At 33.6% G+C, this 72,089-nt stretch overlaps 3 protein-coding genes across 3 annotated transcripts; 1 reads left to right on the forward strand and 2 right to left on the reverse strand.

The window, feature by feature from the left end:
- Positions 1–20,260: 20,260 nt before the first annotated feature.
- Positions 20,261–35,121, reverse strand: LOC129218196 (leucine-rich repeat and immunoglobulin-like domain-containing nogo receptor-interacting protein 1). Its single transcript, XM_054852446.1, has 3 exons — positions 34,404–35,121; positions 25,516–25,664; positions 20,261–20,721 (listed from the first exon to the last, which is right to left on the reverse strand). Exons 1-3 carry the CDS (start codon positions 35,084–35,086, stop codon positions 20,570–20,572), a joined length of 984 nt encoding a protein of 327 aa, XP_054708421.1. The 5' UTR covers positions 35,087–35,121; the 3' UTR covers positions 20,261–20,569.
- A 5,497-nt stretch (positions 35,122–40,618) lies between these two features.
- On the reverse strand, positions 40,619–41,549 carry LOC129234219 (uncharacterized; the record flags this gene model as incomplete). The annotated part of the gene is given in 3 exon segments (XM_054868151.1): positions 40,619–40,681; positions 40,684–41,446; positions 41,536–41,549. Coding segments are annotated over 3 exon segments (840 nt in total), but the record flags the coding sequence as incomplete, so codon positions are not given.
- Positions 41,550–42,168: 619 nt separating this feature from the next.
- Positions 42,169–45,710, forward strand: LOC129234226 (uncharacterized). The gene is made up of 2 exons (XM_054868163.1): positions 42,169–43,150; positions 45,607–45,710. Exons 1-2 carry the CDS (start codon positions 42,169–42,171, stop codon positions 45,708–45,710), a joined length of 1,086 nt encoding a protein of 361 aa, XP_054724138.1.
- Positions 45,711–72,089: the final 26,379 nt, after the last annotated feature.

Here is a 72,089-nt window from a genome sequence, read left to right on the forward strand (position 1 = left end):
ACATGGATGCCAGTAACTTTTATCGTAAAATTTAAGAGTTTTTTTTAACAGTGTAATTATTTAGAAAAAAATCCTTTGTAATTTTTAACCTTTTGTGAAAAGATAGCTCAACCCATCCTTTGCTTGTGCCATACGAACATTTTTCCTCTCTCCGGTAAAAGAAACTACTATGTAACTTACATTGATCAGGGGCGGATATAGACTAATATTTTTTTGGGGGAGGGGGGTTATGTTGAAGAATATAGGGATTGGGTACCTCAATCATTTTTAAAATTATTTGGTTGCCAATAAAAAACACCAAGTCGTTCAGGAATAAGATACCTAATAGGGCATAAACGATAGGGTCTGGTGTGGGAAAGTGGTCAATGGGGTAAAGTGGTCATACTTCAAAAAAATGGCTATAGCTTGGAAATAAATGTTCGAATGAATGTGAAAATTTTATTTTAGAGTCGGGCAGTTAGAAACTACATTTTGAATACAAAATTTTACAAATGGCAAAAATTTAATTTGGTTAAAAAAAAATAATTTGGTATGAATATGAAATTTTTTAAAATCAAAACACCTCTTTTAACTTATTTGGGAAATTTTGTTTCTTAAGATTATGAACAGATTGACTGCACAGGAAGCTTCCTACATGTCTCAAGAACTCTTACTCAGTAGCAGTTAGCTGAATCTATTTTAGATAATTTTTTAGAACAATTTAAGTAAGATGGGATAAAGTGGTCATGGTATTAGGCTTAACGAATATTGTTCTTCTAATGTTACTTAATCTTTAAGTAGAAGGCATATTTTAATTAAATATTAATTTCACCTAATATGTATTGCTTTTACAGTAAATAGGGTTAAATATACGAGTATATGCGTATGCATACGCAATATACTCGCGTAGGCATGTATATAGACGTATTCACATAAATGCACCAATAAATATGTATATGGATATCTGCAAGTATTTTTCATCTATACAGATATACATTCGACTATGCACGTATATACCAGCTTATTACTTGTAAATATACGAACACGTATACACTCAGGTAGACACGTACATACGCGTACGTACTCGAGTAAACACTTGCATACAAGCATATGATATACAAGTATGTAGGGTGAGTTTAAACTCTTGAGTAACATAGTAATAGGTGTTGTAGGGGAGGACAAAGAACCAAGAATCATAAGGAGTATATGGTCACAAACACAATGCTGACGCGCTACATGCATGCAAAGTTAGAAATTGATGGATGCAAAACAGGTCGCACATTTTTTACACAAAGACTATTTTACCCAACATTTTAGGTCTAAAAAAAGTTTAAAAGCAATTGATGAAATTTGCGACCTGAAGCTGTAGTACACTCTCTGTAGCAATAACGAGTCTTTTGAAAAACAGTTATCAGTTGCTGCGCCTAACATTTGAAAAACTTTCATCAGTCGCTGCACCTGACTTTAGAAAAACTTTCATTACTCGTTGCGCCTGTGTTGCAATGCTTGAATTAGAGCTACTACAGGCCCCAACTTTTAACAACTGCTCTAAATATTTCTTAAAAACTAAAATGTTGGGTAAAATCCTCTTTGTGCAACAAATTTGTGACCTGTTTTGCTTCCACAAATTTCTGGATTTGTGTGCATGTAGCGCGTCAGTGACCATAAGTTCCTTATGATTCTCTTTGTTTCTTAGCCTCCCCTCTCACACCCCTTATGTTTTTGACTAAGAGCTTGGATTTACTCTGTAACTCTGTAGGCATACATGTATATAAGCGTATATACTCGTGTATACATGCATGCATTGGTGTGTGCACGTAAATGTACGTATATACGTCTATGCAGGTATAATCCTGTTTACTCGTATACATGCGTATATACTCGCGCTTCCATATATATATATATATATATATATATATATATAGACACGTACAAACACGCACTGGAGGTATCCAGAAATTAACTCCTGTATACTCGTGTATGTATGTATGTACATTTATTTTTATATGCATATATACGCCTGCTATACACGTATTACTCAGGCATGCACGTATATCCTCGAGATACAAATGCATACTCGCATATCATGTTCGTTTATACGCATATATACTCGTATATGCACGTGACACGTATATACACGAAACACGTATATACTCGTGTAGACACTTATACATGCTTATATACTCTTGTATACACGTATATATTGAGTAGGCATCTGCATGCCTGTATCTGATGTATACATGTATCTATTCATATATGAACGTGTTTACTCATGCTTACACAACACGTATATACTCGTGTATACACATATACTTATGCATACACACATATACTTGTGTGTATACTTGTAACATTAAAATTAACCGAAATATACAAATATTAGGGTTATTTATAATGGTTTTGCATATATTTTTAACTATGACCACTTTACCCCAGGTTATGACCACTTTCCCCCATCCCATGGGGTAAAGTGGTCATAAATACATAGGGAAATGAAAGTGTTATGAAACTACTTAAATCAAATTTTTTTTAACTAAAATTCAATTTACCGTGTTCTTTAATAATGCAATGTAAAATAACAACAAAAAAAGTTTAAGTTTTTGAAGAACTTTTTGTATTTATGATCCACCTAAGTTGAAAACCTACGATTTTATGACCACTTTACCCCACCAGACCCTACAAAATAAATTCACAAGCATATTTCCTTTCAAACATAAATTAGATAATTGAAAATTTTACTGCAGTCGTTCACAGTTAATTCTTGAAGTGTGAATGTGAAAATATTGTCGATATTTAGGGGGGAACATGACCCCCATGACCCTCCCCTTTTACCCGCCCCTGAGGTAGGTCTGTGTCTCATGTACAGAACTGTGATCTGCCTATTGGGGCAGAAGGGAGAGGGGAACTGATTATTAAAACTACTATTAGTTAGTTTTCATTTCAATTAAGCAAATATTTGATACTATTGAATTCTAGCAAAATTGAGCTAAAAAATCCATTTTACCGATTTAATGAACTTAAAGCACTTAATAGACACTATTTAAACAGCATTGCCTTAATTACGCAGTCAAAAAAACTGTTAACTTTAGATAAAATTTCTTCCTAGAGTCAAACACAAGACATTAACCTACTTTGTAACTACTGGATTATAATTATCTGAACTTTCAGTGCTAGTCTAAAGAAGAAAGGAAAATTAATGGAGGCTTTTTCAATACTTTGGGTTTCTAAGCATAAAAATAATTGAAAATAATAATCTTCTTTCAACTTAAGGAGCTTCCAGAATCATTCATTTAAGCATTATCACAAAGTGTTTTTTCAGCACTTCCTTATGAAAAATTTTCTTTTTAACCCATTAAGTGATCATTTTCTTCAAAAACCTCGATAGGCCGTGTAGCATAATATTAATCTATCAACTTAAAAGTTAACTTTTGTTTTTTTAATTACACAAAACAATTGTCAAGTTTTGTTATATTCCTCACATGAAACTGCTTTATTATCAATAATTTATCTGCAAATTATTTTTATGAGTTAAACTATTTTTTGAAATGAGACAGCATAAAAAGGGAGCATTTCATTGTACTAGATTCAGTGATGTAGTTGGGTCGAAGCACAAGAGACGCCGACCCCCGAAATATTTCATTTTTGATTAAAAAATAACGTAAATGAGTGAATTTCAAACCCCTTTTTATTTTGGTGAGAACCTTCAAACTCCCCATGTAAGTTCTCCCAAATATTTTTTCCAACTACAGTATCAGCGTTGACTAGAATGTTTTTACTCCTCCTTGCTGGTGTCTAAGCACTGCACATTCAATTAGGGAGACTGCTTCTGATTTGGCGAACTTTGTGCTAATTTTCTTGCAGAACTCGGATACTATATGCTTTATGATGGTATAGGAAGACATATGTTGATTGATTAAAAAGATTATCTTAACATTTTGAATCTCTCACCAACAATTGGCGGTCCCTCCCTGACCAGAAAAGTACTGCATGTCATTCAGAGAGACATATACATTAGGGTGTTCCAAAAAATCTACAGTCGATGTTTCAAGCCCTACACCCTCTTATATTTTTTCTTTCCGATCCAAACAATTGTAAAAAGAATGTTTCGCATAACTTGAACAACGGCAGTACACAACGATAGTTTTTCCGGAAGTTTGAAATGTCATGTTGATAAAAAGTTGCTCTTATAGCCCCGTGCACCACAGAAATATTCATCCGAATTAAAAAATATTATGGTGTGCAGTAGCAGGCATAACATCAAAATTACAGCAGATAATAATGTTTTTTTGTGCATTTTAATGTATTTAAATACAGTTCCTCAGAGATCCACTTGCTCAGATTTGTCTGAGCATTTAAAACCGATAAACCGAGCAATTGGTAGGTGCTGGTGGTTTCTGAGGGTGTCAAGTGTCAAGCAGGTCTAACAAATTGTAATTTTCTTCAAAAAATTGATTTTTTTGTATAAATTTTTATAAAAATGTCATATATATATATTATTACAAATTCTGTAAATAGTAATTATTGTAGGAACGTAACCTGTAAATAGTTTCCCGTAATGAATATACAACCCCTTTTTTCATTCGGCTAAAGTATACGACCCCTATTTTCTTTCTTTTCATTGATAACGGTCTACTACTTTACAGAAGCGTGTGGAATATTTGAGAAATTTCTTTTCGGTGTATTTAAGCCGTTAGCGATGGATAAACAGAGAGTTTTCGATTGAGGATTTCGAACTGAGCGTGTGTATTTGCTCTGTTTATAGCGAGGCATTTCGCTGTGTTGTTTTCGTATTTGGAAGTAAATACGTGTGTAAACGTTGAGTTTACGGTGTTGTGTGATAATTGCTTAATTGCTGATGAATAATTTAGCAGTTGTTGAAGATCTTTCCTGTACATAGTGTAAATAAATTTCCTGTGTTTTTATCAAGAACTGTGTCTTCATTTCAAGAAAGTGGAAGTCGCACCGAATCCGTTACAATTGGCGCCCAACGTGGGGCCACTTCAGGACTTTCTTGCAGTAAGTGTGACTTTGGACATTTTTTCATAAAGACTTTTTAAATTTGGACTTTAATTTTATGGTGATTACTCGCGCAATGGATGAACAATTAAAACAACTGCTTGATGCAATCAACTCTGTGAAGAGTGATATGGCGGCTAATCAAGAACAATTAAAAAATGATATGGCGGCTAGTCAAGAACAATGGAAAAGTGATTTAATGGTGCTGAAAAAGGATTTAGCTTCTAACCAAGAGGAAATTAAAAACGACCTTACTTCGGTAAAGACTGTGATGGAAAATAAATTTAATGAGATAGAGCATCGAGTTGATGCTTTTGATGAAAAATTTGAAACAGTAGAAAACCGTATCGCAACAGTTGAGAATCATGTGGATGAGAAAATTAAAGACATGGAAAGGAGATTGGCGACCGCGGAAAGCAGTTCTGTACAGTTTTGCGCTCCCACATCTGTTGCTCGACCGTCCATTAAACTGGCCACATTTGATGGGAAAAGTTCGTGGCAGGTGTACAAAACCCAATTCATGATAGTGGCGGAAGCGAACGGATGGGACTCTGCTACCAAGGCCTGCCATCTTGCAGCATCCCTGAGAGGTGACGCAGCGGACATTCTTCAGACCCTTCCGGACAGCCAGCGCCTGGATTTCGCCGCCCTCACATCTGCTTTGGAGCTTCGCTTCGGTGAGAAGTGCCAGAAAAAATTCAGCCGACTCCAGTTGAAGTCCCGTTGCCAGAAAACCGGGGAAACCCTGCAAGAGCTAGCGGCGGACGTCGAGAGACTGTCTCATCTTGCTTTTTGCGACTGTCCTGCGGATGTTCGAGACCACCTGGCACTCAACTACTACATCGACGGGGTTCGAGATCCGGAAATCCAGAAAGCTCTACGGGTGGCGGATGTCAAAGACCTGAATTCTGCTGTTGTGTATACGATGAGATACGAGGCCGCCCAAGAAGCAACCCGTGTGGATCGCCATCTAATCCGGACTCAGGAAGCTGATGAGTCTGATTCCAGGTCGTCCCACCTCGCTGAACTTGAGAGACAACTCGATGACTTGACAAGACATCTGAGCAGCATAACAGCCCAAAAGAAACAAGAGCAGAAGTGCTGGAAATGCGGTAGTGAAGGACACCTGCGAAGGAGTTGTCCGGCTCGCCAAGTTACGCGAGGGAAGGAAATCACCACCACTAGAGCTCTGCATATTTCCTCTTCTAGTAGTGGCAGTGATGGACTTTTCATTTACGCACATGTAAATGGGAACCCCTGCAGACTGATTGTCGACACTGGAGCCAATGTGACAATCATTAGGACAGATGTGGCTCGTGAATTTGGATTGAAACTGCTGTGGACATCGCCACGCGTAAGTCTCCAGACTGTGACAGGTGACAAGATTGAGATTGACGGTAAAGTGGACTTGGAAATAGTGTTTGGGAATGACACCTACCATCATACGGCATTCGTCGCTAATATCACGGACCCCTTCATTCTCGGATTGGACTTTTTGAAGAAATATGACTTCACTCTCGACTTCAAGACTAATGAGCTGCACTCGATGAGAGAAGACATAGCCGTTTTCCCTGCAGAAAGTGATGTAAAATCCGCTCATCAAATAATAGCCCAAACAGATTTATCGATTCCCTCAAGGTCAGAATCATTAATACCTGGCTCCCTTGAAGAAAGCAATAGTTTTCGATTTGGACTCATTGAATACCCTAACCTAAGCAATAACCCAAAAGGAGTGCTGGTAGCATCTACGCTTGTGGACCTTTCTAAGGATGTAATTCCTGTGAGAGTCGCCAACGTGAGTGAAAGGCCAAGGAATATCCGGAAAGGCGAAGTGTTAGCAACTTGTACTCCCGTAAACTGCATCATTAGAAGAATCAATTCCTCCGAGACTGTGTCTTCTGAGTCCTTGACATCGAAGTTAATTGGGAGTGCACCCTTATCGAAGGATCAAAGAACTGCTGCGGAACAATTGGTGGACGACTTCAAGCATCTGTTTTCATCTACATCGGAGGATATTGGCCGTACGAATTTAACGCAGCATAGGATTTACACTGGAGAACACCCCCCTATTAAACAGCATCCAAGACGACTACCGTTCGCTAAGAAGGAAGAGGTTGAAACCCTTCTGAAAGAGATGAAGGAGAATGATGTAATCGAACCGTCATCCAGTCCTTGGGCCTCTCCCATCGTCTTGGTCCGAAAGAAAGATGGCTCCACCAGATTTTGTGTCGATTACCGACGACTGAATGAAATCACCAAGAAAGACAGTTATCCTCTTCCACGGATAGACGACACCTTGGACACTCTTTCCGGACACAAGTGGTTTTCGACCCTGGACTTGAAGAGCGGCTACTGGCAGGTTGAGATACACCCTGATGACCGAGAGAAGACAGCGTTTACAACTGGACAAGGCTTATGGCAGTTCAAAGTGATGCCCTTCGGCCTCTGCAATGCACCAGCTACGTTCGAGCGTCTTATGGAGACAGTGTTAAGAGGACTCTCTTACGAATCCTGTCTGGTCTACTTAGACGATATCATCATCGTGGGACGCAGCTTCGAAGAACATCTGGCAAATCTTAGGAAGGTGCTGCAAAAGCTTAAGGAAGCCAATCTGAAGTTAAGCCCGTCCAAATGTAATTTGTTCCGCCGGGAAGTGAACTACCTTGGTCACATCATCTCTTCTGAGGGTGTGCAAACCGATCCAGAGAAGGTATCTGCGGTCAGGAGTTGGAGTCGTCCCGAAAACATCCATCATTTGCGAAGTTTCCTGGGACTCTGCACGTACTACAGGAAGTTTGTGAAGGGTTTTTCCAACATTGCACGACCTTTGCATAAGCTGACGGAGAGCAAGCAAAAGTTTGAATGGTCCAAAGAATGCGAAGATGCATTTCTACGACTGAAGGAGGCTTTAACATCAACGCCTATCCTCGCCTATCCTCAGCCTGAAAAATCCTTCATCCTGGACACTGATGCGAGCAACGAGGGAATTGGAGCTGTTTTATCCCAAGAAATTGACGGAAATGAACATGTCATCGCTTACTGGAGCAAATGCTTATCAAAGGCGGAGCGAAATTACTACGTCACCAGAAAGGAGTTACTGGCCATAGTGAAAGCTGTAGAACACTTCCATCATTACCTCTACGGCCGAAAATTTCTGCTTCGGACAGATCATGCCTCGTTAACTTGGCTTTTGAACTTCAAGAATCCAGAAGGCTAGATAGCCAGATGGATACAGCGGCTCCAGGAATATGACATGGAGATCAAGCACCGAAAAGGGTTATCTCACGGTAATGCTGACGCTTTATCAAGGAGACCCTGTCCTGAGAACTGCCACTATTGTTCCCGAATCGAGAAACAGTATGGAACGACTAGCCCTACCGCCTATCAGGTGACAGTGACTCCAACATCATCAGAACCTGATCCATGGAGTGATGACCAAGTTCGAAAAGATCAACTTGAAGACCCCGACATAAAACCAATTTTAGAGTTCATGGAAAGTGACAGTCGACGCCCTAGCTGGCAGGACGTTTCCATCTTCAGTCCTGCAACAAAAAGATACTGGCCTTTATGGAACTCACTCCATTTACGGAACGGCGTGCTACACCGGAAATGGGAATCTGACGACGGCAAGACATCTAGGTGGCAGTTACTACTTCCTCGATCCAGGATTTCAGATGTTCTGAAAGAAATACATAGTAGTGCGACTGGAGGACATTTTGGTGTCTTGAAAACTCTCAATAAAGTTCGGGAGCGCTTCTTCTGGAGCAAGGCGAAGGATGACGTGGAGAAGTGGTGCCATTCTTGTGACGCCTGTGCTGCTCGTAAAGGACCGAAGAAGAGAAGCAGAGGGAAGCTACATCTGTACAACGTTGGAGCTCCTTTCGAACGAATTGGGATCGACATCCTGGGTCCTCTACCAAGAACTGCTGATGGGAACAAATACATTCTTGTTTCCATCGACTACTTCACCAAATGGCCGGAAGCATATCCCATTCCAGATCAAGAGGCTACTACCGTAGCAGAGACTCTAGTCCAACATTGGATCTCGAGATACGGAACACCTTTGCAGATTCATTCCGATCAAGGGAGGAATTTCATCTCTGCTGTGTTTAAGGGCCTATGTCAAATTTTCGGAATTGAGAAAACTGGGACAACACCACTACACCCACAGTCGGACGGCATGGTGGAGAGATTTAACCGCACAATCCTGAATAATCTCTCACTTATGGTATCCAGAAATCAACAGGATTGGGACAAGAAGCTACCTTTGTTCCTGCTGGCCTACCGCAGTGCTGTCCACGAGACTACCGGATATGCCCCATCTCAGATGCTCTTCGGACGAGAGCTTCGGCTACCTTGTGATCTCGTCTTCGGTCGTCCTCCGGATGCGCCTTCATCGCCTGAGGAGTACATCCAGGATCTCCAGGCCCGGTTGGAAGACGTTCATAACTTCGCACGAGAGCGAATCAACATCGCGGCGGAGAAGATGAAGACCCGATACAACACAAGGTCTACTGGACATGAACTCAACGAAGGCGACAAGGTTTGGTTATGGAATCCCATCCGACGGAAAGGTCTTTCACCCAAATTGCAGTCGCATTGGGATGGACCCTACAAAGTCCTTAACCGACTGAATGACGTCGTAGTGAGGATCCAAAAATCACCTAATGCAAAACCTAGGGTTGTACATTATGATCGGTTAGCCCCATACTATGGCCATAGTTCATGAGTATTACGTAAACAACCATGGTTGATAACATAAAAGTTGTAGATAATTTTTGCTTTTAATGTTTAGTAATATTTCTTGTTATTATTGTGTTTTCTGTATCTGTTAGTTATTAATTAATGTGTATATTTGTAAACTTGTGATAGAAGTTTGGCACCCTTTCTGGGGATTGTACTGCCCGGGACGTGCAGTCCTTAGGAAGGGGGCAATGTTACAAATTCTGTAAATAGCAATTATTGTAGGAACGTAACCTGTAAATAGTTTCCCGTAATGAATATACAACCCCTTTTTTCATTCGGCTAAAGTATACGACCCCTATTTTCTTTCTTTTCATTGATAACGGTCTACTACTTTACAGAAGCGTGTGGAATATTTGAGAAATTTCCTTTCTCCGTAAAATCAGATTCGACGAAAACACGAAATCTGTGGCAACACAGGGGGTGTATCTGGGAGGGGCTAACTCGATTTTTTTGCACTGCTAATTGGCCAGATTTCATGATGGACAACGTCAATCATTGAGTTGTTGAAAGGACAGTCGTAAATCTAAGCTGCCCCCATCGGTACTCCTTTACCTCTGGGGCAGAGAGCGAGCTAAGAAGGATTCTGTTCCAAAACATGTCCCCCACCCCTCCGGCCTGTTTCCCACCACGACAACAGATCGGGTAGAAGGGTGTAGTATGAGGGTGAAGAAAAAAGAATCCAATTCTCCTATTCTATTCTACCACCCTTCTCACTTTTACTTGAAAACTTTGGAACCGCGGGACAATTCTACACATTTACTCTTCGAATCGAATTCTGTATTTGTTTTGCAATTCATGGGCGGCATAATCTTCGTTTTTTTTTTATTTGTTTTATATTTATTCGTTCAGTTCATTCGTTTATGTATTTTTCAATATATAATTGAGGGGGAGAGGGCGAGCGGAACACTGATGATCTTTATAACTTTATCGATAAAAGATTGCTTTGCTTTTTACAGAAATTTCTGTAACTATTCTTGAAAAGAAAAGCAAATTAATCATAGAAAAATGTCGAAGAATTTCTGCGGATGTCGGTGTGAGCATAAAATAAAAACATTTGGTAGTTGTGTAGTTAGGTTTGCTGATAGCTAGTTTGATGAATGTTACAATTAATAAAAAGGCATAAATAGTAAATCTTTCGAAAACAATCGCGCCCTGTACAAGGATTTTCTGTGCAGTTTTTAATTAGAAAATTATGCTTTTGTTTTGTCTATGAATTTTCTGCGCATCAAAAGAGGAAATAAAGAAACTGACGAATCTGCATGTTGTCACGATAGAAAACAGGAAAAGAAAAAAAATGCTGTTGTCTTGTTAGTGATCAGAAGGATACCATATTACCAGTGGCGCACATGAATTTTTTAAAGGGAGGGTCCAAGGTCGAAAGTCTCATTCCATTATTACGCCGTCAAACATATTGACTTGATTTTATCGATTCCCGAGAACAAAAAACAGTAAAAAATAAGCTAATGAATAAATAATTAGCATTAAGTAAAGAAATAACCAGAAATTAAATAATTTACGCTTTTATTTTTCTCATAATAAAAAAATGAATTCAAGTTCAAAGGATCTCATTTCAATTTGTAATCACAAAACTAAAAACATACTTATTACTGTGTATTCATTTATAATCCCTATTCTTCTTCTCGTAGGCTAAGTGCACAATATTTTAAAAAATCTCTTAACATGCGGGTTTTATTTTTTCACTTATTAAAACAGAAGTTATTGTAACCTTTGTTTGAAATTATTTCACGCACAAAATATAGAATCGTAATCGATCGGGGAAAAAAGCAAGACCTATGGGAGGGGTCCTGACCCCCTGGACCCTAGTGTGCGCCACTGATAAATACCCACTAAGGTTTTCATTATTTATACACGTGTACTAAATAATTAGAATGAAATGACACCTCTCAGTAATGCTAAAAGCAAATTATTGCAGAGCTTAGTATTTTTGACAGTTGCATGCAGAATCAACGCTTGATTTAAATCTGAGAAAAGCCATGTTACTGCGTACAAAAGCCCTTTATCACGCTCTGAATGCAAATTGGGAATTTTACTGTTGTTTTTCTTGGATAAAAGCCTACTTTAATTCAAACTTTCGTCGATGTGCCTATTCATCAACATTTTAAGATAATTTCAATTCATTGAGCGTATTGTTAAAAGAATAAAAATTATATATTCACAAATTTTACCAATGCATATAATAAAACGTAAGTAATTGAACTCTAATGGTTTAAATATACTTCGAAAGAATGAATGAAGTGTAAGAAAGCGTACAGTAGTTCAAAATAGTCAGCAAGTGGTATTTAGGAATTTCCGTATCATAAAAATTTGATTTCTTGATCTTGAGGCAAAGAATTTTTTTCTTTCAGTTTGACACTCCCTGTTATTTAAACATTTTGTTCACATAGTAGGAAATAAATAAAATTCCTTATGAAAATAGAGTGGCGTTAAACAATATGAGTAGCACAGTATACAAATGAAAAACGTTATCTATCATGAAAGCGTCTCGAAAAATATTTACGTGTACCAACAACTACGCTGTTGTAAAAAGATTGCCATCAATCATGAAACGAGAAAAAAAAAATCCTAAAAAAAGGAAGGAACATTGTTTTGTTAATATTTTCGAAAAATATTTTCGTTTAGAGTTGAAAACTGTCATATGACAAAAAGAAAAAAAAATGCATCGATTCAATGAATCAAATGTATGATCATGTTCAATATCGAGAATTATAGGAAAAAATAGATTGCAAAAGACACAAAATTAAATAAGCATTATTCGAAAGGAGAGACAGTGAGGCACTCAATTTATGTGCCGAATTAATTATCACTATGAGGAACTTTCTTGTTCCCAGTCTCATTCGCTGTACGCAAAAGAGAAGACTTGTTTATCCAAAGTGGGGAAACAAAGTGCAAAAAGTGAGAAAAAATTATACATGAAATCAAATGAATTGATATCGTTCCATCTTCAGTATTGGAGGCAAACAAAATAACATGAAAATTCAAAAAAAAAAAAAAAAAATGAGCAAGGAAAAATAGTACTGTGGCCCTAAATTACTGTGACAGTATCACCATACTAAACTTTCTTGTTCGCAGCCTCATTTCTTTTCATGCAGTCACGATGATTGACAAATTCGGATTGCAAAAATAAACTTTATGTAACATGAAAAGATTTCGGAAAATGCATTGTAAATTGTGAATAGAGTTCTTTGATTGTGAGCATGCGCAAATGATCAAGACGAAAGTTCAACTAATGATACTTCTTGAAATATGGAGAATTTTTTTGATATGAAGTGCTGCTGGCGTCATTGCTTTCTGGATTCTTTGAAAAAAATACTTTCAATTAGTGTTTTAAAGAGCCATTTGGGCGGAAAAAAGCATCACTTTATACATGAAATTGAATGAAGCAAATATGATCTTGTTCCATCTTGAGTATTGGAGGCAAACAAAATAATATGAAAATTCAAAAAAAAAAAAAAAAATAGCGAGGAAAGAGTACTGTAGCCCTAAATTACTGTGATAGTATCACCACACTGACCTTTCTTGTTCGTAGTTTCATTTCTTTTTCATGCAGTCACGATAATTGACAAATTCGCCCTGCAAAATTCGTATTGCTTTCTTGATTCTTAGAAAAAATATACTTTCAACTTGGGTTTTAAAGAGCCATTTGGGCGGAAAAAAAAGCACCAATTTATTCATAAAATTGAAGGAACCTAATATGATCCTGTTCCATGTTGAGTGTTGGAGGCAAACAAAATAATATGAAAATTTAAAAAAAAAAAAAAATGATCGGAGAAAAAAGGTTGTGAGGTACAAGGGCGGATTCAGGGGAGGGTCAAAGGGTCAGCCGACCCCCTGTGAGAAGAATGTCATTATGATTATTATTAAACTTCAATTCTTTACATCCGAAAAAATAGTACATGGAATCAATGTCAACATTTTTTTTTTTTTTTTGCTCGGTTCTGTAAGGTAGTTCTTTTTAGCTCGTCATAATTCAAAGAATTGACTGGATTTGTTTACTGAGGAATTGCTATTTTGATTTCTTTGTTCATTTTCAAAAGCGCAAATTTCTCTAATGAGCTTAACTTTTTCCCCAGTTCTCCTCCCCCTCAAACCACATGTTGTGCGTGTTATGGGTGCTTTTTATTACTATTTATAGATGTTATCTCATATAACCAAAGCTTACGGTGACATGACCAGCATATCTGCCGAAAGAAATGTGACTTTTGATGAAAGTTTGAGGGAATATGATCCATGGCTCAGGCTGTGGCATTGAAAATTTAGGGGGAGGGGAGGTAATTTGAATGGGTTTTGACTTGGGGGGAGGGGAGTGCTTCGTAGCATATGAGGCGGTACGCTCTCCTGCATGGAATGATGGGCAACCCTGATTAACTGCTACTTTTTTACGTAGGAATAATAACGATATCCATTGAAACTTGACCCCCCTTACAAAAATTTCTGGATCCGCCCCTGTTGATGTACTAAATCATACTTGCTGATGACAGTATCACCGTACTGAGCTTTCATGTTCGCAGTCTCATTTCTTTTTCATGCAGTCACGATGATTGACAAATTCGCATTGCAAAAATAAACTTTATGTAACCTGAAAATAGTTTGGAAAATGCATTGCAAATTGTGAATAGAGTTCTTTGATTATGAGCATGCGCAAATGATCAAGACGAAAGTTCAACTGATGATACTTCTTGTACTAGCGAGAATTATTTTGATATGAAGTGCTGCAGGCGTCATTGCTTTGTTGATTCTTTGAAAAAATACTCCCACTTGAGGTTTTAAATAGCTATCTGGCCGAAAAGCATCATTTTATACATGAAATTGATTGAATCAAATATGATCCTGTTCCACCTTGAGTATTGGAGGAAAACAAAATAATATGAAAATTTCAAAAACATTGATCGTAGAAAAAAGGTTGTGAGGTACTAAATTACTTGCTGATGGCTGTATCACCACACTCAACTTTCCTTGTTCGCAGTCTTATTTCTTTTTCACGCAGTTGCGAAGATAGACAAATTCGCTTTGCAAAAATCGACTTTATGTAACATCAAAAGAGTTCGGAAAATGCATTGTAAATTGTGAATAGAGTTCTTTGATTGTGAGCCTGCGCAAATGATCAAGACGAAAATAAAAGTAATGATAATTATTGAAATATGTACAATCTTTAAAGGAGAAGCATTTTGATACGAGGTGCTGACTTTGCTGATTCTTCGAAAAAATACTTTCACCTGTGGCTCTAAAGTCACAGGGGAGGAAAAAATGCAAGAAATTGTGTATGTATATATATATATATATATATATATATATATATATATATATATATATATATATATATATATATATATATATATATATATATATTGGATTAATCAAATGTGATCCCTTTCCATTTTGAGCATAGGAGGAACACAAAATAATATGAAAATTTAAAAAAACAATTATCTGGGAAAAAGATAGATACTGGCTGATGAGAGTATTACCATAGTGAACTTTCTTGTTCGCAGTCTCCTTCTTTCCTTTTTTTTCACACAATTATAATGACTGATAAATTGATATTGTAAATAAAAAAATAATAAAAAGAAAAACCTTTATCTAAAATGAAACATTAAAGAGTTCGAAAAAACCATTGTGAATTAAGAGAGTAGATCCATGGTCACGCCGTCCTTATGTGCGAGGTCGTGAGGCGCACTACGGCGCCAGAGTCAAAACGGCGCCTTTCACTACCAATCAAAAATGTTCCAAATGGGGGGAATCTCTCCAACCAAAGAAGGAAAAAAAAGAACTTTTCATTATATCCAGTATCCAACAGGGCCCGCTCAGCCCAAAGTGATGCCCAGGCCCTGGCAAAATTTGGTGCCCCCTCTCACAGGAATATCTGCAATTTTTTTGTGTGGAAGTTTTCAAAAACGGGAAGAAATAAAGAAATTTACCCCCATTTTGGTGCTCCTAAAATTGTGGTGCCCAGGTCCATGGACCTACCAGACAGGCCCGTGTCCAGAATTTCATAAAGGGAGGGGTTTTGGTTTCAATGTTTTTTCTTTCTTACCTGCACTGTCAGAAAAACACAACAGTGGCTCAAATAATTCATTTCTGTTTAACGGCTACAATGAGGGGCATAACGGTGTGTGTGGTAAGGGGGGGGGGTCCAAAATCTCAGAAGATGTGTTTTCAAGTGATATTACCAATTCTATTATTGTATATTTTACATACAGTAGACATGCCTAGTTTTTATTCGGCTCATGTTTATCCGGATCAAACTTATATAGTTAAAAAATATATATTTACTTAAATAATAACTTAAAACTTTGAGTGCATAACAGTGCTGCAACTAGAAAATAAGTTTTAAGGGAGACATGTTGAAAAATAATCTAATCTAAAAAGGGTGCCGGGGTTCCTCCCCCGGGAAATTTTGATATTTTTAGTACTGAAAACGGAATTTTAGACGGTCTTTGGCTCCGCGGAAATTTGTAGAAATTTAAGTCGTGGAACGCGATTATAGGCCATATTTATTAACGTTATGGCAAGGAATGCGGCTCAGAGACTCTCCCTAATCGTTTTTTTTCCTTGAAAAATAGATTAAAATTTATTTTTAATCTCCCTTTCAAATTTTTGAAAGTGAAGTTCAAAAACGCAATTGCAGATTAACTTTGAAGATTTTTACGAGGAAGGGATTCTGATGCTAACCTTTGGATTTTCCTAAAAAGTTCTAACAGTATTCTAAGATATTAGGAGGAGGGGTTCAGAGGTTATTCTACTTAAATTTTTAGTTAGTTTTGTTTGAAGAACGTAATTTTTGATGATATTAGGAAGGCGATTCGAGGACTCTTGCTCGCATTTTTTCTGAAACTGGAGTCTCAGAAACGCAGTTGTACGACCATATTTGGTAAAATTAGGGCCCTTTTAAAACTGAAACAAAACCAAACCCGAGTTTCGGCGACGCAATTTTAAGCAATGTTGATAGAATAAGCGATGTTGTTCGGGTGATTTTTCTGGAAATTTTGCGAAACTGAAGATCTGGAAACCAAAATTTGAAATGCTCCGTAATGCTTTTGGCACGGGGGGAGGGGGGTCGTAGGAGTAGCATTTTGAAGAAGATTTTATTATTTTTAGACAAACTAGAAAAAAAGGAAAAAAAATGCTGGGAAACTTCAATGAGAGTGAGAGAGATTGTGTGTCTAAACATGCTTTTCAAGAGTGCAATCTTTTACACTGAAATCACGTGATGCTAGTTAATGCATACATCAGCATTTTTCTTCTTCGTGTGGAGGCGTGAATGCTGTTTAGGGTTAATAGTACACGAAGCTGAACATATGAGGCGCGAGAAATTTTCTATTCTTCATTTTGGATCTTGAGGAGAATATGTTGTACTATAATTTGTGCAATATGTCTTTTTGTGATTTTAAATTATTGCTCGCGGAAATTCGACTATTTCATTTTATCATACATAAAAACTATGGTAAGTGTATTTGCATAAATTTTACTTGTGCGTAATATTTGTATATTGTAGACTACAATTTTGGCTAACTTTTTAGTTGCAAAAAGTAACGACTTGACCATAATTACTCGATTCCTCTCCCCCTCCTTTTTTTTTTAACTATTTGTGTGTCAGAAAAAGAGCTTTGGACAATGTATTTGTTTTAGATATCATATTCAATGCCTTCCGTATTTTAGAATTGTTAATATTTAAAATATTTTCTTTTTCCTAAACGCATTAGCATATCAGAGGAGCTACTGAACTCGAAATAAGTTCGAGATATGAAGTGAAACTGTAATCACACACGTGCACTGTAATCCAAAATTAAATACACATTTTTTTCAAAATCAATTAAATGACAAACGTATTTTTTTCTACGTCATATTGGTCTACAAAACGTCAATCCAGCTGTTAACTATATTTTCGCCGAACGCCACTGCATAAAGGCGCTCAAAAGACATTTGCACAACGGCGTTGATCAGGCTTGGCGCGGACCTGAGTAGAGCTCTTTGATCTTGGTTATGCGCAAATGATTAAGACAAAAGTTCAAGCAATGACAATTCTTGAAATATGTAGATGAATCTTCAAACGAGAAGACTCACATTTTTTCCCATTATAAGATGCAGTAATTTACACAGATTCTTTAGACAAAATAACTTCTACACTCAAACGGTGTACTTATATTAAAACAGCATTGAAAAATATATCACCTAAATAATTTCAAAAACTTATCGAGGAACTCGAAAAAAGAAAAAAAATGCGTTTTTTTTTAGAACGGATGTCACCGTCGAGTCACGTAGATACAAGACTAACACAAAAAACGACAAAGAATGAATGGTCATTAGTAGGGATCCAGTTTATTGCCTGGCGAGGCCTGTGGCGAAGCAGATGGGAAAAGCGGAGAAGCAGCCAAAGACCCTGGGGGAGAAGAGAAAGTGGTCCCTCAAAGTGGGGTGTGGGGGGGAAATGGGTGTGGTCTGGTGGAAGGCGTGTTTTTCGCAGTTTTTCTCAATTTTTCGAAAATAAGGCTTTACTCCGTGGAGAATATCAATAGAACAAATTGTCTCAGAAACAAACTCAAAATATGTTTTTAAAGAGAAATGTTCAATCTCTTGCGCTCCTTTTTCCGTTTTTCCATATCATTTTTCAAACGTGTGAAAATAGTCGTTTAAAGTTTTAAAATGTTATTAAAAAAATTTCAAAATAACTACAGAAAAAATAAAAAAGAGCATCTCTAGTTCTAAGTCATAGCCATCGTTTAAAACAAACCGCATGAAAATATTCCAGTAATTTCTCGTGTTATGCTTTGTATAGGTAGCAGATTTTCCCGTAGAGAAAGCATTAGCGTCGAAAACCAAGATGGACGGTATAGAAGAGCCTTAAGCCGTTAGCGATGGATAAACAGAGAGTTTTCGATTGAGGATTTCGAACTGAGCGTGTGTATTTGCTCTGTTTATAGCGAGGCATTTCGCTGTGTTGTTTTCGTATTTGGAAGTAAATACGTGTGTAAACGTTGAGTTTACGGTGTTGTGTGATAATTGCTTAATTGCTGATGAATAATTTAGCAGTTGTTGAAGATCTTTCCTGTACATAGTGTAAATAAATTTCCTGTGTTTTTATCAAGAACTGTGTCTTCATTTCAAGAAAGTGGAAGTCGCACCGAATCCGTTACAATATATATATATATATATATATATATATATATATATATATATATATATATATATATATATTATAAGAAGAAAAAATGTAAAGATTAAACTCGGTGATTAGCATCAAATAGAAATTTTTGCTCTATTGCAATATTTAAGTCTCCCACATAGTACCGAAAATCTTTTTTTTTTTTTTTTCAAGTTTAAGTTATTTTTTTTATTTTAAGTATATTATTTTTTATTATTCATTTTCAAATGTTGAATGGGCTATAGTGGCAACATTTTATCAAAACAAAATTTTGAACTAAAAAAATATCGGCCTAGCGATCAAGTTTGGTTTATACTTTCGAGTGCAAGTCGGCTCAGGTTGCTGTTGTTCAAATTATGTGAAACGTTTTTTACAATTGTTTTGACCTAAAAGGAAAAATATTAGAGGGTGTGCGACTTTAAACATCGATTTTCATTTTTTGAGACACCCTATAATATACATGCACATTGATATGTCCACAGTTTTACTGGGTACATATTTTAACCTGCTTAGTCACAATTTGACTCTTAGTCAAATATACTCTGACATGCGTATGAACTTTAACACTTAGTGGGTGCAATCCTGCCACTCATTCTTTTCAATATTTTCAATACTTAAAGCTCAATACGGACCTAACGGGTGGATTGTTTTCCCCGAAAGATTCTAAATCTGTAAATTGTAACAGTTTTTGCCCAAGACTGAAAATTACTTCAAATCCAAGTAGCACGCACGGTGGGAAGATGGCGGGTTGGCACGATGAGCCAACGATGGTCCTGCAGCTTCTGGGCATCGTTGACTCAACCGTGAATATTTTCGATGGGCCATCGTCATGATATTGTTCGGCTTTTTAGCAGATCGTTGTTCCTTCGTTGGCTAATGTTTGGTTGGGTAAAGGTTGCCAAAAAGGACATTTCCAGCCGTTGTCCAACCATAAGCTCCACCGTCGACCAGACATCTCCCAACCAATTGTGATACTAGAGACGGGGACAGACAGACGGACAAATAGTAAGACGGTATATTAGTAGTGAGGTCGCTTGCTCGCTATCGTCGTCTACGGCTGCTTGGAAGTTCCAGCAACTTGGTAACTTCAATATACTATACTAAAATTGACGCCATGCATGTAGAGGTTCAGAAGCATAGGTCAAATCAAAATTCGCGAATCTTTCACTGGATGTCCTGAATTGAACGGCACTTGTCTCAAAAGCGGGTACTAACATGGAGGTTTAGATCGCTTGAGTGACACACGCTTATACATTTTAATAATGCAGAGTTTTCAATTAGTTTACTGAGATATTTCTTTCATAATAAAGCATGTTTTTGACATTGATAGTTGGAAGCAATCATCAATGTTTTTGACTTGAGTTCCGGAAACTGAAAAAATAGTCAAATTTGCGGAACAAACAGAAATATTCATAGTACAAAACCTTTTTATTCCGAAACATTTTTTTGAAGTACACAAAAGTCGTTACGGCTTCAATGAATTTCTTAAAATGCAAGTAACTTGTTTTTTCAGTTTGAAACATTATAAAAATCTATAAATTATTATTTTTTCTATAAATTAATGTCTTTGAATTGTTTTCTTCTAGTCCTAAAATATACTCTTTTTATATATCACATTTTTTCTCGACGAAGTTTTGAATATGATGTATAAAGTTCTTAAATGATTGCTTAATGAGAACAAGTTAGATCGTCAACAGTGAGTTCTTTAAGACTTTTTCCAAACAGTTTTTTCGGGTACGTACAGTGACCAATAACATCTTCTGGCTTTGTTTCCGACGTAACTGTCCACAGAAGCCTGCAGTCGCACTTAATTGGATTTCCTGAAATAAAACGAGAAAAAATCTTTCGAGCATATAAAAGGTTTGACATTTCTTAAATGCAAGGATAATTTGCTACTAATTTTGCATCAACGTTTTTCAAATTTTCAAAAACTGTTTTATTAATGGAACAAAATTGTAGCTATGCACGAATGTAAGGTTACTTTGTTCAAAATCAATAAAAAAAATGGAAACTCGAACCCAAAAAAATGCTAATGCACTCCCAAAAATGCTACGGGGTACTCCTGCAACAATTAGACAACCCGTTCTGGATACTAAGCGATGCCTCTTACAGAAACTGGGTTCCTAAACTGGGTGCAATCTGTGTCAGGCCATTTCGGACGATGCAACCTTAAAAATGTTTATAAACAAAAATATGGGGAAAAAAAACACTTAAAACTCTTTTAAAAGTTACTTTTGCCAGTTTGGTTTCTACTGGAGGCTTCAGATTCTTTTCTTTCAACTATGCAGTTGTTTAATTTTTTACGTAGTTTAATTAATTTACGTTAATTAATATAAACGTAGAATAATTAACTCTCAAATTCATGTGTTCCACTGCTAAAGAGACCTGGAATTTGCACTAATTTACTGCAAATGGTTCAGTCAAAGTTAAAAAGAAACAGAGATTTGGTTATAGTATTCAATTTAGCAGGTTCTGAAAGCTCTCTAAGAACAAAAGAAATCTCTCGAACCAAAGAGCAGAAGAAAGTGTCAGATTTACATTATTTGTCATCTAATTCAGTAGTACAAAATTGGTTCAGGATGAGGAATGCTGATGGTCGTTGAAAAAAAGTGAGAATGGTGACATATTTAAAAACAAAGATTACTAAAATGTGACAAAAAAGTAACTAAAAGGTGACCAAAAGCAATTTGTTAAGAAGTCAAAAAACTAAGAAATCAAATGGACTATCCCTTTTAACTGATTTTTACCAAAACAGCCTAGATATACTCTTTAAAATGCTTCTTTACAATTTTGAACACGAATATTATAGGGCTAGAAGTAGCAAAATAAAAATTTGAAGACATTTGCAAAACAACTTTCAATGTAAAAACTATGTAACCCTTTAAGGTTTTTTTAAAAATCAATATGATAAAGCTTGAAATTGTTAAGTAAAGAGCAAGAATGATGCATATATTGAACATACATTTTATGTTATTCAATCATATTTTTAATGTTTTTTTTTCTTATTAATTTATTTTTATCAGTGCTAGATTTAGCTTGTTGAAAAAATATAAGCAATCTTTCTTTTTTCTTTGTAAATACAAAGCATAAATATTCATTTGAAAGAATTGACAATAGAAAATAACTAAGAAAATAAATTCGAAAAATTGGAAACTTTTACTGTAACAAAATGATAATAGCATGCAGAAATAAAATAATGTTGCAGTATGAAACTGAAAATAGCATTTTATGTGCCTGAAAATGTTTATGTATTTTTTTCTTGTTTATTTTGGCAAGCTCTGAAAATATTCAATGAGCCCGTAGGAAGTATAAAATATAGTGTTAAATCAAGTTACTAAAAAATTATAGTAACCTATGTCATTAAAAAAGGTTTATCTAAAGTAGTAGAAGTAAGAAGAGCTTTCAATAAAAAAAATATTTGAAATGTTTACGGGAATGAAATGTTTACAGGACAGAATAGAAATGAGACTGTCTCCGCCCGGGCCCGAGAGCTCGAGCCCGAAGGGGGTCCAAAGTGATTAAGCTTAATTAAATATGATTTGGTGCATTTGCCAATCAAATATGAAGATGTAAATGATTAAAATAATTGACTTACTACCTGCCATTATAATAAATAAATAAATAAATAAAAGATTTGTACTAATCCAATTTAAAGTCAGCACGATTTTTTATAATGCATAAAGAAGTAACTGATTAAATTAATATACTAATTAATTGCCAGACTAAAAAATAATTTTTAAAAGTTATAAAACTATCCAATTGAAATAGAAAATCTAAGTTAGCACATGTGTCAAGAAATTATAAATAAATACATGATTCAATCCTATACCCGCTTTGCCCAAAAGCAGTTTTTTATTTCAATAATTGTAACCTTAAAATAAACGGAATGACCATCGTAGCTTAAAGGTTTATGGTGTCAAAATTACTTAATATTATTGACAGTCAAAAAAATAAGTTGGTTTTCGACTAATAACAAGTTACAAAACTTGTGATTATTTTATTTATTATTTAGAAATGTATCATTTTTTTTTTAAATTTTAAGCCTGGTTGCGCCATGTTGCGTCATTGCTTCTTTACTGGGACTGATTAGAACTCCTGGGTGTTCGGGTAAACACTACATACATATGCATCGTGACTAAACAGGCTATGGGGGAGGGGGCATAAGAAGGCCTTCCCGCTTTGGGCCACCCTCCCCTAATACAGAATTACCTCGCATCAGTCGGCATGGCGGAAATTAGAGATTCACCAGCATGCGGAGAAATTCGATGTTCATTTTGCAAATACGTAAATTATTAAATAAAATAAATTTGCGAAATTAAAAAGAGTTCCTTGAATTCAACGCAAGAGTGTCCAAAAGAAAGGGGTGGGGGCGTGACACAGACCTCGTCATATGGTTTTTTACGTGGTTTGTTTTTTGGGAATGGTTCTTGGAGGTTCATTCCAGCATTAGAAAGGGATGTTATTGCTCTTGACTGTCTCTATTGGGGAGTACGAGTTGATTAAAATAAAAAATAATAATAATAAAAAAACAACAACTTTGGAATGAGATGCTACGAATACTGAGATAAAGGGTGCAAGAATAATTTTAAAGTTAAGCTTACAAGGTGTTAACAGATTAAGTGTTTCGTTAATTACCTAATCATTTTATAGATATCAAATGGTAAATGTGAGTCTAAAAATATCAATTTCCATAGTTCCCTCAAAAAGGGAATTAAGTCATTTGCATTGAATGAAAAATAGATAAAAATTGAGCAAATTAAACCATGTCACGACAGTTTTTCAATCATCAGGTCACAACAACTATTCGCACCGATTAAGAGCATCATGCTTGCATATCTAGGCGATACCGGGGCAATGGCTAGGAAAAGTTTCATGTATGCATATACTGTCTTTTTTCTTTTTTCTTTTTTTTGACACCTAGTTTTACGTACTCTAAATTCACAGTATTTGCAACTGAGAGAACACTTATTCGATATAAGCTAACATAATTACGAACTATAACATTTAATTAACAAGTCCTCGTGCAGGCAGTCGCTTACACATCAGCATTTATAACTTTGTATCTAACAATGACTTCAACAAAAAAAAAAAAAAAAAACATGTCTGGTTGCGATATGACCCAATCTGGAGATAAAAAAGAGGCATCCCCGTTTTTAGCTTAATATCCATTGCAACAATCTGTTGTTCCAGACGCACCTTGGTGCTATCTTGATGGGTGTGAATTTATTATGGAGACTCTACATATCTACATAAGCAGTAGAGGAAGTTTAGGACAAAAAATAAATAAATAAATAAATAAAATTAGCGCAATAATTAACAATTTCCTTTTGCGGAATTATATTCCGCATTATTCTTAAAAAAAAAAAAAAAAAAAAAGGATATTTATGAAAGGATCAAAATGATTCTGCCGGGGAGAGGGTAAGGGCAAAGGTTATCTGCAAACTTTTCACTTTTATTTATTTATTTATTTATTTATTTGCCTTTTTTCATCTGTAGTTTTTCTATCTTTATTGTACAAGCTTGCTCATTTAGATTACGCTGAAAATAAAGCACAAAAAACAAAAAAGGAAAAAACGACTGATTCTAGCATTTTCCTATTGTTACTATAAAATACAAAACATATTTCTTCAAATATCTTTTGCGAACTAATTTCTGCAATTTCTGCAGATCCTGCGCTTTACTTTCCCACGGCAGCATCACATTAAGTGCTTCAATCTTCTACGCATCATAATTTTATATAAAATTAATGGAACAATACAGAAAATTAACTATAGTGAGGGGGACTGTGCAAATCTTGACTTTTGTTTTCCCATTTTTGGTTCCCAATATACAGAATTTCACCATTTTTTAAACTTTTATTTCAAATAAGCTGGAAAGTACATAAAACTCTAAGCTTCATTTCGCAATAAATTGCATTAAAAAATAATGTCAAGGTTAATTTTAAAAAATCATAAAAGGTTTCCATTCAATTTCCTATTTCACTTACGATAATTGCGAACCTTAATAAATAACAACATTTCAGTACAGCAAATGTTATTTCTGAACAAGAAAAAACGTAAATTTTTTTTTGCAAAATTAGCTATTTTTCTGCCAGTAATTTCACTTCTTAGCTTTACTCAATTATGGGGAAAAGACCCCAGAAAACTAGATTAAATATGTTTTTGTCGTAGATCAATAAGGATTAAGTCTTCATTATTGACGCATTTTTTTTGTTCTTTAATGGGATAACGTTAATGAAATCTGACCCAATTACACTTAGCTCAATAATATCTCAGGAATTAGTGTCTTGGGAATTGACATAATGCATTGTATAGGTATGAACACATTTGCTAATTACTAAGAAGATAGTAAATCCTTCGCTTTTTATTTAAATATCGATTAAAAGACACGTTAATTTATTTCTGATGTTCACTTAGTCAAGTACAATTACTTTAAGATCGCATGAATTTTATTTTAGCAAGCTCCAAATACGTAAATAAATAAAATATTAGTAATAGCTATTGATACATTTAAGCTACACATTGTATGTTTAGTTATTTCTCAATTATTGAAAATGTTATGCTGTTAAAAAATGAAATATATACTACATCGCAATATACTGGAGCATCACTAACCTCTTAGTTCTAGGTGTATCCCTGGTCTCCAAATTTGCTTAAACACTTCTTCTGGTAAAGTTGATAAAGTGTTATTGCTGAAACTTACGACTTTTAAATTGGGCATGGCATTGAAGATATCACATGGCAGAGAATGTATTTTATTGTTTCTGTAAAAGGCAAAATATATTAGCACAATAGAGTATTAATCAATTAATGTCAAATTATCATATATTGTTTTGTTCATTAGTTTCGAATCCTGGCATTGTACGGATTGCAACGATTATTGCTCGATTAACTTTAAGAAAAAAATAGTGAAATCATGTTAAACATGTGCAACAATCTTTCCTAAAATAACTATGTATATATATCTTTTAATTTCCTAATAAAACACAGAAAATGTCTCTAATCAATTATAACTATAATATGAACAACACGATTTGAAAAACAACTTTGAAATAAGAGCTAGTTCCTAAAAACTTCTTTTAAAATATCGTAAACAGTTCTCCAGAATTTGAAATAAAATTGTGCCGTCACCAATCGTCTGCAATAAGAAAAACACTGTCTACGATAGAAACTTTAAATCTCCCCCCCCCCCAAAAAACCCTCATATTTAGCAAAATAAATTCTGGAAAGTAACAAAATGCGATTAAAGTTTAATTGCGGTATTTCAAGAGCTGCAAATTAAAAACAAAATGCGGTTTCTTTAATAAATGACGTTTCGTTCAATGATCTGTTTTGAATGTATTCCTCTGGAATAGTGTTGCTGCTAAGACAAACAAATAGGCAAGGATTTCGTTGCTAACTGGTGTTTAAAGTTGCCTGATGGCAGTTTTACACATGCTCTTCGTCAAAATATATGCTTAGATAAATATCAATATTTCTACATATTTTTACATTACGTTTTAAGTTTCAAACGTAACATTTCTCAAAAGAAAAAATGAATTTCTGCAGAGTAGACGAACGATGCAGTAAACGAATTTCGGTCTTAGTGCGGAAAATGTGAGACTCCCTAATACTTATTACTGTGTGAAATTTCGTGACTCTGAGTTGATGTCATCTGCTCTGGCAAGATACTTGAATGCTTGAATTTTTTTGAAAAATCATCAAAGAAAAAGAAGAGAAAATTTACAAAATGTTTTAAATCCCGCTGAACTTTAAGCCTTAGTGCGGTAACTTTGTAACTTTCTAACACAAACTATTGCGTAAAATTTCAAGCCCGTGAATTAATTTTTTTCGCTCTAGCAAGAGCCCTTACTTTTGAGAATTTTACATAAAATTCCTTAAATACAAGTGACACATTATAAAGTAGCTACATACATAATACCCAATATCCAATCAACGGTATAAGACCACGCCTTGAATCAGGTCTTTCCTTCAATGGGTTAAGGTGAAGGGGGTCAATGGCCCTCCTTACTTTAAAAAAAACTAATGTTTTTATACATAAGTGGGAACTCTGAAAAGCGTCTCCTAGTTGAATTTAAGCCATTAGATTGCAAGTTGACTCGACGATATTGAGTAAAGACCAACAATATTTATTATCAATATCACATGCCGTAGAATAAGGCGTATGCTCATCTTATCTTACTAACCGCGATCTGGGTGCCCTAATTATGTCTAACCAGGCTGAAAACAGCTAATAGAATATTAAGATTGCACACTTCAATTATAAAACCACCATTTGAGTTTGAAATCTTGGTCACGTTTATTAGTATATACTCCAGCCTGATTTAGAATAAAAACCAACTGTTCTATCAGAGATGCAGCTAAGCACTCGTGGTAATTCCTTTATGCTTTAAGATAGTTTCCAAAAAACTACCAATGCAATTGATTCCGTCAATTGCTCGAAAAGGTACATTTTGTAGTTTTAATAACACATAGTTTACAAGCTTTATAAGTAATTTTATAATTTTTCCTCAATGAATAGAAATATATATGCAGTTGTAATTTTTTGTATGTTTCCCAGAGTTTTTGTAACCGTATAAAAACATTGATTCTAAATCGAAATTGTTCTTACATGCAATTAGATTATAAAATTGGAGACCTTGTAAATTTTGAGTCTCTATCATCTTCAACACCCACACGATAAAAAAAAGTTTTCTTTTCCCTATTGAAATTTAGATCTCATGACAGAGCTGAGGAAATTAACCCAAAGAGAGGATCCTTAGTTTACAAAATTAAAGACAGGCCTGAAATTCCGAATTTTTCCAGGGGTGAGAGGTAAAGGGTGTGTACTCAATGAAATTTTATCGGAAAACCACAAAACCACGCCCACTTATATGTGAAAGTTTCAGTTTTTTAAAGTAGGGGAGAATTGACCTCCTTCCCCCTAACACCTTAAATGACGTACCTGGTTCAAGGGGTAGTCTTATGCCGTTGATCTGGTTAAGAATTTGAAGTATTGCCGGTTATTAGGTATGTAGCTACTTTTTAATGTGTAACTCGTATTTAAGAAATTGTACGTAAAATTCTCAAAATTCAGGTCTCTTTCCAGAGCAGAAAACATTAACGCAGGTTTGAAATTTTACGCAGCATTTTGTGTTAGAAAAGTTAAAAAATTACCGCAGTAAGGCTTAAAGTTCAGTGTAATTCAAAATATTTTGCAAATTTTCTCTTTATTTGATGTTTATCTAAAAATCTCAAAGCGTCTTGCCAAAGCAGAAGACATTAAATCAGAGTCACGAAATTTTGCACAGTAATTAGTGCCAGGGAGTCACAAATTTTGCGTACTAAGGCTAAGTGCTCTGCAGAAATTCGTTTTTTTCGACCCAACCTATTGCAGTACATATTTAGAATACTTAAATACGTCTAACTGGATGCATTCAAAATACAAAATGTATCGAAGTAAATAAAAAAAATCTAAACGGAAGATGAAATTCGTTACAAGAAAAATATAGATCTGTGTATATGCGACGTACTTTTCGCCCATTTAACTTTTCTTTAACTTGTTTTTTTTTTTTTTGAAAGAAAAAGAAAATGAATTGATGATTTAAAAGCGAAATATTTCATTCTATTTGAATCCTATCTTTTCAATTGAATTCTAGAAAAAGAATCCAGCTTCCGTTATCGGAAAAAGAGTTTGTGTTTCCGCACCGTTCAGTTTTCAGCGTACAAAGTTTTTATTGCCAAAAGATCCACCTCATGAATTACAGAGCACCAGAGCTCAGTGAACTATGAAAAGCAGTCGAAATGTATAAAGACGAATTACGATTTTTGTTCTGCACAAAGGTTTTCGATGTCGTTTGGGTTTCCTTTATCTTACATATTTCAATTTTTCTCTGTTTTAATACAAAAAAGTAAAAGAATCAAACTGATAATTTTGTTCATGGGTTAATGGACGGAGGTTATTAGGTTGCTCAATCCATTAGTACGGATGGGACACTTATTTTACGTGCATATTTCACATCCACATATATATAATAGCCAATGATCGAGTAACGCTCCTGACGTCATCAACAATGAATTTCTCACCACGGCATGATAATTTGAAAACATGTTTTGGTAATGTTTAACATGCAGGGAAATGCTTTATTGTGACAAGGCTGATTTGGATATGGCCACTTATCTGTTATACTGGTAAGACTGTGCCATTTTAGGGGAATGAACAAATGAAAAAGTAGTCAACAATGAAAGCTATTTACTGGTGTTTAGGGTTCATCCGTTGGATTTAGGGTGAAAATGGAGTTAGGGCGATTTTCACCTCAGAAAAAAGTATTCTATTTTTAGAAAAATTCCATAAACATTTTGATTTTAACCGAAATATAGAGAGAGATAAGACTATAATAAGAATCCTGAAAACAAGAGATGACATGGCCCTTTATCTTTCAAATTTGTGAAGTAGAGATGCGTTCATCGATTATAGCTATTTGTTTAAGCAAATGTTCACCGATGTATACTTCCGAGGATATTGTAGCTCAAAGTCAAGCTAATGCAGATGAAAAAAAAAAAAAAAAAAAGAAGACGAAAGTGGCTACGTTAACATGAAATGTGAACACTTTAATGTTAATCAGCCCTCGAAATATTCAATGGCTTCTAAAATGCAGAAAAAACTTCATACTATTTTGAAGCCACGGAGGCAAATAATGACGTTTTTCGAGTCACGCACTCCTTGAAAACTATAAAAAGAAAGAGAAAATGAGACCGTTCAAAGCAACTAAGCATTTTCTTTGGTACTATATAGAAATATAAAAATAGCAAAGAAAGCATGCATGAATCTTTATGATATTTTTTTCACAAACCCGTTTATTTCGAGCACTCGGTTATAATAAGCAAATATCACAGTCCCTTTGCGTTCGTTATAAGCGTGTTCGACTGTACTTAGTCAGAAGCACTGAAGTTTTGAATGATTGAATAACGAGGAAAAGCTGCAAATAAGAGCTGAACATATCGAACAATACCGCATTAAAAGAATTCATTAAAGAAAAAGAGCAAGCAAGTTCATATTAAATAACAAATAATGGTCTAACTGCTTCGTCCAAAGAAGTAAATAAATGAAATTGATAAAAAAATCGAAATTAGCAACTGCTTTAAGTTTGCTTTTGTTTGTAATGTCTAAGGCAGATTTTTTAGGTATTTTTTTTTATTTTAAACCAAAATGATAATCGTCTGATGTGTTTTCTTAAACTTTTAATACAGGAGTATTAATCAATGAGCGAATATAGTACCGTACTATAATGTTTACGCAGACGTTAATGTATAAAAAGTTCTCCAAATGGTGATTTTTAAATTTTCTGCTGATTAAAAGGGATACGATCAACTTGTAAAGCTATTGTATATTTGAGATTGCTTCACACGTTTTAAGGATAAATCCGATTTTACCACATTGATGAAATATCAGTTGCTTTAGGGCGATTCTCGAAAAAATGTTCCGTGGGTAACGCTAAGTGTTTTATTTTTTCCAGCTAACCAAAGAATGCAAAAAATAATGCTGTTGGGGAATAATGCATGCTTAAATATACTATCAAAGCATAACAGTTAATCCCATATTTAATTAATAGTTACTTGAATGAAATAAAAAAACTTAGCGTTATGCAAGGGACATTTTTTTCGAGAATCGCCCTTCATCATTTTACAAGTGTATCTGGTTTTGCCTTTTTTATGGAGATTAAGCTCAGCATGCGCTATGATTTGAATGAGATTCGTGTTATAATAAATAAATGTACTTTTAAAATGTGTAGTTTTTTTTTTTTTTTTTTGCAAAACAGTAGATTTAGATGGAGTTTGAAAGACTATTCATTACGGGAAGCAATTAAATCGATTATTTAAGTAATTTTACAGTGGCAAATTTAAATTTAATTAAAGGAAATAACGGCTTACATTTTTCGGAAATTATTTGTTTCTCAATTATTACGGTGATGAAGTTTTCCCTTTCTTTAAAACATCTCTATTTACACTCTTCCAAAAAAAGTTATTAAGAAAAATATTGGAGCATGGCCAAAAAATCCCAAACTCGGCAAAATTTTCACCATATTCGTAATTTACATAGGACGGTAAAATTTAAAAATTATTTTTTTGAACAATTTTCTGTCTTTAAAAGTCACTCGAGACATTCTACATTGTAAGACTAAATGTGTATATTTCGATTAGATTGATAACTCATCTAAATCGAGTTCAACATAATGAATCATTGAACGTGAGACAATGACTCAGTATTTCAGGAAAATATATATTTTGAGCTCATATTTCCATTTAATAATTCTGGACAGGTGATATTTCCCTGTTGTTCAAAAATTATTCCATATTAGTGTATCTCAAACTTACGTAAATTCCAAAAAAAAAAAAAAAATAAATAAATAAATAAATAAATAAATAAAATTGAAAACATAATCCCGGTACTTTATTTAAGCAATACACAGTAAAACAAGTATTTTTTATTAACAAGCTTATATTAGCTTCACCTGTATGTATGTATATATGTATGTATCTTGTAACGGAATCTTGCAGCTCAAATTTCGCTCACTTCCTGCGATCGGATTCTTTTGAAATTTGGCACGCGAACTCAGACCCGGTGACGAAGCAATATTCTATAATCAAATTAATTAATTAACTTTTTAATTGTAAGTTTCTTCGAATTTTAATCAATATTTTGGCATAAATCCAACAATGAGAAAAGAAAAATTAAAAAAAAACACATTAAAAATGCTCGCAAAAATTATTTAAAACTATCCACAAAAATCTTTAATTTTTCTGCATCAGGCAAAATTTGTTCCAATGTTCCAAGGTAATTATAACATGAAATGTAACGGTTTTTAAGTAATTTCATGCCATAATTTAGGTGAGCCTTCAATTGGAAATTCATTGCTGATCAGACCATTGTTGAACAAAACTTTTATTCAAATGCATCTCAAATTTTCAAAGTAATGTAGATATGATTTCCGCACACATACATCGATATTTTTTCGTAAAACAAGTTAAACTAAAAACAAGAAAATAAAATAATAATTTAAAAAAGCTGAAAAAACACGCTTTCGTAGCAAAATGAAGTAAAAAGTGAAAAATAACCTTTGGATGATAGTAGTTGATCAATCACTTCATTTTAATGTAATACAAAAAGGCGTGGGGGCTTCTGTTCAGTTGTCTTGAATTTCTTCCATTTGTTGTCCACGCAAAAATGTAAATAGACAGCACCCCACGGTTTTTTGTATTACATCAAAATTAAGTGATTGGTCAACTACTATCATCCAAAGGTTATTTTTCACTTTTTAGTTCATTTTGCTACGAAAGCGTGTTTTTTTAGCTTTTTTAAACTATTATTTTTGTTTATAGTAGTTTAATTCTATTACGATTTCATAATATCTTACAAGTACTACCTTTTTCGAATTACTATAATTCTACAATTAATTTAAGTTTGTTTAAAATAACAGTGTAGCTGACTTGAAAAAGTGTTTCAGTACTTTAAAAAATATGTTCTTCGCGGAGACGTAGAAAGTGCGTTTGTTGCGTAGGGGTACATTAAGTATGGAAAGAAAGAGCTTTCACTGATAAAGTCAAAAAGCGTATGTTTTCTTCCTTTCGCTTAAAACGCGTCGGTTAAAGGCACCGGTTCGATACTTTTTCAAGGTATATCTTACTTAGGTTTTAGAAATTTTCCCAAAGAAATACAAGGGAAGTCTATTAAGAGAAATGTAGAATCTTTCCTCAAATCTCGGGAAACGGAGACGTAAATTGAAGTAGGAAATGAAAGATAAATAAGGAAAAAAAAAACAAGCTTTTTAGATTTTTTGGGGAATTGCAATCACTTATATAATGGAAAACTTTTGCATGAGACATATTTCTCTAATGAGTATGAATTAGTATTGTTGCGATGAAAACGAAGAAGCAGATCCGTTATTTATAGAGGTTGATGCGGGGGGAGTCAAATGCCCTCATTGGTTCAAGTAAATCAACAGTGTTTTATCTCAAAAAATTGACGAATTACTGCAGACACGTGTTTCAGGGTCTTTGCGTCCAGTTACTTTTAACCCTGAAACACGTGTCTGCAGTAATCTGTTAATTTAGTGTGATAAAACGTTGTTGATTTACTTGAACTTCTCTGCGCAAAAGTATTTATTTATTTCTTGCCCATCGTAGTGTTTTTAAATTAATCAGAGGGATTTTTGCTGTTTTTTTTGGTGTTTTGCATTAATTATGTACCCCCCCCCCCTCTCGTCCTTCTCTGGAATTAATCGAAATGACGGGACTGAGAAGAAGTACACTTACTAGCAGCCGTTCTTATCAGTATAAAAACTGTCTTAAGGTTTGCTGAATATTTTTTTCACTTTTGCTATAAATGCGTACATGTGCACCAAACCTACTATTCTATATTTTATAAAAGTTGAACGCAGCAAAGCAATTGCTTCATTCGCTTTGAGCAGTTTGTGCGAAAATTTCTTCTGCACTAGTTTCTACCTTGATTTTATCCGATAGTGAGTTTTGCTCTGTTCTTTGATATAGTTCACGATTTCAAGTATTAATTTTTATACATAAACATCATGAATTCTGTAAATAAATAAATTGCACCAAAATGAGTTAATACACTCCGCAGAATTAAAGGTTCAAACACAGCGCTATTTAAACACACGGAAATATCGTTTTTTTCCTCCAAAAAAAAAGTTTATCATTATTGGCTTCATATTAGAAGTGGAGCCTTAGTGAAATTATATAATCGGAATTTTTCAATTGGGGCAGTGAGAAGGAAAGAAATGTACGTGAAAAAGTTAAAAATTGGGAAGAACCAGTACAAATGGTAGGTGGACCTTGTGACGGCTAGATTAATTCAGAAGAAGACGCCGTTGCTATAAAATATTGTAAAATGAAATTGGCAACGGCAAAGGATAAAAACAGATTGCATCGGTCGAAATGGGCGAGTTTCATTTGTGTTTTGAAGGCGCAAGCCTAATTTTTACTAATCCTTTTCAATGTAAATAAATTTTAACTTTACTTACCTCATAGTGTTTTCTAACTTATTTGAATTCTACAATTTACAGACCTCTCCTCTATTTTGAGGCAAGAGACAGTACTAGTAGCCCTTCTAAGTGCTGCTATACAGCATGATTAATGTATATTTTTTTTAAAATGAATGTAACCTAAGATCTAAACTTTAAACGCGATTTAATCGAAACTGTAAATCGCCCGCTTATATTTCTTTGCTTCTCACTGCCTCAATTGATAAATAAATACGTAGTCTAAATGAGTCCCTAAAATCTAACGTAAACTGAATTGTACGTAATAATCTTTAAAAAAAAAATGAGTTTGTAGTTTTAGAGGGTATACTTATTGAGGTTTCGAATAAGATGAACAATCACTTAATTACCAAACAATCTACCACAACAATTATAAAATCACATTTTAAGTAGAATGCACGAAAAATAATTTAAATGACATGAAAGAAACGCTATTTTTTTAGGTGAACACAAAATACTATTACTTACTCGAATCGGAGTTGTTCTATATGCGAAGGAACGGGAAGCATGTATCTGGAAACGCTCGTTAAATTGCTATCGCATATTCTCAAATATTTTAGTGCATCTAATTTGTCGAAACTCCCACTTTCTATGGTCGTAAGATTGCTCTCAGCAATGGTAATTGCTGTTATATTCGGATTAATATTTTTACTGAGATCAGACGTTATTTTTTCTCCGATAGTAGTATTGTAGATGGATAAAACTTTCAAACTTCTCAGTGAATGCAGTTGATTCCAATTCCAGTCATTATACATGGTCACATTCTCCAGTGACAAGTGCTCAAGCACAAAATTCGGTAAGCTGGTCTCATCTTTCAAAACATCTCTGAACACTTCAAAAGTGCTGTTTGCTACAATTAAAGTATGCAAAGAAACATTATTTAGCATTTTTAACGGAAAATATTTCAAGTTCAACTGTGATGCTTGCAGGTATAATGCGTTGTCGTTTAAATTGCTGATTGCTTCACGTAATATATCTTCGCTGCTAATGTTTCTACATTTTACAGTGTAAAAGGAGTTACTGTTAAAAACACAAGAGCACACATCACTTGAAATGGGGCATCTTTCTGTGGAGGCGATGCTTGCTTCCGAGCTATCCCTGGGAAGTAAAACAGTGACCAAAAGGAAGCACCAACCTAGTTTTGGAACCATTTTTATGCTCAGGCGAATATTAAAAAAGGATTTTGTCAGCCTCTACTATTCAAATATATATGCAATCAATTTTGATGAAACCCGCAGTCGTCAGCAAGTTACAGAACGATTTAAAGCTGATAAAAATTTCTGGGCGGGCGAAATCACTAAAATCTCATCACGTTGCAGTTTGTTGTATGCCATTTAAGTAGGGCTTAGTCAGCGTAAACAGTTTCTTTTGAACGAGCGTATAAATATTGTGGTGGAAATGTTTTATTGTATCGGAATAAAGTCGATAAAAATCTCTGGGATAAAAATAAAGTTTAGCTACTCAGCGTAAATTATTGTTTGAAGGAGTTGTTAGGGGCTCGTTACTAAGTGCGCAGTTTAGTACTTACGAGCGTTCGAGTACAATTTTATACTTGATGATAAAACATGCTACAATGCATGCGGTTTTTTTTTCAATACCATGGACAAATGGGTCAAGTCTACAATTCAAATAATCCCATCATTTAGCTCAATGTTTTGTTTTATCATAAATATTCAAAGAAAATGTTAAAGAAATACCCATTTTTAGCACTATTTGCACTGATTTTCAGGTTCCACTGTATACTTAAATAAGTTATTTGCAGCACTGTCTTTACAATTACACTGAGTTTTTCCAGTTCACTCCGGGGCTTAATTTACTACCTAAAGAATTCTAAAAGCTCCACAGCAAATAAAATTTGCATAAAATAGAAAATAAGGGCAAGAATTCTGCTACCACACCTACGCGAATTAAGCCCCGATTCACTCATTTTTTGCACAAATTAAGGATGTCCATTTCAATTTGCGTCATTAAGATTTTTTGGTGAAAAACTATCAAAATGATAATAAGTATAATTAAAATGGAACACTTTTATTAATATGTTAAGCTAATTTTATTTGCAAGAGCGTAAAGCTTAATGGTTTTTTTTCTGGAAGAACTTAAGGTAACGTTTCATGTTTTATTTTAAATATCAAACTTCAAGAAACATGATGTTGTAGATATAGGTACTTACATAGGGAATCTACAATCAGATATTTTAAGAGATACATTTCGCTTTACCTTTAATCGTTGTTAGAGAAAAAATAAATGAAAAGAGAAAGAAAGAAACAAAAGTCATATCGAGATTAATATATATATATATATATATATATATATATATATATATATATATATATATATATATATATATATATATATATATATATATATATATATATATATAATATGAACATTAAAAATACATATCAATTACATTTTCATGAAAGTAAGGTCACAAGTAAAGAATTGAATAACATAAAAATATACGTTTCAATTTGTTTCTGAAGCAAAATTTTTGCGGTGCTTTTTCGCGTGGAAAAAAAAGTGAACGGAAGACCAATATCTTTTAGTTAATTTAGCTATATGGATCGATTAATTAGTTACAAATGCTAAAAGTACCTTATCTAATCAAAAAATTGATTAAAATTTAAAATTTTAGCTTTTGCGATCTAAGTCACATATTAAAGTTTAAGAAAATGCATAAATCATTTCATGCAAATAAATGTATAAACAACATAAGCTAATAATAATAATAATAAAAACATGCGACTTATGCGTGCAGACAATAGTTTAGTAAGAAAATTGTATCGGGAACATTACTTATGCAGAAATTCATTTGGGAAGTAAGATGTTAATAGCATTCAAGAAATTAAATAGAAATAAATGAGAGTGTGGTTTTAAAATGCAATAACTTTAAGCATGAGCTCAATACGCGTAGTTTTAACTCGCAAGACTGCCAATTCACACGATTCGTCAACAACTTTTGAAATGTTGTAGATTTTAACTTACACAATTGCAAATTCACATGGTTCGTCAACATATTTTAGAATGTTGCAGGATTTCAAATGCTTTGATCAAGAGAGAACCTATCAAGCACACTTCCACGGATTTATGGACTATTTTAACACAAAATCAATATTTAATTATACTATGATATTTTAAAAATTTGTTTTGATGTCGTTTCTTCAAATTAACTTAACAATTGGAAATTTTTAATTTCCAACCTTCTGAATATGCTTAGCTGCATTGTTTAAATATTTGAAACAATGATTTGAATTCTGACAAAATGGTAATCAATTGTGCAAAACGTTCAGATTTGGGTCGTAAAACAGAAAAAAAAAAGAAAAAGGGGGAAAAAAAAAACAAAAACAAAGCCAGATTGTGAAAAAATTATAGTTTTGCTCAAAAAGAAAAAAATCTTTCAACTTTCAAAGAATTTATTTCAGCTCTGCTTCTGAGGTCTGGAGACTTTTCTTTGATGACAAACTTTAGGTTATGACACTCAAGCCTTGTTTCAGAATTTTATAGTTATGTCTCCCTTGCTTCTTTTCTCTTATGTTTCTGTACCTCATTTGACCAAAAGTTTTTAAACGCCGTTTTATTGAGAAAACTAGCGGTTTTGCTTGTCTTTTTAAGTGCAATCATTCAAAGATAATAACGCCGCATTTTAAAAGCAGATTATTCATTCACATGAACTTCCTTTTTTTTTTAATGAGTAGTATTCAACATAAAACCTGAATTAACCAAGACTAAATTTTACCAAAATTAATATTTAACGAAACACCGATTAGTGATCAAAATTATTCCTCCTTCCTTGTGCGCACAGTGTGCTCCGAGCAGTAGGCCTTTGACTCAAATCCCACTGTAGCAGTCATTGCTGTGAGACACGAAAATGAGAATTAGTAGCTATGTTGAGGGATGGAGGTAAGGGGAGATCACTGTGACCTTCCGAAAGTGTCCTTCGTTGGCAAACTTTGCCTGACGATTTGGAAAAATTATTGGCCAAAATTTTTGTTTGGCAATTTGGAGTTCTATTCAGCAAATTGAGAGTTTGCACCCTCCAAAACATCTAAGTTCGGGGCGTCCCTGGCTGTAACCTTTTGTTTACTTGTCCAAAATTTGCTTTGTAGGATATTTTCCAGTTTTGTTTTCTTAAGAATTCTCAAATTCGTGGCCTGTTTCGTGATTTTCACTACAGAATAATTTATTTATTCTTTGTGTTTAGCCTTTTTTGTTACCTTTTTTTTTCGTTTTATAAACATTTCACAAGGTAAGCTGGGAGAAGAGATTTATTTGTATTTTATATTTTTAGCAAAAGTATTGAGAAAGAGGATTTAAATACTGAACAAGGTTGGTTGCTTGAGAATTTTTTTTTTTTTTGAAAACTGAAGCCTGTGAAATGCAATTAGTTGGTAAAGGTCTTAAAATTAAAAAAAAATTTTTCATAAGGAAATGATTCACAGATCTCATCTACTTTTTTTCTCCGATTTGAATGAGCTTTTCGTAATTTTAAAGTAGCATTACAAACATTGTTGACCCTAACTTTCAGAAGTTATCTAAGAGGACAGCTGCTATTGCATAAAGTGCTCTGCTGCAAAAAACTCATGAACTAAAAACAGAAAATACCACCTCTTCTTTTACATCACCAAATGAATGTTATTTTTCAACAATTTGAACATAATAATAATAATAATAAACTTTTCATGTTTTCAATACAGCTTTACTGCTTTCCACATTTTTTAATACATTTTTTATCAATATTAAGAAGGAGATAACAGGACCTTCGCCCGTTTTAAGTCTTCTAAAAAAAAAATTCCCCCAAAAGTTCTTTGTTTGAGAAAAACCCTCATGAATTGAAATCAATTTAAAAGAGTATAGTCTATCTCTTGTCAATTTAATAGCTGAGAAAAAATGCAAATGAAAGAGAAAAGAAATGAAAAAAATTGTAAAATTTTATTTAGCTTCGAGATATGAAAATATTAGTTCTCACACTGCTCCTTTACGTTATATCGCAAATACAAGTAAAAAATAAAGATAAATGTGAAAAATGGGCCGGAAATCTTAATCGGGATCGCATTTCTCAGCTTGGAGAAAAAGATATATATATCTTCTCCCTCCAACGGTCCGGAAGCTAAAAATCACAGTTTCAACATTTCTCCTACCATTTCTGCCAATACCCTCATTAATCTTTTTCAAATTGACAAGAACCTACCTACCTCCTCCCTTTGTAGAGGCATTTCTAACATTTTTTCAGTCTTAGTGACTTTCTCCTTTCACTCCTCAGTAGCAGCGGCTACAGCTTTTGAACCCCAGCACTTGTTTCTTATCTCGATCCTTTTCTTTTTTTTTTTTCGTTCTCTAAAAGCAGTTGACTCGCCTATCACGTTTCTGATCACCGAGTGCTGAAAGAATTGCTTCAACTGTTACATAACCGTTTAACTGAGATAAATTTTAGAAGCGTTTGACGATTAAAAAGAGAAGATTATCTGGGAATGGATATGAGACACGTCTAGTTTTTTTTTGTATCGTTTGCATTAAGCATTTACTTTTATAAACACAAATAAAAGAGAAAAAAACTGCGACTTGCACAAAACCATTCTACTCTAGACAGAATAAAACAATATTAAAATGAATTAAATAAATCTCTTGTAATTTTTCTAATATATAATAATAGCTATAATAATAATTTTAAAAATAATTTAAAAAAAATTTTGTAGCATTTTTCTACAATAATTGTTTGCAGATGCAAGGAAAAAAAAGCTACTAAATTGATGATTAAGGTGAAAAAACAACGTAAATAAAGCACAAATATTCGAGAAAATGCAGCATATAGCTATTTCAAGGCTACAATGGAGCCTCTTCATCAGTGCAAAAAGCTCACCAACACAACCAGAAGTTGCGAGAGAACTGACAAAAAACAGGTGGACACCGGTATTTATACCAATGAGAGCCAACCAATAAGAATACATTAACATGACAACAAACAACCAATCAGCGAACAGCATGTACGCTCCGGGCTCAAAACAAGGCAAGAGACAACCAATCAGAAGCCAGGAGACAAAAAGAGTGCGAGACACCAAAGAAACAGGAAAGGCAATTATAGAAATTGCTTCCAAATATCATGAAAAAATGGAGTGCTGGAAAAATCATTGACAAGATAATGAGAATTTTTCCGAATATGGTAAGCTTCCCAGAAATCGAGGTCATAAACCGAAGAACATTTACAAATAATCTTTGCAGATGAAAAATCAAAACAGTGACCAGAAATCCAGCAATGCTGAGCGATGGAAGAACGAGCAAGTTCTTTATGCTTAACATAGTTTTCGTGCTCTTTCAGACGGTGCTTGAGAGCACGTTTAGTCTGTCCAACGTAGCCAAGTCCACACTTGCAGGAGATGCTATAAATGCCCCAGTTGCTATGGCAATCAGTGGGGTCCTTTACGTTTGTAAATTTTATCTTATTAACTGGAGAAAAAGCTGTATCGAAACCAAATTTCTTCAAAATCTTTGCAACGTGATGACTAACTTTTGGATAATAAGGCAAAACAATAGTATACGAAGCACTAGAAGCAGAAACCTTTTCAGAATGAGAGGGCTTAATTAACTTATTATAAATTGAATCAATGATGCTAGGAGAATAACCACGATCGAAAGCCACTGCTTTAAGATAAGAAAGCTCAGCATTTAAAGAATTGGAGGAAGAACAGATGTTCAAAGCACGGAACACAAAAGCCTTGAATGAGGCCAACTTTTGGTTTGGAGGATGAGAAGAACATTTGTGAGGAGGTAGTGTAACAGCAAAAGGCTTACGAAACACCGAAGTCATAAATTCATCATTACTTTTAGTAATAAAGACGTCCAAAAATGAAAGAGAACTATCAGTTTCCATTTCAATAGTGAACTGGATGCAAGGATCGATAGAATTTAAAGTATAAAGTAAAAATTCATTATCAACTTTGTTTTGGTCAAGCAAAACAAAGCAATCGTCAACGTACCGAACATAGAACGGAAACGTTATGGTTTCAAAAAGTTTAGTCTCAAAATAGTGCATATAAATGTCACTTAAAATAGGACTCAAAGGATTACCCATTGCTAAACCTTCAGACATTCGAAAGTAAGTACCATTGAACACAAAAGTATTCTGTTCAAGACAAACACGAGTAAGTGAAACGAGTTCCTCAATCTCAAAACTAGAAAAATGATGCTCTTGGAGTCTCAATTTAAGACAATCCAATGCACCAATAACCGGTACATTAGTGAAAAGTGATTTCACGTAAAAAGAAGCCATCGTTAAACCATGAGGCTTAAAATAACGTAACTTCTGAACAAAATGAACAGAATTTCTGACAGTAAAAGAGTTGCTAACCAAAAGAGAAGAGAAGATAGAAACTAAATACTTAGCAAGTTTATATGAAGCAGTACCAATGTTTGAAACAATAGGCCTAAGCGGAATGTCGGGTTTATGGACCTTTGGTAGAGCATAAAATCTGGCACAATGTGCAACAGAAGGAGTTAAAGACCTTTTTGAAGACTCACTGATGATAGGAGAAGATTTCACAACATTTTTAATAAGATTAACCTCTCTAATACTAGGGTCTTTGTGAAGTGTCACATAAGGACCAACCGCAATGAGCTCATTACATTTATCTAAATATGAACTTTTGTCAAGAATAATTGTTTTGATTTTTCATCTGCAAAGATTATTTGTAAATGTTCTTCGGTTTATGACCTCGATTTCTGGGAAGCTTACCATATTTGGAAAAATTCTCATTCTCTTGTCAATGATTTTTCCAGCACTCCATTTTTTCATGATATTTGGAAGCAATTTCTATAATTGCCTTTCCTGTTTCTTTGGTGTCTCGCACTCTTTTAGTCTCCTGGCTTCTGATTGGTTGTCTCTTGCCTTGCTTTGAGTCCGGAGCGTACATGCTGTTCGCTGATTGGTTGTTTGTTGTCATGTCCCTGTATTCTTATTGGTTGGCTGTCTTTGGTATAAATACCGGTGTCCACCTGTTTTTTGTCAGTTCTCTCGCAACTTCTGGTTGTGTTGGTGAGCTTTTTGCACTGATGAAGAGGCTCCATTGTAGCCTTGAAATAGCTATATGCTGCATTTTCTCGAATATTTGTACTTTATTTACGTTGTTTTTTCACCTTAATCATATTGTAGCACAAAGCTTATATGATAATTTTTCATTTAACTTCCGCTTAAACGGGCCTTTGATTATATATATATATATATATATTTTTTGCATTTATTATGTCTGATGTGAATAGGTTTTGTAGTCTTAGACTGAAGAAGTATAGGTTTTTGGATCATTTGTCCTTTCTTTGTTCTTGTAAACGAAAGAGAATTATTCCCAAGTTTATCTCTTTGAAATGTAATCTTTCTTCATCTCCTAAAATTATCAAAGTGCTTTTCCTCTCCAAGTTAGCTCTGTTAAGAGCTCTTATTCAGGAAACTCGTAGGAAAATTTCTATTCTTGAAAATGAGTTGTTTAATTTACATCTCAAGCTTTCTAATTCCATCTCTAATTTTGATTTGATTGACAGTAAAAGTTGGAACAGGGTTCTTCAGTCTACTTCTAAGCATAGGTCTATTCATCGTAAGAAGTTGGAATCTCTTTTCGCAAATTATGCTGATAATGCTTCTGATGTTTTCCCTCAGGTGAATCAGAATGCTGTTCTTAATCTTTCTTCCAAACACTTGACTTCAGATCAGCTTAATGCTCTCAAACTTAATAACAATTTTGCTTCTGGTTCAAAACCTTCTTTTCCTAAGTTGTTTGCTCCAATTGAGAAAGCCTTTAGATTTAGTGCTCTCACTGCTTCTCAAAAGGACTCTATTAGGCATATCATTGCCAATACTGTGGATTTCAATTCCAAATGGACTTCAAATACTTTTAGCAAGCATGCTAATTCTTCCATCAAAGTTTTGTGTTCTGATCCTGATCTAGTTGTTACTAAGGCTGATAAAGGTGGCCAAATTGTTATTCTTGACAAAAGTTCATATTTAGATAAATGTAATGAGCTCATTGCGGTTGGTCCTTATGTGACACTTCACAAAGACCCTAGTATTAGAGAGGTTAATCTTATTAAAAATGTTGTGAAATCTTCTCCTATCATCAGTGAGTCTTCAAAAAGGTCTTTAACTCCTTCTGTTGCACATTGTACCAGATTTTATGCTCTACCAAAGGTCCATAAACCCGACATTCCGCTTAGGCCTATTGTTTCAAACATTGGTACTGCTTCATATAAACTTGCTAAGTATTTAGTTTCTATCTTCTCTTCTCTTTTGGTTAGCAACTCTTTTACTGTCAGAAATTCTGTTCATTTTGTTCAGAAGTTACGTTATTTTAAGCCTCATGGTTTAACGATGGCTTCTTTTGACGTGAAATCACTTTTCACTAATGTACCGGTTATTGGGGCATTGGATTGTTTTAAATTGAGACTCCAAGAGCATCATTTTTCTAGTTTTGAGATTGAGGAACTCGTTTTACTTACTCGTGTGTTTGTCTTGAATAGAATACTTTTGTGTTCAATGGTACTTACTTTCGAATGTCTGAAGGTTTAGCAATGAGTAATCCTTTGAGTCCTATTTTAAGTGACATTTATATGACCTATTTTGAGACTAAACTTTTTGAAACCATAACGTTTCCGTTCTATGTTCGGTACGTTGACGATTGCTTTGTTTTGCTTGACCAAAACCATGTTGATAATGAATTTTTACTTTCTACTTTAAATTCTATCGATCCTTGCATCCAATTCACTATTGAAATGGAAACTGATAGTTCTCTTTCATTTTTGGACGTCTTTATTACTAAAAGTAATGATGAATTTATGACTTCGGTGTTTCGTAAGCCTTTTGCTGTTACACTACCTCCTCACAAATGTTCTTCTCATCCTCCAAACCAAAAGTTGGCCTCATTCAAGGCTTTTGTGTTCCGTGCTTTGAACATCTGTTCTTCCTCCAATTCTTTAAATGCTGAGCTTTCTTATCTTAAAGCAGTGGCTTTCGATCGTGGGTATTCTCCTAGAATCATTGATTCAATTTATAATAAGTTAATTAAGCCCTCTCATTCTGAAAAGGTTTCTGCTTCTAGTGCTTCGTATACTATTGTTTTGCCTTATTATCCAAAAGTTAGTCATCAGCACGTTGCAAAGATTTTGAAGAAATTTGGATACGATACAGCTTTTTCTCCAGTTAATAAGATAAAATTTACGAACTTAAAGGACCCCATTGATTGCCATAGCAAATGGGGCATTTATAGCATCTCCTGCAAGTCTGGACTTGGCTACGTTGGACAGAATAAACGTGCTCTCAAGCACCGTCTGAAAGAGCACGAAAACTATGTTTAGCATAAAGAACTTGCTCGTTCTTCCATCGCTCAGCATTGCTGGACTTCTGGTCACTGTTTTGATTTTTCATCTGCAAAGATTATTTGTAAATGTTCTTTGGTTTATGACCTCGATTTCTGGGAAGCTTACCACATTTGGAAAAATTCTCATTCTCTTGTCAATGATTTTTCCAGCACTCCATTTTTTCATGATATTTGGAAGCAATTTCTACAATTGCCTTTCCTGTTTCTTTGGTGTCTCGGACTTTTTTTGTCTCCTGGCTTCTGATTGGTTGTCTCTTGCCTTGCTTTGAGCCCGGAGCGTACATGCTGTTCGCTGATTGGTTGTTTGTTGTCATGTTCCTGTATTCTTATTCGTTGGCTCTCTTAGGTATAAATACCGGTGTCCACCTGTTTTTTGTCAGTTCTCTCGCAACTTCTGGTTGTGTTGGTGAGCTTTTTGCACTGATGAAGAGGCTCCCTTTTAGCCTTGAAATAGCTATATGCTGCATTTTCTCGAATATTTGTGCTTTATTTACGTTGTTTTTTCACCTTAATCATATTGTAGCACAAAGCTTATATGATAATTTTTCATTTATACTAAATTGATGAATTAATTTTTCGGATAATAGTGATCCTAAACGTCGTCTGCTTTAAAAACAAAGAAATAATATGCGTTATAGTGATTAAAATAAGTGTGACAAATGTTGGAAAAAAAAAGATGTTATGTTTTATGTTTTTTTTTATTTAATTTCACTAAATTTAGTGTTTATTGTATTTGCTTTTATTCTTTTGTTTCCATAGCGTTTCATTCATTTGTTTTCATAGCGTTTCATTCATTTGTTTTCATAGCGTATCATCCATTTGTTTTTATACCGTTTATTTCATTTGCTTTCAAATGTATCTTTGCCTTTGTGGCACAACGTGCAAGATGCAATTAATGCTTAAAAGAAAAAAAAAAAACCTAGCGTAGAATCTCGGTTACTGCCTCCCGTTTTTCTGGATTTCCGGTTAAACTGGATCAAATTTTAGGATTGAAAATTTTTTTTATAGTTACACAAAAACGTTTTAAAATCATGATAGTTGAACAAGAAGTGTGCCTAACATTTGCTTTTTTATTTTGATTTAACGCACAACTTCTATATAAGTGGCACAATAAATTATATCAATCTGTCATACATCATGGCCTACTTTGAAGCGTCGGGTCCGATATCATTGAAGTTGAACAATATTGGATAATATAAGTAATAAAAGTTGGATTATGCAAAAAGATCTTATGAAATGTAATTAGAAAGTATTTTTTTAGACTGGAAAGAAATGCACGTCTGCTTATCTAAACATTCCTTTTGTTGTTTTTCCAGCATACTACACGGATCATCTGAATTTTTGTTACTTCGGAATGCCTTTGATCCAGTTAGTTCGGATAATCGAGGTTCTTATGTATGCCTTTCAAATACTTCAGTGACGTGCTTCCCGCCAGAGCAAACCAAGCAGAGCTTGGGCGCGCATAAAGTAATTTTCATTTCTCATTTGTATGTTCATAATTATCAGGAGGTATGAAAAAAAGAATTTCTTATCTTGACATTCACTGTAAATAAGTCAAAAAACCATTAATTAGTTGCTCACACGGCGATTTCCAACAGGCACGTACCCCAGGCAAAGAAAAACGAGAATCCACACGGCAAAAAGTCAAGCCTATGCACGAGAACAATTAAATGTGTCACACAGTGTCGCCGTGGCTCCTATCCAATGTTAAAAGATTGCTGTTGGTGCTTCTTCAGATTCGAAACCAAGCAAGCAGCTCCAAGTATGAGGAAATTGCGGGGTTGCAGAAGAATTTTTTTTTTTTTTTTGAAATCGTCTGGCTTCCTGGCTCTTTTTTTTTTTTTTTTTGGAGGGGGAGGGGATTTCGACAGGACGAAAGCTGTTTTCTAATCTTGGACTTATATCGGTTGAACGTGAACTGTTAAATGCTCTGAAAGATATTAACACGTTTTTTGATTCAGTAATTGAATATTTTTCTGCTAACAAGCGAAGGGGAATGGGATATTTATAAACGAACTGTTAAATTAAATGCACTATTTGTTTCTAAAGACTCTAAATTTGGTGGTATTTAGTAGCGTTTTATTACGGTTACATACTTTTAACCCCAGTTTCAGTCATTATTTGTTTTCTTAAAATGTAGCAAATATGCATTTCTAATATATTTGCGTTTTTAATCAGTGTTATGTATTACATATTTATTTTTGCTGCATTAAAAAAAAATCTATCCTAAATGGCAGTTACTAGAATTTACCCAGTTTATTCAAAAACAGATATACTACAAACAAATATTATAAAGTATAAGAAAAATATGAAGTAACTTGAATACAGCATAGCTACTTGGACATGCTCTTAGACAGGGCCGTTTTGTCTCTATGTGCAAGGTCGTGCGACGCACGACGGTGGCAGAGTCAAAAATGCACCTAACTCTACCAAATAAAAATGCTCCAAATAAGGGAAAAAATCTTTAAAAAAAATAATAATAATAAACAAATTTGAACTTATCTCTACATCTAGTGGTGGTGGTGAAATTATACTCCTCTTTGAAATAAAAACAGTAATTCATCTTCTAAAGTGAAAATTATTGTGCCTGAACATGCTATTCAGAATCAATCTTTTACAATGAAAACACGTGATGTAGATTAATGCATGCATTAGCATTTTTCTTAATAACTAGAAAGTCGCCCGTCATGGCATGACAGGTGAAAATTGCTTCTACATTTGAACGAAGCCACTGCATGTTTGGTGCTATTTTGATAGTTGAAATTGTAACCCTAATTCCAGTGGATTTACTCTAAACTCCAGTTGATAGAATAGTTAGTAATCCAACGTTATGAAGCACAAAAATTGCAAAATTATTGCAGACACGTGTTTCGGTGTTACAAGGAACACCTTTTTCAATGCTAAGAAGTGTGAGCTTCTGCATGCAAAGTCATCCGAGAAACGTTCATAACGTTGGATTACTAACTATTCTAATTTTCAGCACAAAGGTATTTATTCGTTATCCAGTAGATAGAGTTCATTGTTGACCATTTTTTGGTTTCTTCATTCCCCTGAAATGACAGTCTTACCAGTAAAACTGTTAAGTTACCGGATCGAGTTTGGCCTTGTCACAATAAAGCTTTTCCCTGCATATTAAACATTACCATAACATATTATCAATTCGGAACTCCAGCGCTCGAATACGCTACCTTGCGGTGGTTTACAAAACTGCAAATGAAACTAAAGCATTGCCACGTTGCGTTCCACGTGTGTCTGTTGACGTAAACACAGGCAGTTTGTTCTGAGTATTTATTAACGCAATCGATGTGTCTTAGTTTGCTTTCAGCTATAGAAATTAATTCGTCCCTTAGTAGTATTCTCGAGCTTCTCAAAATAATGTTAGTTTTCATTATTTCCTTAATAATTGGTGAAAGCGAAAATTCTGGATTAACAAACTTGGATAACGTTATACAAGGTAAACATTTTTATTGTTTTGTATGAATTTGTAAGAATATGGGGTTTATTTTTAATCTTAAATTAATTAAACTTACCATATTTTACAGCAGCATTTAGTTGGAATGGACAGTATGCAAAATATTTTCTTGAATATATTATCGTAGAACAAAATGAATAACCGAGAAAGAATTTACTTTATTCCTTTTATTCTCAGCTGAAAGGCTTCGCCAAATTTGTTTAGGGTTATAGTTTTAGTATAGTGCGAGCAAAGTAGCCTTGGCGAGATTTCGCGTTTTTAGTTAAACCATTTTTAATTTTTATCATGAGTGGAATAAAATGGTAGTAAGATTACAGAATTCGATAAGTGAAAAGGGGTGAATGGTCAATCAACTGAAAAGAAAACTACCACCATATATCCGTGAGAATTTTATTGATGATTTGCATAGCATGACACAATTAAATCGTAACTCAGAAATTAGAAAATCGAAACAGAAAATTTTTAAATTAACCGATTCGGGAATTCGAGAGAAATAACTCAGCTACAAATGGAAAACAATAAGCGCTAGCCAAGCAAGGCAAAAAAGTATCATCTTCTTTCGATAACAATTTGTAATGTCATATTAAATTTTCTAGCATTAATTGTTATTCTTGTCAGGCCACAATTATTATTTAGTTTTATCAAGAATTGATTAATATCGAATTCAACATCGTGGAAATAGCTGCTTAGAACTACGAACTACGTAGTTTCATTAATCTTTGACGTTTAGTAATGCTTCTTGAATTCTCATTTCTTTCTACGTGGGCCAGAATATCCACAAGACTTTGAAAATTAATTTAAAAAGAGTAAAGCGAAAAAATCATACGTACGAACAAAAATCACAACACTTTTAGCATTTTCTTCGTTACCGTGTGCGTTTGTTTTAGTTTTTAAGTCCGCCATTAGACAACGACTTCAGTGCCCCCTATAGTTCGTTGGAGTTGCGAATTAACATACTAGGGTGCGAATTTTTTTCGTTGAAGCACGCGGTTTACTCGATCATCGGCTATATGAGGATGTGGAACTGTGAATACGATTTCAGTATGTATATGGTACGTAAGGTTAAGCATACGAGGCGCAACAAATTTCCTGCTACCCATTTTGGTTCTTACAGCGAATATGTTGTATTATAATTTGTGTAATACGTCTTTTTGTGATTTTTAACTAATGTTCATGGTGATTCGATTGTTTTATGATAACAAATATTTAAAAAAGTGCAGTAAGTACATTTTCATAAAATTTACTACAGTGTAATTTTTATATATTGTAGACAAAAATTTAGGTTAAACTTTTTTAGTTTTGAAAACTCGTTCTCCCCCCTCTCTCTTTTTTCCCCTTTTAACTATTTATGTATTAAGTTTTAAAAAGCCAATATTTTTTTCTCAGGCTTCTGAATATTTAAGCAAGTCCAAATGCTTTCTGAAAGACGAAATATACTGTGTGTCTGATATGATATGCTCACAGATCGTTCAGAACTAGCATCTTCATCAGATGTTGGTTCAATTTTCAAAAAGCCGACAGACCTTTAAAAAAATCAAAGAACAATTTTTTTTAGGACGGTTGCAATCCGCCTATTCAGAATGAAGAAGTAAACTTTTTGATGTAAATTGCACCTTTGGAATATTAGACTTTGCAATACCATTATTAATTGAAAGGTTTACTCTCCTTTCTCCTTTTTAAGTTTTGTGTAATATTTCCAACTTTAACAAATGTTTGGAACAAGAGCAATTCACATAATTTTAAAAACTGGAACAAACATTAACTGATGCAAATTAAAGTCACAACGAGTAAGCAATAAAAATCTCAATGCATGGGTTAAATTTTGTTAAAGTTCAGAGAAAATGTAGCATTGCAGATGAAAACTCGACAATTTAACTCACTCCTTTCCAAACATTTATAAAATGTTTTGCTCATTTTGTTATTAATTCCAGCCTCAGTAGCAACAGTAGAGAACTTTCAAAATTAAACATTACCTGAGATCCAGTAAAGGTTTTACAAAATATAGACAGATTTACTTATGAATAAATTTGCTAAAAACAAAGCTCTATAAGTTCAATTCCTGTAATTTAACTTCTGTTAGACGTTGAGCTAATTTTGATTAAAATAGTTTTATTTATTTGGAGGTTCGTTTTGTGCAATTTGTATTCCTTGTTATTCATCGAATGCGGTTGTGTGAAAAAATTCAATGTGTTTAATATATCTCACTTTGAATAATGAATTAAATCATATATTTGCTCGTTTATATTTTTCATAAGCTCTATATTTTTCAAGTTTGCAACATAGTACGAATTGAATAAATTTGTACCTAACTGTAAGCTAATAGTGTCAATCAGTTTATTTACTATGAGATGCGTTTAGTGTATGTAATATTTGCCTTCAACGCTAATTAAAAAAACAATTAGGTTTCAATATTTCAATAAATGTATTTAGCGTGCATTTTTGTTAAGCAAAAAATGTTTACATATTTATTCAATGTCAAACGTATTGTTTTCGATATGTCTACAACACCTCGCTCCAGGTGTTAAGTATATTTTCCCCGAACTTCTTTACATAAATTCGCTCAAAAGACATTCGCACGACAGCGCCAATGAGGCTCGGCGTGGCCCTGCAGATGGGCCACCGCACGTGTCTGGGATACTCGAACATACCAGTGGCAAATCCAGGATTTTGTTCTGGGGGCGGCTGAGATCATTAAAATTTTGTGTCCCCTTTACATCATCAAAGTTCATTGAGAAAAACGAAGCCGTTTCTTGAACCTATATTATCAGTATCTATTTTTTGGGGGGTGTTACTAGCAAATGAAATTTTCTGTCACATTTGAAATTGCCTGAAATTTCGTATTCAGTAGTAAAATTCGAAAATTTAAATGCATATATAAATTATTTCAAAAAAATTATTCATGCATTTCAGACATCATTGCTAAGTGATTTCAAGGCAAAAATTTTAATTCTTGTTAAGAATACAAAAAGATTACGCACGGCAGTAGGTAGGTGGTGCAAACCAAATGGAAGAAAGAAAATCTAAAAAATCGGAATTCAGTTTTGAATTTTTTTCTGTATGTTTTCTGTACTTGCTACTGCTTTAAATAAAAAAAAGTTTAGTTCAGGTCTGGGGCGGCTGCAGTCTCACAGCCGCTCCCCTGGATTCGCCACTGGAACTTACGAATCTATGAGTTTGGAGATAAATTGACGAAAAATCTCAAAGTTGACACGTCTTTCTCTGATGCCAATCTAGTTAACAGTGTCTCCAAGCTAGTCAAATTTCATCCCCCAAAAAATTCTGGTAATCAAAAGTAACATTCTTTATGTAATGAAACTCGACCACTTTAAGAAGAAATCCGTGAGATCCAGAATCTCACCTCGCCAGCTGCAGACAAAAAAAAAAAAAAAAGATAAACAACGCGCGTACACCGCAAGTACTGAAAGGGTTTGTTTACTGTCTCTACGCGGAACCAGCTGTTAAAAAACCCTCCCACCCGCAAATTTTTCCGCCCACTCCAATCAATGACCTTGAAGTGCCCTGTGCTCCTGAAAAGCCTTCACGAGGCATCCGCAACTATCCTCGCCAGCCCGCGGGGAAAATTCCGAATTCTTACAAGCAGGTGACTAAAAGCAGAAAAATCACGTGAAAATACGGGGGTCGTCTCCACACTACATTTGTCGTAAAACGCATTTTATATTTAAAAAAGGGCGACCCTAATACTGAAATTTCATTTTTTCATCATGTCAGTGAGTGTGTGTGTGGGGGGGGGGGGACCTATGCAGACTCATTCTATATTAAAAACTCGTTTTTTTTGCTGGTGATTGCACCACTTATCACACAAACACAAATTTTTTCAACAAAATTGGTTGAGACAAAGGAAAAACTTTAAAATCCGGACGTTTTGTCCAGCCTGCTCAGAAAACTGGACGTTATGTCCTAGCTGTCCAAAAATGTGGACGTTCTGTCCTTGGACCTTCTGTCCGTCGGACATTGTGTCCGTTGGACGTTATGTCCGTTGGACGTTATGTCCGTTGGACGTTATGTCCGTCGGACGTTCTGCCCCTCGGATGTTTTGTCCGTTGGACATTTTGGTCATGGATGTTATGTCCGTGCACGTTTTGGATCTGGACGTTTTGTCCGGTTCCCGTATCTTCTTCTCCTTGATGAGGTATCCGATGTGCACGCGCAGGAGGTTTCAGAACACTAACTACGATCTGATTAGCCGCATTAAACCATATGAGGTAGTGAGAAGCAAAACGATGCAAGTGGCAAAATTAAAAAAATTTGGAGATAACCAGTACAAATGATAGATGAACCTCTCCTCTGTCTTGGGGCAAGAGATTTTACTAGTAGCCCTGGTAGGTGTTGCTGTATAGCATGATTTAGAAAAAAAAATCAGTGAAAGCATACCTAGGATCTGATCTTTAAACGTTTTACTCAAAACTCAAAATAGTCCACTTGCATCTCTTTGCTTCTCACTGCCTCATATATGCTCTTAATCCTTCACAGGTATAATTCGCAGTATTATTGCAAAATTAATACACTTTAATATAATTAAGGCTGCATACTCTGAGCACATTACTGTATTTTTTGTCTCGCTCTCCTGATAATCATGAAGTTTACTTCATTTGCAATAGTGTACAGTGCTATTTTGGGATACATTTCTGTTTAGAAATAAATTAACTTACTACTTTGTGAGTGTTTGTAATAGTTAGAAAAGGTATGCAGCAGGTTTCGTGGTGTTCATAAATGTGTAAAGTTTTTGTGCACATGCGCTTCGAAAACTCCCATGCATAGTTGCATACCCTATTTCGCAACGTGAAAGTTTCCCCTACGAGAGGGGGTGAAGGAAGCATCTCTTTCGTAAGTCAAGACTCCATTCTATTTCCTGACAGTTCTGCTTGCAGATCATACCTCAAGGCAGAATTATATGTTTTATTAAACAAGATGAAACATTTAAATAATTAATAAAATTTCGTTTCTGCAAATATGCACGTAAAGTATGCGTGAGAAATTAAAACCAGCAACATGTTTGTCCAAGTTTTAATTACAGCTTTGTGACATTTAAAAACTTTTAAAAATTGTATTAATTAGTTTCATTAAGATGCCTGAAAGTGCCTGATGCCAAAGGAAAGTTACACTCACGTCTTACTAAAAAAATCTCTTTAAATATCGTAGCCGTGGAACTGCATACATGAGAAAATTGAAATATTCTCCTAAAAAAAAAAAGATGTCTTGAAACGACGAACACAGAAAAAAAAAAAAAAAAACTTATAAAGAATAACCTATTCATCTTCGTGAAGAGCATACCTTGAAAGCAATTCCTGAAAGTCACGATGCATGCTACACCCTTTCAGTGGAGTACTAAGATCCGGTATTTATTGATTTTTCAGGCGACGTAGGGAATTTTCTAGGGAAAGGCAGTTATGATTTTAGACTCTCTGACATTCGGTTTTCTAATCGGAAGGCATTTTGAAGTAGTTGAAAGATTATATTTTTAGAAAAGCAAATAATAGTAGAGAAATGTTTTTAAAAATTTAGGCAGGAAAGCTTACTACGATGTGCAAAGCTCTTTCTTTTAGTACTAATTGAAATAACTTATTTTTGTCACATTGCCCAAAGCTTGACATATCTCACAAAACGATTTCTGACATAATGTTTTGTCTTTTTCATGTGTAGGTAAAGAGCGGAGTGTAATATTGCGAAGTGGCTAGTTAAAATCAACCTCTGTATACATATTTTTAAAAAACATGGTTTGTTTTTGTATGCGTAAATATTGTTTTTTTTATATAGTTTTATTGCTTTTAAAAATATTTATGTAATTATTAATCCCAAACCCCAAAACGAATGGCATGAGAGCCCATCAGGGCCAAGGCATAGTGTGGTCATGGAAGTCTTCCTGAGCAATCGATCTGGGGTGCTTGGCAGATGTTTTGGTTAGATGGTCAGACGAATGCGGGACCCCCTAGGGTTTAGTCCAAAGCGCACATGGCACTCATTTTATCGACCCACTGAAGGGATGAACCATGGGGGGGGGCAGTCAGTTGAAGGGCTGAATCAACCATGCCCGACCCGGGATTATAGCCCGGATCTGTGGCGTGGGAGCGCGAAGCACTACCACTGAGCCACTGGGATTTATGTGTTATTAATATTTGTTATTATTATTGTTATCAATCATATTATTATTATCCATAAAAAACTATTGTTATTATCATTATTATAACGAATGAATTATAGTATTATCATTACTGTTATTGCTATTATAATTATTATTATTATTATTATTATTATTATTATTATTATTATTGTTGTTGTTATTGTTATTATTTTTTTTTGTGGACGATAAATTTCATCTTATTACTTTATTGTTTTTTAAAAATTTCTTTCGGATTAGATATTTGGAAGTTACTATTTTTCTGTTTTACTTCAAATGCTAAGAGAAAATTAAGATTTATTATTTTGTAAAAAAAAAGTGTATGCATTTCTCTTTTAGGCAAACTTTTTCGATTTGTGTATTATTTTTACGTTATTATTTCATTATTTAAACCCAAGCACTACGGTAATTATGACTGATTTTTCTTTAAATTATAAAAAAACTTAAGAATTTCTCACACCACAGATATTTTCTTGAATTTGTTTACAGTCTATTTTTCCTTGTTTCGTTCCTTTAACATAAACCAGTTTTTTATTTAAAAAAATGTTTTTTAACAGCATTTTTTATCTAGTATTAAATTTGTTTGAATATAAAATTAATATGAAATTCAGAAAAATTGCAGCCATTAAGTAGTTTTTTAATTTTTTTGTATTTTTTTTTTTTTTTAATTTTTGTTGTTGTTCTAAAGAACATTCCAAAAGCAATTTTTCAGTTATCCATTTTTTAATGTAAATGTTACTTTAATTGGTAAGTCAAGATTTTTTTTTATTGTGTAAAATTAAACAAGTAGCATTTGAAAAACCTCATTAAAACATGTTTCTGACTTAAACAAAAACAAAATAATAATAATTGTAATAATAAGCTCTCATGTATCCATTGTGGAAATATTTGGTCTTGAAATTCGCCAAAATGCTACGAAAAGTTCCTAAATTCAGCGAGTTTTGGCAAGTAATAAAAAATATCTTTCACGCGGTTTAGAGATGGATGGCTTGCCACACGCAGACAATGAAATCATGCAGTACTTTGAATTTCTCTTTAATTAAATTTGGCTCTTTCTTGAACATTTGGAAGTGTTTGAGACCTGATATACCAATAACAGGGCACGAGGGTAAAAGAATTTCGTGTCAAAAAAAAAAAAAATCTTTCAATATGCTCCTTCGATTGCTACCCATTTGAACTTGTTTAATTATTACGTTATTTCCGTAGTTTCCTGGTAAGTGTCATGTATTTAAATGAATTGCTTTTTCTTGTTTGTTTTTTAGCAAAAGTAAAATAGATTTCAAAGAAAAAAAAAGATTAAAAATTTATGTTGAGCTTTATTTCGGTGTTAATTTATCTTTTGCATAGCATTATGTAGAAAAAAGAAACAAGAGCATTGCAAAGAAATTAAATATATATATATATATATATATATATATATATATATATATATATATATATATATATATATATATATATATATATATATATATATATATATATATATATATATATATATATATATATATATATATATATATATATATATATATATATATATATATATATATATATATATATATATATAATGCTAATGATGATTTCTTTTTCTTTTTAAATAGAAACCTAGTTATTGGTTTAAAAAAGAGTCAAACTACTTATGCATATCTTTTTTCCGAATAAAAACTAGTTTTAACTTTTGCATGCTTGAGTTTGGCTCCTTTTTTACTTTTTCTCATGCTTAAATCACACACAAAAGAAAAAAGAATAATGTAAATGAAAAATAAAAACACAGGTTCAATAAGTATTGATGGAAGGCACGTCAAAAGAAAGTAAATACAGTTATTTTTCGTGCTTTGAAAACATTTTTTTTCCCAATAAAACATAAGTACACTTCTTAGTTCGTCATTACTTTGACGCAAATGAGATACGAATGAGAATAGAAAGCCACAAATGAATGTGACATGCTAATTATGTCACTTTCGAGAAGTTTCTTGTCCTCCTAATGAGTTCTTTAAAACAACTTTTACTTAAAATGAAAGAAACGACATTTTCATTATGCTTCTAAAAGCATGATTGCAACGGCAATTAAAATTTTCATCCAGAACTAAAAATATGTAAGTTCACTTGTTCCACGAAGTTTCTTTGAAAAGAGCTCAGTTACTATTAAGCAGTAACATTTCTAGCACGGACGTCACCCGGGGAGGTAATTGTGGTGTAAAATCCTCCATGGCGCCAGTAAAATATGCTGTATGAACGTACACATAAAGGTCGCGCAATTTCCAGAAACAAATGTTTTAATTTATTTGGAGTAACAAAAGTTAAAGACAGCAAAGATACATTAAAGAACAAATAGAATTTATGAACGCGTCTATGTAAATCTTACCAAAAACTATGTGCAACGTTCACGAAACATTCCATTTTTTTTGAAAACAATTTTTTCATTGTTTTTCAATCAATTCGTTTTAATAAATTTAAACATTTCATTCAAACTTGCAAATGATTTTCCACTTGCACGGTCTGTGATTTGTTTACGCATGTTACGTAATCTTACTTTAATTCCAGAATTGTTTGACTTTTTGAAAGATATTTTTATTTTTCTAACGTTTGTAAAATGTAAAATGAGGTCTATAATTTTTTCCTTGATGACTTAACACTGAATAATTCTATCTTTTTTGTAATGAAACAGAGTTTTATGAAACCCCGAAACACGATAATTAATGAGCAAAAATAAGGAATGAAATAAACGAAGCTGCTAAACAATTCGCTATACGCAAATAACATATAACCAAGCAGTTGCGTCCAGAACTAAACGAGCCTACTTTACCTTAAACCAATATCGACATTTTAGTTTCTGATCAATACTCACAAAATTAGCTAAAATCGCAAATTTTTTTAAACGTAACTTTTTGACATCTTAATCCGATGTCTAGAAATAAAATCTGCCTCTCTCATCAAAAGAAATATATACGTAAGAAATGATAGACGAACAAATAAAGTTAGCACCATTTAAACAAAGCAGTTAACATATTTTTTTCCATTAAAAAAAATCTTTCATCTCTGTCAAAAAGGAACGAAAAGAAAAAAAAAGAATGAAAAAGAATAAACTCATAAAAACAAATAATTTTTGCCAAAAAAAAAAAAAAAAATCGTTTTTTTTTTTTACCCTCCTGCCAAAAAATAAATAAATATACTTTTAAAATTTATATTTATTTAATATTTTGAAATATAAATATAAAATATAAAATAATATATATTTTAATATTTAAAAAAAATGAAACTTAAAGAAATTATTTAAAAAATGGTCAGATTCAATGTCTTTAAGCATGCTTTTTCAGAAAAAAATACTTTTAAAATTTTGGAACTCGGAGTCGGAGTCGGGAGTTGGTCATCAAGAGCTATTTCCAGTAAAATTTGCTTGAAGTAAATGTCTACTGTCAAGTTCAGGATTTTTATTGACTTTTAGTTTCACCGTAGGTGCTAATGTTATGGGATTTGAATTGTTCAAAATTGAACGGAAAATTGTTCAAATCAAATAGATATTTTCTATACATGCTCTTCTTCAAAAGCTTTTCCTTACAAAGTTTATTTGAAGCAAATTTGCCTCGAAGTGCGGGATTTATAGTCGCCTTGAATTTTCCCGTATGCGCTAATGTTCAAAATTGATCAAAGAATAATTCAAATCAAAAAATAAACTATGGGAATTGGGTGTCCTCGCCGAGATCTTTCGAAAAAAAACAAAAATTTGTTGAATCGGACTTTTCAATTGACAGTTTTTTAGATGGTGGGGGGGGGGGGGGGGGAGGGGGCAGACAGATAGGCAGACTGACCGACATAAATTTTTCCCCACCTCAATACTCTAGTTTTCAATTTTTAATTTTTTGTTATTTATTTGATTATTTCATTTATTTTTGACTTTTTTTTGTTTTTCGCGACATTTTTAAGATGCTTTAAACCTTCTTTCATGCTTTTTTTTATTTTTCCTCTGACAATAAAATAATTGCCAATTATTCTCGCCTTACCAACACTTTAAAAATATATAGGAGTGGATTACACTAGAAAAAAGTAATATTTTGAACTAATTTAACACTAGGCTTAAAATTAGGTTTTCCCTGTACAAAAAATCATTACGAGTCTTATCCTTTTTCCCTCCCAGAGCGAAAGCAAATAGCTTCGCCACACATGCACATGAACATGTATAAACACACCTTATAACTTTAAATATTCTAAAAGGCTATATAAATAATGAAAAAACAAACAAATTAAGTAATATTTAAACCTTGTTCTCAGACATTCTGTATCAAATCAAAGGTCTTTTTTTCTGAACGTACTAGAAAATCTGAACGTATATGGAAAAAACTGAATTGAGTACTGATATTTTTCAAAATTATTTAGTACATATAGTTGTTATCCAGCTAAAACACTCTCACTGTAAGTGATGCTACTTGTGGGTTTGTATTATTTTACTTAATTTAAAATAGTGGATGAAATTTTAGAAAGGAAATATTGATAATTTTCAAATTCTTAAAACATTTTTGAGCGTCAACCCCACTTATTTAAGGCATAAAATAAATGATTAATAGGTTTTAATTTCTGTAGTTACTCAAAAAACCTAGAGAAATACCAGTTAGGCCAATGCTTTACGCGAGAAACCAAAAGAAATAATTTGAAGATATATCTTGATATTAATTAAACACGGCTCTGGAGCGGTTTTTTTTTTCTTTTTTTTTTGCCAAAACAATACAATGATTTTTAAATGCCTAATTAAATGTATTGTAGCTTCGTCAAAAAGTCATCACAATGTTTTTATACTACCAGATAATCTTAAATATTTTATTCAAATTAACAATATTTTTACTTATTATTGGCATTATTATTTTATTATTTTATTTTACATTTTAAATTATTGCAAGGCGTTAAAAAAAAACACTGAAAGCATAGTTATATGTTGTATTTTCATAGTTATTCGCTAACATTTACTCTAGGTTCGTAAACAAACTTGCACGCAAAAATTCCATTCATCAAAAACCTTGTAGTTCCGATTTATAAAAGGCCCATCTTTGCAAACGATCCTTTCGGTAGCACAGAACTATTTTATTTTATTTATATGTTTTCCAGATTTGCGTGCGTAATAATGGACAGTTTATGCAATCTAATTGGGTAACGTTTCCACGCACATAATAGAAAATGGAATAAAGCACGCTTTTGACCTGAATTAAAATGCCTAAAAGAATATCCTTATACGTTTTGACTTTCAAATATGAGATTTTACATTTTAAAATAGTCGGGGGGCTACGGGGGAAGAAACTGCAAATTGTGATAAAATTATGATACTTGGCATGCTTGTAGAGATTTTATAAACAAACATTTTAGGAAGGGGAGGCATTCCAAAATCCCCCCCAAAACCCCCTGGCGGCCATTTTTGGTCCAAAACCAAAAATGGCGATTCTTTTTAAATTTTCGTAATTATAATTTTTTTAAATCATTGGTTGTGTCATTCTATGGATGTTTATTACATTTTTTACTATTTAAAACTCCAAAAAATGTTTAATTTCTGAAATAACTTCACAAAAAGTGGTTTAAAAAAAAAATAGATATTTTTAAATTGTGAGTTCCCTGAAGTGATTTTTCCCCCCCATAACATAATTACAGGTTTCTGAATTTGAAGATTCAATACATTAGTGTTATATCAAAGTAGGGTTCCAGTTATCCGAACTCTAATTGCCCGAACTGTCCAATTATCCGGTCATGATACCCCTCGTTTTAAATGACTGAGCACACATAATTGAAACTATTTGCGAAGGGTATAATAGAATAAGGACTTGAAGAAAAAAGAGAGAAATTAATTTCAAGACAACATAAATCTAATAGAAATAAATTTAAAGTTGAATTTTAAATTTCTGTTCGTTATTATTATTACCATTGTTGCTGTTGTTAATTCTCCGTCACCCAATTGATCATCAGTAAGCTTTTTCTCATTTTATGTATGTAAAAAAACATATATATAAACAAATTTTTGGAGCACCGTATTAAAGCTGGTGCTTTTAAAATTAAAGTTTATTAGGTCATAGACATCAACCAACTTTAGTATCTTTACTGAAACTTTGATGGAGTTGATTTTGTGTGAGTGTGTGTGTGGGTTTTTTTTTTTTTCATTTTATTGCTGTACGCTATACATATACTTTGGCAACTCTGCTGGATGGTTACCAGTTTTAATTCAAAATCTTTTTCTTTTACCCACACACCTTCCCGACGTACACAAAGCATTTGAAAAAGGAACGTTTATTGTAAAAAAAACAATGAACGTGTTTTCTGTAATTGGATCGGATCATGCTTCGCAAAACAATGCGATAATGAAAGGAGATGGTGGGGCTATTGGTCTTTTACAGATCCAACTGCGTTAAGAAGATGGATGTTGGCTGGTCTTCAAATTATTTATTTAATTAAACAGTTCGAAAAAGTTACCTCTGCTGATTTAAAGAAACGCTGTATATGCGCAATGAAGAAATGTTAAGTTTCCAAAGCATGTTTTCAAGAAAGGTCTTGAAGAGAAATAGCTAAACATGAGATCCATTTTTAGAGTCATCGAAAGAATTGTTCTCATTGGAGACGAATGCAGCAGTAGGCGAAGAACATGTGGAGCAACTGATGAAGATTGGGCAAGTTGAGGAAAAAAACAGTGCAACAAATTTATAGAGAAAAGAGTTGTGACTCAAAAGTCACTTTATGTTCACGGGTAGAAATAAAAAACAATAACTTTTTAGCATTTCATTTTTCCAGAAAAATCAGTAAGTCTGCTCTTTTACTGAAAGGATTAAAATCCGATACAGATTCGTTTCAAAGCTTTTCATTATTTGCAATACCGTAAATTTCAACCTAGTTGAATTTCTCCTCTATGAAAATCAACCTCACCCTCCATCGATTTCAATAAATGGAGCTCTTTGAACGGGAAATAAGACTGGTCAATAACATTCCTGCTCAGTGAGTTAAATTATAGTATTCCTACTGATGAAAACAACTCGAGAGAAGAAGAAAACAAGTAAAGATGGGATGATGAAGATGTAAATGATGCATGCTAATTTTAAAATAAGTGCAATGGAGATACATTGTGACGCCATTGTCTATGATGGTTCTTTCATCATTCACATAACCTACACACACCTAGGACAGAAAAGTTTCGGTGGAGTATCTGCATTCTTCTCAGGATACAACGAGAAAGACATATAAGAAGAATAAGAGAAAGATAATCATTTTAGAGAAAATGGTTTGCTTTCTAAGAACTGGTTCAGTTTCTACTAAACGCAGATAAGAGAATTGTTCTCCATGATTGCACTAGCTATATGATCTTACGTTTGCTCTTAATGATGTGACGGTGATTTTCATCGAATAAGACATCTCTAGTGCCATAAAATCACGAAGAAGCTAATTTCTGGATCTTCGTTCATGTTTGGAATGCTGCAATAAGAGGACACATGAGCATATTCGTTGGAACTGTTGACAACGATGCCTCCTTCAGCTGTACAAAAAGGGGATAAAGAAGATTTTGGAGCTGGAAAACACTTTCGACTTATATTAGTCCAAGACTTAGCGTAGAAATTTGGTCAACAAAAATCAGTTGTTCTAAGAGAATTCCACTCATTCTCAGCGAAACTCTCATGGTTACCTCTTTTCCTGCAGGTCGGAAAAAAGTGACGATGTGGAAATGATGAAAAGACTATCCTGATGTTATTGGTGTATTTTTATATACATATCCTAACCTAAAAAAATTGCACACCTAAGTAAAAATTTCAAATATCTTAGCGAGTCATTAATCTTTGCTACTACTCGTCTGCATGCAACTTGCCTTCCGTAAATGAAGCTGTTTCCACCAGCGAACAATGATCAACCACACTTACCACCCACAGCTGAAGCCCCAAGGCAAGTTATTTAGTGCTTATCAAAGTGGACATCAGTGGGGCAGTATGTCCAAAAATTTAGCCTTAACTTCAATTAATGATTGGGGTTTTACGGTAACTGATGAAAAGCACGTTCTTATTTGTTTGAGTTAGCCCGAACTTTCAAGTTCTTGCTGAAAGCGAATTTACGTTATGCAAGTGTAAAAAAACCTGCTGTCATTTTACTTGTGGGTGCTTCATAAATGAACTTATCTCAACACCTATGTGTAAATACTGCAATGGAAAATGTTATGTACTTGTGTAAATTACTTGTAAATTCAAACGTTTAAAATTGCCTTCTATATAATCGTTGTATGCATCACTTAATCAGATTTGTATTGCAATTTAGTTGTAGTTTTTGTACCAGTGAATTATATTTCAATAAATAACAATTTTATTAATAGTAAAAATATTGCTAGCTTTATTAACATAACGCTAAACTTCTTATTGTAGCAATTAAATATTTCTTACTCTTACATGGTTTGAAACATAGAACAAACGCCTCAAATCGTCGAATGAGAAAAAAACTTGAAACTTGTTTTAAAGCGTTTAATAATAATAAAGATTGGAGTCCTGTAAAAATAACGTCCGTGCCTCCTCCCCCATATTTCAAGTGCACATATGACTGATAAAATTGCAGAATGTGAGTGAAACTTCCAAAAAATTGCGTACTTAATTTCCAAGTGTTTGAAGTTTTTTTTTTTTTTTTACCGATAATGAAAATTGATTTCGTTTTAACTAATCAAAGTGCTGTATATATTCTTAAACAACAATTCAAATGTTTGTTTAAAGTTTTGAAAAATTACTAGCTTTGTTTATGGTTTTTAATTTCTAATCTTATTTTTAGTTTTGTATAATCAATTTTTTATCGTAAACTCTAAAACATAGGTTCGGATTTTCTGATGCTTCGGATTTCTGGGGTTCGGATTATTGGGTTCTACTGTAAATGAATTGATTTTCCTTAACACAGTGCTTTAAAATGCATAAAAAAACATTTCTCAAACGACCCATCAAGAAATGTTAAAGACTTTGATTACTTAAAGTTTTGTTTCAAAAAATCAAGTTTTTAAAATTAATTTTAAAATTAGGAGGTTTAGAGATATTTTGATGACTTTTTACGCTTTAGTAAGCATAATAGAACTCCCAAAAGAAGATACAGTGGGTATTTTTCAAAAAATAAAAAAGAAAAATAGTTTTGGATTTTTGACCAAAAGTGGCTGCCAGGAGGGTTTTGGGGGGATTTTGAATTGCCTCCCCTTCCAAAAATGTTTGTTAGTGCATTGTCTACATGCATGCCAAGTTACATGATTTTATCACAAAATGCAGTTTCCGGCTATATTTTCTACCATAGCCCCTCTACTAAAAGTTTCTGGATTGAACAAGAAAATTGGTTTTTACAAGTTGTAGAAATTAACCTCCTAGCTTTGAGTATAACTCTTCGCTCATAAAGCATTTTTTCGGAGAGCTAAATTGCTATAGAGGAATCTACAACAGTGCTATTATATTGCAGAAAAATTTCTAATGGATTCTGGCCATCGGTTCTAACCAATCCAGCACTGTAGTTTGTTTTTAAAAACTTCATGGTTATGCTTCCACACTAGAAGACAAAATTATAAGTTACACTGGCTAGGGATTCACAGATGGGGGAGATCGCCCCCTGCTTGAGCCGCGATAGAGGAATTTTTTTTTATTAAACTTCCGAAGATGTAATTTTAGATTTTCTTCGATGACGTTAGGAGAAAGGGAGATCTTCCCCTGAATTCTTCCGGAATTGAAGTGTTAAAAACGCAATCATAGCCCTTCTCTTCTTGCCCTGGGGATAGGGATCGGAACTTTCTAAAGAATTTTTTTCAAGCTTGAAGTTTGAAAACCAATTTATCCTGCATGTTTTTTTGAATCTGATATCAATGACATAAAGGTAAGAGATAAGCTTCAGTACACTCCCGGAAATTTTCAGAAATTGAGTTTTTAAAGAGTAAAGAGTGAAACATAATCACCCCATCCTTAAAAATTTTCTTGATCCGCTCTTGAGTTATGGTGAGGTTCTTCACCGTAAAGTAATGTTAAAAGCTAGGGGTCTTATTTCAACTAATTACTTAATCCTTTTTGACAACCATACCTTTGGAAATTTATAAAACTCGGATGTTGTACTCGTTTATGTACTGTAAAAACTGTTGCGGTTTTCAAAGCTTCTTCAGAATTTTTGTTGGTGAGTTTTGGTTTTATCAAGATTATAATATCCAGTACTATTTATCACACCAAAAAAAAACATAACAGCATCATCCTTTGTTTAAAAATTTTTAAAAATCTGTTAACTTACTGTAAAAACTGTTGCGGTTTTCAAAGTTTCTTCAGATATTTTGGTGCATTTGTCATGAGTCTTTGCTACATAACATCCAATAGCATTTAGAATGCTGATGAATACATATTATAATTTATCAACAATTTAAATGTTTCATTAAACTAAATAATCATGTTAGGAATATTTATTGCGAGAGAATCTAGCACTAAACTGCTTAAAATATTAAAAAGAATACTTTGACCTGATTTACATTTTAAAAAATGTCAAGGAATTCCTATACTTAAACTTAACTACATCAAGGTAGTTTTTAAAGATTAGATACACTGCAAATGAACCTGCCACATTTGGAACACTTTGTTTCAGAAAACGTGATCCTAATGTGTGAATGTGCGCTATGACGTGTTCTGAATTTGCTTCGTCAGAAGGAAAATGTCCAAAAGTGTGCCGAATGTACTCTGGCTAATGAACCTCGTGTGCTAACTCATGAGTCCAGACAACAGTTTGTTCGTGAACACATTTGAAAGCATATTTCATCATATTTGGACAAGCTTGTTAAACCATTGCTTTCTTTGCTGCAACGAGGATGGCTAGATAAAGATTGGTTGTTTGTACTATATACTATATGTATACACTATTTTTTAAAAATGCTGTTATTTTTACTGTAAATTTTGTTACATTTTTTTCAATCCCCTCATTCATAAACTTATCTGAAAGAACTTTCTGCTACGAAATTGTAACGTATTACATCACGTGTGCCAAATTGTGCGAAGCTACGCAGAAAGCATTAGTAGGGTCTGGTGGGGGAAAGTGGTCAATGGGGTAAAATGGTCATTTGTCAAATAAATGGCTATAGCTTGGAAATAAATTTTCGAATGAATGAGAACATTTTATTTTAGAGTAAGGCAGTTAAAAACTACATTTTGAATACAAAATTTTGCAACTGGCAAAATTTTATTCGGTAAAAAAAAAAATACTTTGCGTGAACATGAAAAATTTTAAAATCTAAACACCTATTTTAACATCCTTGGGAAATTTTGTTTGTTAGAATTAGGAACAGATTGACTGTACAGGAAACTTCCTACATGTCTCAAGAACTCTTACCCATTAGCAGTTAGCTGAATCTATTTCAGATAATTTTTTAGAACAATTTAAGTAAGGTGGGGTAAAGTGGTCATAATAGTAGGCTTAAACGAATATTGTTCTTCTAATGTCACTTAATCTTTAGGTATAAGGCAGATACAAATTAAATATTAATTTTACTTAATATGTATTGTTTTTACAGTAAACGGGGTTAAATATGCGTATATATACGTATATATACTCGTGTAGACATGTACATAGACGTATTCACATAAATGCGCCAATAAATACGTATATGGGAATCTGCAAGTATTTTTCATTCATAACAGCTATACATTCTTCTATACACGTATATGCTCACTTATACTCGTGTATATAAGAACACTTATATACTCAGGTAGAGACATATATACGCGTACGTACTCGAGTAGACACTTACATACAAGCATATGATATAAAAGTATACAGGATGAGTTTACATTCTTGAGCAAATTTTTAAAATGCGTTGGAGGAGAGGATAAGAAGCAAGAATCAATAAGGAAGACATGGACACAAACACAATCCTGACGCGCTAAATGCACGTAAAGTAAGAAATTGATGGATGCAAAAAAAAGTCACAAATTAATATATACATTACACAAATACAATTTTACACAACAATTTAGAAGTTAAGAAACTTTTAATGCGATTGATGAAATTTACGGCCTTCAGCTGTAATACATGCGTCGCATTCACAGATCCCTCTCTTGCAATAACGAGACTGCTACAGACTATAACTTTCAACAACTGCTCTAAATATTTCTTAAAAACTATAATGCTAGGTAAAATCATCTTTGTGCAAACAATTTGTGCCCTGCTTTGCATCCATCAGTTTCTGGTTTTGTGTGCATGTAACGCGTCAGTGATTATAACTTCCTTATGGTTCTTTGCTTCTTATCCTCCCCTCTCACCCCCCTTTGATTTTTGCCCAAGAGCTTAGATTCACTCTGTAGACCGACATGTATATAAGCGCATATTCTTATGTATACATACAAGTACTGGTGTATACACGTAAATGTACGTCTATACAGGTATATAATCGTGTTTACACGTATACATGCGTATATACTCGTGCTTCCATATTGTATACGTGAGTAGACCCGCACAAAGTCGCACTGGATGTATTCACGAATTAACTTGTGTATACTCGTATATGTATGTATGTACACTTATATATGCATATATACGTCTACTATACACATATATACTCAAGTATACACGTATTTTCTCGAGATACAAGTGCATACGCTCATATGATGTTCGTTTATACGCGTATATACACGCGGCACGTACATATACGTGACACGTATATACATGTAATACGTATGTACTCATGTAGACACGTATACACACCTGTAAGTAATCACGTATACATGCTTATATACTCGTATATACACGTATATACTTGAGTAGGCACGCGCATGCATGCATCTGATGTATACATGTATCTACTCATATAGGAACGTGTTTACTCGTGTATAACACGACACGTATATATTCGTGTATAAACGCATGTACTCGAGAATATACGTGTAACTATAAAAACAGCTGAAATATACAAGTATTAGGGTTCTTTATAATGGTTTTGCATCTATTTTTAACTATGACCTTTTTACCCCATGCTATGACCACTTTCCCATACCCCATGGGGTAAAGTGGTTATAAAAACATAAGGAAAAGAAATTTTCATAAAACTACTAAAATCAATATTTTTCTTCCACAAATTCAATGTACGGTGTTCTTGAATAATGCAATGTAAAATAACAAAAAAAGTTGAAGTGTTTAAATAATTTGTTGTATTTATTATCCACATAAGTTGAAAACCTAGGATTTTATGACCACTTTACCCCACCAGACCCTAAACATTGATGTCGATTTCTGAATTTTCATCTGTAACTGTTTTGGTCTGGTTTGGAATATTTTTAAAGCAAGTTACTTTTACTATTTATTACATTATGCTTAAGCATTTGAAAATTAGCACTTCCAGATAGTTGAGCTCCATATTTTGTGTGCATAATGCGTTAGCATTTGTACATTAAGCATTTGTACGTCTCTGAGCATTCACGTTTTCTTTTTATAGTAAATAAAAGTAAGGTTTCAAAGAAATTCTGGAAGGAAGTCTGTGGCGGACGTGCGTCCAGAAGACCCCATAGCACCTACAGACTTGAAATTTTGTACAAAAGTACCTCGAGCATCGGGGTTGTGCACGTAGGGCTTTATTTTTTCTTTAAATTCGAATTAGTTTTTTTGTAATCAATTTTTTAAGCTTAAATTTCGCGTAAAATGCTATTCTTGCCTATTAAAAAAACGAAAAATTACTTGCACATATATATATATATATATATATATATATATATATATATATATATATATATATATATATATATATATATATATATATATATATATATATATATATATATATATATATATATATATATATATATATATATATATATATATATATATATATATATATATATATATATCGTTAGAAAGGGTAGAATTTTCCGCCTTCTGCGCAATTTGTTTCATTGCTATAACTTAAATGCAGCGGGAGTCATTTGTGTTTTTAGCTGAAACTTTTTAAGGCTTAGCTAAAATTCAGCCACTACTTTCTTCATTAAATCTATCAGTAAAAAATAAAGAAATTGTCCCACATTTCTTTTTTGGGGGGGGGGGGAGATGGCGTATGGTCGGAAAACTAGGGTTCTATCTCCAAAGGAAAACATTTACAAGCCGTTAAAAAGTAATTTGGAATAATTTTATCTCCATTAAAATTATTGATGTTTTATTTGGCGTTGCCATAGTTACGTCTTTTCGATTCGCATGTAAAAAATAAAGAAATTGTCCCACATTTTTTTTTTTTGGGCAGATGGCGTATGGTCGGAAAACAAGGGTTCTATCTCCAAAGGAAAACAGTTACAAGCCGTTAAAAAGTAATTTAGAATAATTTTATCTCCATTAAAATTATTGATGTTTTATTTGGCGTTGCCATAGTTACGTCTTTTCGATTCGCATGTTTCTTCTTTTTTATTCACAAACTTTAAGGATTTCGATTTTAACGAACAATCTTAGACTCAACTGAATTCAAGCCCTGAGCTAAAGAGCAAAATATATTACTAGAGACCACGAATACAAAAGCGACTTTTCAAACGTACAAAACTGCAATTTTGCAATGCTCAGGAGCCCCTTAGCCCTTACGGCTTTGCAATTTGGCACTCGTTTTTTTGAAACTCGGGGAAGGGGTGCTTTTTGATCCAAAGGGAACTCATAATGCGTTTTTAATCTGTTTCTTTTTAATTGACGATTTAAATCTTTGCGAATCAAATAAGATTGCGAAGCAATCTTCGGGACTTGGTGAGCGTTATCGAGTAGGGCGCAGAGCCCCCTAGTGTTTTAAATAATCTTTTATTCATGATACTGTTTAATTTGTAGAAGAATCTAAATAACTAAATTTAAAAACTAAACAATTGTGTAATCCTGAGGTTTGACCATTGATTATGCTTGAAACAAGGATCCCTAACCTTTATTATTATTTATGAAATTTGAGTCTCACAACTTAAATTTAACAAAAATGGACAGTAAAGCAAAAAAATGATGTTTGAATTTCTAATCTGAGCTTAAAATATATGCAAAAAGTTATATCAGCAATCTTGGTCTGATTTCTGAAACTACTAAAGCTCATACAGGGTGCGGTGAAAGGTACCACAATTTTGTTTAAAATGTTTTTTTTTTTTTTTTTTTTGGCGTTAAAATCGTATGTTGGCGATTTATTAGGCACATATTGTTTATTGGCATGAAAAGTATTTGAGGTTTAATTATTTGTTCTTTAATAGTTCATTGAGTTGGTGAGCTATGAATCGTGAAAATGTGCGTGTTACTGTCGTTGAATTACGCAAGAAGGGAATGAAAACAGCCGATATTATTCAAACGACTGGATTCAAGAGTAAAACAGTGTATGGCGCTGTGAAACGCTGCAAGGAGACTGGAGGGACTGCCGACCGTCCACGGAGTGGTCGTCCAACCACTGCAAAATGCCTGGAATGAGATCACAGTGATGCGTGCGCGAGTATCAGACAGCGGCTCCGTAAATGTATTGAAGCCCAAGGAGCCAATTTTGAACAATTGTTATAATTTTTTTGTTTAATGTTAGTGTTGTTGTTTCAATAAAGAGTTTTTATTGCTTTAACTTGTTGATTTGTTAAATTATGTGTTAGTTACAGTCCATTGAAATATCTAATAAAACTGTGGGAACTTTCTCCACACCCTGCATAGGCTTGTATGAATGTATGTGTGTGTCTCGGTATATATATCGGGACTGAAATTGTTCAAAAATAGGACAGGGAAACAAAAGGTTTAAAATCACTGGTTTAGAAAATTATTCTGAGAAATTTACCTTTTTTCGTCTTATTTAAATCAATTTTTGAATTTGCTGTCCGACATGTTGATAAAAAAATTTATATTTTGAAAAATGACTATGTCCTGATTATAAAAAAATGCACAACTTGACGAACTAAAATTAAAAATCATGTGATGAAAATTTTGACGAAAAATGTGTAATTATTGCATAAGTTATTTAAGAAATATTTCCTTAATATACATATATTTCATGCAGTCTACCTAACATTATAAAAGAGAGGCTGGGATACTTGGAATCTTCAGGGCTTTTAATTAAAAACAAACTGCGATTTTAGCTTTAATAACGTAATTTTAGGCCATTTTTTTAAAATTCGGATAACTGTGTAGAAATACCTTCCCGAGATATTTGTTGAAGCTGATGTTTTGAAAATAACGTTAATGCTGTCGTTGGGTGATGTAAATGTAAGAAAACGGGGGAGGGGGTAGCTTTCTAGAAAAATGAATTGAACTGGAGTTTTAAAATTGCAATTTTACACTGTCTTACTTAACTATTAGGGTAAGAGGTTGCATGAATGATTCCATCCGAAAATGACTCAGAGGTGAAGAATTAAGAACATCTTTAAGGACCTTAAGGGGCATCCAACCTTAATGTTTTAAAATTTAATTTTAAAAGTGCATTTTTTAAGCAGTATTTGAAGACGTTAGAGGAAGAAGACTGAGAGAATCTCGCCGTAAATGTAAAAATATCTTAAAAACATTTCAGTTATATTTCATTTTAAAAGGGAAGGGAGGAGGGGTGGGGATGTCTCATTCTAGGAAAATATTATCCAAGACAATTAAGTGTATATAAAGGTGACATATATTATTTGTGTTCAACTAATACAGTTTACAAATGTAAAAAATAACTTTTATAAATTTAATTTTTAAGGTATTTTGCAATAGAATCGATCTGCATGTAAAAACGAGGATTCTGCAAAACAATTGTTCAGCAATGTGATGCAAATTTTAAAATCTGTATATGTGTCAAATAAATTAATTTTCTAAAATATTGAGTTTAATGACTTTAGTAAGAAAATTGTAAACGATTTCTATAGATGAGTTTCAAGATTTCCTTTTATTGAAAAGAAATGAACATACTTCTGTTCAAGCTCGAGTTATGCAAGACTGTTTTTCCTGATGATGTCTATATTTAGGTTTCCAGACATTTGAAACCAAAATTCATTTTTTTCGTATTTTGAAAAGCCTTGAAACAATGAACAGTCCACACTAAATTAAATTAGACGTTCGACGAAAACAAAATGAGTCAAAGTTGACCAACACTCAATTGATTAAACTTTTGCTCAAAGACGATGAGGAAGGATTCCGCAATACTATTTCCAGCAAGGTGATTTAAATTTTGAAATGTGTACTTATGTCAAATAGGTTAATTAAAAAAAATATTGTGTTTTACGACACTATGTGTTTAAAATAAACTGCAAAGTGGGAGTTCAGAGGATCTAAGTGCGGTAGTTTAACCCATTCCATGATCAGCCCGAAACCCCTTAACGCGCATGCCGCAGATAACGAACGGAGTAGCTTTTTGCTACGTTGTAATAGCGCTTTTCTCCCTATTTTGCTCTCGGGATTTTAATGTTGTTTTTGCTGCTCAGCTTGCATTCGAAAATCGCTTCGCGTTATTAGTTTTTTCTCACTGAATTAAATAGTGCAATAATATGCACATATTCGGCCGAGGCAAAAACTGCTAGAAACGCCGTGACGACACAGGTTCGTCGAAGGCAGTTAGGAACCATTTTCTTGCGACGAGCCTGAATCGGCCGGGGTAGTATTAACACAAACTGCGCGGCCGATCCTGTATCGGCCGGAGCAAAGAATGGGTTAAAATGTAAATTAAATACGTGTTTTAATTTTTAGCTGCATTAGGTAACTTATTTCTTCCTTGAGACACTTTAACAAAAATCACTCTGTATTTAAAAGTATAATTAAGCCAGTTTGACCAGAAATTTCTGTGAACTCGTGTTTTTATTTGAAGAAAACCGCATTACTTGAAAAATTCAAGTACAACAGAAACTTTTTTAATTGAAGTGGCACATTCAACTCAAACAAAATTCGATCGAATCGAATAACATTGTATCTACCAATAGCGCAGCCAAACGTTTGCATTGCCTCATCCAATTGCAATTTCTCACTATGATACTGGTAAATAGCATTCCATCGAATTGAACACAATCGAGTTGAATATGACATTAAAAGAAAGCAAGTTACGTTAAATAACTTTTAATCAGCCCAATAATCGGATTTTCACAAAATTTTATTCCAGAAGTAATTTTTCCGAAAAATCAAACTGAAATAACAAATTAAAACCAGTACCTAGTGAAATATTTGCCGCTCAATCACATAAAACTATCTAGGAATCATTATTCAGTCATTCCTCATTGGCGTTTCTGGTACTGTTCTAGCATCACTATTCTGGTACATACTGAATGACGTTACGTGAA

Source organism: Uloborus diversus, chromosome 1 (assembly GCF_026930045.1).
Source record: "Uloborus diversus isolate 005 chromosome 1, Udiv.v.3.1, whole genome shotgun sequence".
NCBI classification, from domain to species: domain Eukaryota; kingdom Metazoa; phylum Arthropoda; class Arachnida; order Araneae; family Uloboridae; genus Uloborus; species Uloborus diversus.

Coding starts and splice junctions, on each gene's coding strand:
- LOC129218196 (XM_054852446.1), bottom strand. CDS start 35,086: ATGGTTCCAAAACTAGGTTGGTGCTTCCTTTTGGTCACTGTTTTACTT. Junction 25,665..34,403: donor ATAGAACAACTCCGATTCGA/GTAAGTAATAGT, acceptor TGCCTTTTACAG/AAACAATAAAATACATTCTC. Junction 20,722..25,515: donor GATACACCTAGAACTAAGAG/GTTAGTGATGCT, acceptor GTTTTATTTCAG/GAAATCCAATTAAGTGCGAC.
- LOC129234226 (XM_054868163.1), top strand. CDS start 42,169: ATGTCTGATGTGAATAGGTTTTGTAGTCTTAGACTGAAGAAGTATAGG. Junction 43,151..45,606: donor GCCTATTGTTTCAAACATTG/GTACTGCTTCAT, acceptor TTGTTTTTCCAG/CATACTACACGGATCATCTG.